The sequence below is a fragment of the Mytilus galloprovincialis genome, chromosome 10, assembly GCF_965363235.1.
Source record: "Mytilus galloprovincialis chromosome 10, xbMytGall1.hap1.1, whole genome shotgun sequence".
Taxonomy (NCBI): Eukaryota; Metazoa; Mollusca; class Bivalvia; order Mytilida; family Mytilidae; genus Mytilus; species Mytilus galloprovincialis.
This window is the reverse complement of record NC_134847.1, coordinates 31,444,703-31,514,876: the sequence shown is the minus strand read 5'-3', so window position 1 is coordinate 31,514,876 and position 70,174 is coordinate 31,444,703. Positions and strand designations below refer to the sequence as shown.

General features: G+C 31.9%; 1 protein-coding gene and 1 long non-coding RNA gene across 2 annotated transcripts; one reads left to right on the top strand and one right to left on the bottom strand.

Moving 5' to 3' along the window:
- Positions 1-31,503: 31,503 nt before the first annotated feature.
- LOC143049096 (uncharacterized) lies at positions 31,504-38,676 on the top strand. The gene is made up of 3 exons (XR_012970058.1): positions 31,504-31,607; positions 32,590-32,681; positions 37,953-38,676. It is a non-coding gene; the product is annotated as an uncharacterized LOC143049096 (long non-coding RNA).
- A 7,129-nt stretch (positions 38,677-45,805) lies between these two features.
- LOC143049095 (uncharacterized) lies at positions 45,806-57,081 on the bottom strand. Its single transcript, XM_076222868.1, has 4 exons — positions 56,989-57,081; positions 50,978-51,312; positions 48,499-48,948; positions 45,806-46,622 (listed from the first exon to the last, which is right to left on the bottom strand). The coding sequence occupies exons 2-4, from the start codon at positions 51,231-51,233 to the stop codon at positions 46,192-46,194; spliced, it is 1,137 nt and encodes a 378-aa protein (XP_076078983.1). The 5' UTR covers positions 51,234-51,312; positions 56,989-57,081; the 3' UTR covers positions 45,806-46,191.
- Between the last annotated feature and the right edge of the window lie 13,093 nt (positions 57,082-70,174).

Here is a 70,174-nt window from a genome sequence, read left to right as displayed (position 1 = left end):
CCTAAATGTTCTCGCATTCTTAACTTCCTTATTACATTTAGAAAGTGTACTGTTAACTTTCTTTGTTTTGATTTTCGTCTCTCCTATATCAGTCCCGAGGGTATCATCAGATGCTGAGTAGTCAGTACTTCGGTACTGACATGATTTAACAAACCTTTTTAAGATTGTCCGTTTATAAATTATGAAATTATTACTAAACTAAGGTTTTAACTTCCTTAGGCAAAGTTGACTTAAGATGAATTTGGCAATTTATTTTAGGTATTTTGACGGTTTCGGGACTTATACATTGTCGGATTTCAAATGTTTGGCTTTGAGCGTTCCTAATGAAGGTAAATCCAGAAAAGCGTTTCGGACGCATAAAATTTTAAAACGTGTTTTTTTTTTTTTTTTTGCATAGACTTGAATATTACTTATGTACAATTATGACTATTTTGAAACAGAACGGTTTGTTGGTTGCCAAGGAAAAATATGGCCAGTTATGAAGGTGTGGGGTTTGTATTACTTGTAGTTTAGAATCAATTGTATAATTTGCAGTTTCCGTAGTTGTCTATAATTGGAGGATAATGATATTCACTATTTGTATTACTTTTATTATATTTCAGTATAACTTTATAACGGAAAAGGCTCTCTTGCATACGGATAAACAATATAATTGTTGCAATACTTATGCCAAAAATGTAAGAATTCCATTGTTAGTATTTTCAAAAGTAAAATTTGACGCTATATTTTCTATAATGCATTCACGCGACAAGAAAATAAACTAAATGTTGCCATAGATCCTTCTTTTGTTTTTACATTTGTTTATCTCAGAATTCAACCAAAAGCAGAAATGGACGAACCATTAGCTTACAAGAGATTTTTTTATGTTTATTAGGCCGAAATATATTTTATGAACGCTTTATGGAATAATCTATTCTATATATAACACAAAGCGTCCACTGTGTGTAATAAAGAATAAATTTGTTTCAATTTTGATCACTTGAAAGTTTGAAATTTTTACAATTTTTTAATGGCCAAAAAGTGAATCGCATATAATCAAGTGATGAAGTATGTAACACGATTTATACTGTGATCGAAATAGTATTACTTCATGATGTTAAAAAAATATCTGAATCTAGAATTTAAAGTGTCATTGGCAATTGTTATAAGTAGTTATCAAAAGTACCAGGATTATAATTTTATACGCCAGACGCGCGTAAGAATATTCTTTCCGAAAATCACAATTTTGAGGGCTTATGTATCTCATTCTGCGAAAACACTATGAAGGTCAATCTAGATTATTTTCAATTGATATATTAAGAACACTCACTGTTGATGATATGTTTGCTCTAAATTTTACAACGGAAATTGAAGTAGTCCAGAAGGAACGTACTTTACATAAGTCTAATAAAGATAACAGTAGTTGTCTTTTTCTAGATTTGGATATTTCAGTTTCAAACTGGAAACTCTTAGCATAAATATACAAAAACAAATAATTTTGGGTTCCGACTGGCAGTTTCTTTTTAACAAAAGATGAACCATGAATAGGCCCATGTCCTAAACAAAATCTAAACGATCAATAAGCATTTTCTGAATATCTCAATTTTGTTTAACTTTTGTTGTCCTTGTCAACAGTTTCTCTACAAGCCAGTATTTCTCCGATTATATTCCAAAAAGTTAGATAAAAAAAAGTCATCAACAACATAATCAAAGAGCAATGACACCCAAATAAAAACTTTTGACAGTGCTGATTGAATAATGAATAATTGTCTTACATTGTATGCATTTTTCCAAAATATTTAATGTGTACAATTTGGTACGCTTAACTTACTTTTTATCTACTTTAAACTCAACATTACGCTTCATATACACACAGTCAGAAGTCAAAATCAAGTACAACGTTGAAGATAATTAGAAATCGAAAATTTCGAAAACGTTGTGCGTAATTATGCTTTTGCAATCTATGTCAGGTGTTATACAAAATTAAGAGTCTTTCAGTATTTCAGTTTATTTACAAAGAAAAAAAAACCTGTTTTATTGTTTCAGGGGTCAAGATATTAAAAAACATAATACTCAGGCAATGAATAAAAATTTAAGGACACCACCTCTAATCAACACAGGCTGCTATTATGATTTATAAGAAATTAAAACAATTTAAGAAATAAGTAAGACACGTAGGTTCCAAACGGCATACATAGGCCTTTAGACACAATAATTAATAGCACAATTCGACATTTCGTTAGTGGAAGCCTTATTAAATATGTATATCAGCGGAAATTAATGACAAATAAAAGTAGAAGTAATAGTTAATTGTCTTCCAGGGTATCTACCTGAAACTACAAAAATGTAGTATATCATTCGTTATTTTTAAATTTGAAATGACATTCTTTTTGTAAATTTTCAGTTTTATTAAATATTTTATTGACTTATAACTAAGGTAGCCATTATCTACGGTAACGTCGTTTGTCTAACTTTTCACAATTCATTACCATTCAAGTAAATGACAGGTGTATCGTTTGGTAATCTGTTTAAAAGTATATGGCAATTTCATCTTGTTTGTTCTAGATATTTGTGCTTTAACCTTTTCATATACTATATATATATAATTTCTCTAATTCTTCGTCAATTTATTCCTTTCTGCACCCATTGTATAAAAAGATTAAATGAACTTGTGGTTCGGTTGATCTCAGTACTTCATTGGTTAAAATCCGATTATGACGTCGAATTTTCTTGCTTTCCTCTGAAATTCCTATTGTTACGGCATACAAAAAGGCGACCATGCCTAATGACGTCACATAGAAAGAACACATGTTTTTGCAGATCATTCGAAAAGAAGGAATAAGTTTGCCTGCATAATGTTAGAAAATCATTAGAGAAACAGATTCCACCACCAAATCTCGTGTAATACGATATTTATCCACTCTCGACAGTTAAATTTTAAATATTTAAAACGCTCGTGCAAGCCTAGCGTTTTAAATTTGAAAATTTAACTGTCTCGAGTGGATAAATATCGTATTACACTCGATGCAGTGGAAGAATCTATCTATATATATATATATATATTTATGATTTTTGTTATCCGGAGTGCGTTTTGGACATACTTAAAAATTGCTGCCTCAGTAACACATGTCAGGTACACTGACTCCAAAATCACACATTAAAAGAGGGACGAAAGGTACCAAAGGAATAGTCAAACTCATAAATCGAAATAAACTGACATCGCCATGGCTTAAAAAGAAAAAGACAAACAGACAAATAAAAGTACACAAGACACAACATAGACTAAAGACTAAGCAACACGAACTCCACCAAACACTTGGGGTGATATCATGCGCTCCGGAAGAGTAGGCAGATTCTGCTCCACATGAGGCGTTATTCCATAACGGTCAACCAACTCGTGATGACGTCTGTAAAATTTACGAAGGGATGATTTTAATTAAATTTCACAAGTTATAAGAACCGAAGTCAAGATACTATGAAACATGTTAAAATACATAAATCGTGTTTCCAGTGAGCAGATACATATTATCGTATATAGTTTAAAATACGACCTTAAAATGTTCCCTTAAATAATTTTGTTATTCAAAATAAAGTTTTCTGAATATCAAAAATTGGAAGAACAGATTGAACCCATATACAAAAATCAATATGCTATAAACGACGATTTGATTTGACGATATAACAGTTAGGCTAAGTCCTCATGATTCTCTATTCAAATTTGAATACAGATCTGGCTTGGTTTTAAAACCTTCCGATTCATTCATTGATGTAAGCGGAAATTCCTATCCACACATATATTACATAGTAAAATTATAATCGGTTTAAAGTTTTTAAACAATCAGTATACAAAGATTTATTCCAAAGGGTTAAAGAAATGTTAATACACCTGAAATTTACAGTACCACAGTACATATATTCATTTTGATTATTCGAATCAAGATTGAAAAATGAAGCGAAAGTTTGAATTTCCAGGTCAGTGTGATTAAAAACGTATTATTGGTACAATGGGTTCTGAACAACATAATAAAACGACACATTTGCACGTGTCTGTCTTCACATCGGTAACTGCTGTCGCCTTAAATCAACACTTAAGCTTAGTACCTTTAATGAGTTTATATTTTGTTGAGTTCTTGAAAATGCAGGTATTAGTATTGGTTGTTATACAACTGTACGTAGTTACAAAACAGCTACGGCAAATCAAGTTCCATAAGAAAAAAGTGAAGAAAAGGTAAACATATCATCAACATTACTTATTACAATGTCGTTGTTCTGAGCGACACCGCAGTAATCATCAATGTGTATGTGTCATTTTACTGTATTATCTGATAATAATTTAAAAAAGGCAAGACATGCGTTTCGTTTACATTTCGAAAACCACGAAAAACGTTTAACGAGAATAATCAAAAGACATGACACAGCCCCCCCCCCCCCCCCCCCCCCGTTTTTTTCATGTTTATTCAACTTCTAAGATTATAATTACATTAAGCATGATGGGTCATCTGTTTGTCCGGCCTCTTGATATTAACCTCTTATTCACCTGTATCAGGTCTTCACTAAAATATCACACAAAGAAATTATTTGTTTTAAGATATATTTTCAAACAATAACTAAACTATTTGTTTTTTATACGATAATTGTGTTTTGTTATATAATTTTAACATATTTTTACGTAGTTATTATTTTCCTTGTTCGAATTAAAAAATAAAAGTTAATCAACAATAAAGGACATAAATAAATAAGGAGAATTTTACCATTTCTCTATCAAATGTAAAATTTCATAATAATCTATGAAGGAATAATTTCACAGTGACTTAACATAAAAAAATAATTTCCAATGCAATATTGAAATGTTCAATTTATTCTATTACTTGATATGTATTTGAATGTGTGCTACATGAAGATATCAAAATATAAAACGGAACGCACCATATATAGTTAATTAAACCTGCGGTCTACATGTGCAAAGAACCATAAATCGTCTACCTGGCCGTTCTTATGTTATTCATAAGACCAAGTCAATGTTCCTGGTATGCTGTCTAAAGCATAATGAAGAGTCAGTTTTTTATCTGTTTACTTGTGCCACGAAAAACAGGGAGACCATATAGCGGGTGCAAGATGTAGTGAACTATGTGGGAACTGGCTCAATGCATGTGATCTGAACGTATTCTCGATTTGTCGCTTAACGTCTCGAAAATTTATGCAAGCTGACTATTACATTTATATATACATTTTGCACTACATCTTTAATGATAAGAAGCGATTTGTGATTTATTGACTCAAGCTACAAAAAGGTTTCATAAATTTTTAAGCTCTCAGAATATAAAATGTTTAATTTTATTCAAGATCGAAACATTGTAATCTTTGTAGTTACACATTATATGGAAAATAAAACAATAAATATAAAAACTATTTCAGATTAAATCTACATCACTGTGCTTGATTATGTCGTCTTTTAGAATTTATGGAAACTTTTTAAAAAAGTATTAAAAACAAATAATTGTAAAAAAAAGAAAATATATTTGGTTCCTATTTTTACAATACATCTTTAAAAACTACCCCTTTTAACAATAATCTAGTTCAGAACTTCAACAGGTGAATTGCAGGTGAAAATCAAGAGACCAGTCCAAAAGGGAAACGCATAGTTTTTATAGTCGTTAACATGGTTAAGAGTACCCCGCTTATCATTATTGTTGTTTTCGTATAATGATAAAATGTTAGAAAAACGTGATCAGAACCAAACAATATAGACACGAACATTTTTAACTGATAAACAAAGAATAAAACAAGTGCAGTTACCATAGTCTAAGGAAGTATTTAAACTATAACGCCGGACACGAAGAGCGATCGCTTAAAATAGGTATTGATAAGTACATCCGGGTTTTATACTTGGCATAGGTCAAACTTTTGAAAGCTAGTTTCAACAAGATGAAGTTCTCATAGTATATAACAGATTGATTTAGACTATAAAAAACTTATAAAATAAAAAAAACGTTTTCATCAAAGCAGTTTTAACTTCCAATAGTATTCAGATTTACAGTACTGTAATATACTTGTTTTGTTCATTATAGTTTATTAACTTTTAACTAAATGCAAACATCAAGGCTGTTACGGGTAAATGTATGTGTATCGTGTCGGTATAAACATACACGAAAAGATACAGCCAATAATTATGTATACATATTAGAAAGGACATGTGAAAATCATTGCGGTTCATGTAAAAAATAACAAACGACAACAAATATGATATAATAACAAACAAAAACCACATGCTATGAATTATTGAAGGATGTTAAATCCATGATACACTGCATAAATACAACATTAACCTTCAATGATAAATCATTTCAACTCACAAACAAGATTTTTGAAAAATTACAATCTGTCAGAAACACTTGACACAGTTTTAAAATATATAGATATGAATCACTATGCGAAAAGGAAGGTGAAACTAACGATGTTCTACAAACGTATCTTACACGTGATACTCAAGGTCATATTGACTAAATTAGACGTAAATCATAACAAGGTTCTCGGAAAAGTGTTTGTTATAAGAACGAATCGACCCTGTTTACAATAGTGGGTTGTAGAGATAATTTTATCGTATTTAGCTAGACTAAGCGCTCTTACAATCAGGTGTTTCTGTATGTCTTTTCATTTCCAGATATTGTAACATCGACCAAGTGTATAACTTTCTAAATAACCAAGACTAAAAACGCAATATGTCGCCCGTATCATCAAACTAAGCAAACATCGACAGAAACCAAAACAATGTTACATGGGATGAACTCCAGAACATATGAATTATATTTACAAATTCTTTAAAACATCTTATATACTAATCAAATGTTTAACTTCACTATACACTTCCTCACTTCATTCAAAGCATATATTATGAAAATAAACCTGCATATTGTGAAACAAAATATTTCATTTCTCAACTAAAACATAAATGATCAGCGGATTTTAAATGAGTAACACCACAGAAAGACTTCTGGTCCTTTGCCTGATAATTGGTTTTCCAATGCTAGCTATGTATGTCATCTCTTTACATATATCGATAGGTACTGTTTTGGTATTTTTATATTTTGGTCATGACGTGTTAGAGACATGGAAAAAATATCAAAAGGGACACTCAAACTCATAAGTAGAAAAATAAAGGCAACAGTAGTATACCGCTGTTCAAAACTCATAAATTCATGGACAAAAAACAAAATCGGGATAACAAACTAAAACCGAGGGAAACGCATTAAATATAAGAGGAGAACAACGACATAACACTAAAATGTAACACACATAGACAAAATCCCACGAGAATAACAAATATAACATATATATATAACATCAAAACCAAATACATGAATTTGGGATAGACAAGTACCGTGACACGTCTTATCGCAATATCGAAAACAAACAAACACCATTGCTAAAAAATAAAAAAAAATAAAACACACAAAAAACTAACAATAGTACCGAAGTCACAACAAAGAAAACTAAAGACTAAGCAACATGAACCCTACCAATTACTTGGGGTGGTCTTTCTTTTAGTAATGACGTTTATGTCCTTTAGTATTGTTTGAAAGATTAGATATATAGAACGTTGACATTTCTTTAATAATTGCCACCTACAAAGGTTGTAACCATTTAAATACGTGGTTTTCCTTGTTAGACAAAATTTGATTCACAACTTACATTTCCCAATGATTGCAATAAACAAAACATTGAGTTTGTGTTTACAAGCACTAGATTTTTATCTGGTATATTGTCTGTGAGTTATCTTAACATTTCGTGAAATTATCACAAGGTTAATCCAATCACCAATACAATAAGGAAAATGTAATTAAATGTTAAAAGATATCACGAATTTAACATGCAAATATGACATCTTTAAATATTTGACATCTCTTTGTCCTGAATAGATCGAGTACTTATGAATATCAACGTTAAACGCTAATTAAATTCCTTTTCAGTGACATGGTCATATTAACTGATAAAGCTAAATTATACCACTTGATAGTTTAATATTTAGAATGCAACAGAAACTGTTGGGCTAAAAAAAGGGGGGCAATCGCACAATACAAACTGTACAAAATAATTAATGAATAACAAATATAATATAAAGCACACACATGATATACAGAGCTGCTTTATACCACTACGAAATTAATTGACCGAGGGGAGTGTAGCACAATACAAACTGTTTAAAACAATAAATGAAAGACAACTATATATTACAGCACAAACATGATATACAGAGCAGCTATAGACAACTACGAAATAAATGGCTCCAGGTTAAGGAGAGGCATATAAAGATAGTTTGCAGGGTTAATAAATATAAGAAGATGTGGTATCAAAAGTACGGTCTTAAACACGGAGTCTTATAGTTCACACAGAATAGCAAGCAATAAAAGGCCCAAAATTCACTAGACTGAGTGGAAAACCATTCAAAATTTATATAAAAAACGAGAAAGAGAAAACTTATGCACTACATCTCGCATGCACATCAACAAACGACAACCATTGAACAACATGTCGATGCGTTAGCAAAGTTACAAACAAATGCAGCGGGTTTAAACGTTTTAACAGGCATCAACCTTCAACCTAACATGAAATTATAATGTAACATCACAACAGTGACGCTCGAATAAACTTTAAAAAAGCCAAATAAAGTACGAAGTTAAAAAGCATTGAGGACCAAAATTCGAAAAGTTTTGCCAAATACAGCTGAGGTAATCAATTCCTGAGGTAGAAAAAACCTTAGTATTTCAAAAATTCTAAAATTTGTAAAGAGTTAATTTATAATAGATACATGTATAACCATATCAATGATAAAAAAAAATGATAAAAAGACCTGTTAGCAAAAACAGTTAAACATACACTGAAAGAACAAGTTTGACCTATAACACCATGTACATACAAAATTGATTAAAAAGGAAAGTAAGATGCAAAACAAAATCAGAAGTACTACTATGACTTTGTACATGCTGTTAAATAAAAATAGTGTACATTCAAATTAAAAATAGTTTTGCTGTGAGGAGAACATGGAGTAAAGAAATAATGTTTGTTTAGAAAATAGATACATTAGTTTATCATAGTACGAGCTCAGAAGTTAAAATCTATCGTCATACTAAATACTTCAAAGGTGTTATATATTGAAAATAGTGAGACGATATATAACACAATATAAGTAAATATAAAAAATGCATAACAAATTGTATCAACAGGTCAAATTAGCACGAAAGTACTCGCATTTCCTAAAAGCTAGTTAAAAGCCAAAAACAATTATATACTAGACACTTAAATCAACCAAAACATGTCCCAGGGATTTATTGTTTTAACGTCATGGACAGTCAAAGCAGACATGACTAGTGCGATACCAATAAAAAACCCAGTATCGACCGACAGAAGGATACATAGAATTTAAACCTTTAATACATATGTATAATGTCATATATAAAGTAATATTTATATACAAAATGAACGTGGATGTGTATTCATTCATCTCATAATATAAAAAAAGAAGATGTGGATTGATTATCAATAATACAACTCTCCCACAAGAGACTAATATGACACAGAAATTTACAACTATAGGTCACCGTACGGCCTTTAACAATTAGCAAAGCCCAAACCGCATAGTCAGCTATAAAAGGCCCTGACATTACAATATAAAACAATTCAAACGAGAAAACTAACGGCCTAATTTATGTACAAAACATGAACGAAAAACACATAAACAAACGACAATCGCTGCATTACAGGCTCCTGACTTGGGACAGGCACATACATAGATAATTTGGCAGGGTTAAACATGTAAGGGGGATTACAACCCTCCTCTAACCTGGGACATTGGTGTTACAGTTCAACATAAGAACAAACTATACTAATCAGTTGATAAAACTATTTTAAAAGAACACACTTTAGTTATATTTCAATTTGTTGATGACAAAATCGTTGTTTGTGCCAACGTAAACAATATTCACAGATCTAATATATTTTATACAACATTATTAGGATAACTTGCACCTTTACGTTTGTTTAACGGTTCGACGAGTTCACTCGGAGCACATAGTGATTTCCGAGCTTTAACCACAGTATTACCGTTAAATTTAGGATGTGAAATACCGATTTAATAGGTCCTCTACAGGTACAGCCAAGCTTACTTATCAGATATTTGTATCTATGAAAGAATTTGAAAAAAGTAATTTATGGTAACAAAATCCCTGACTGAATAATTTACCAGTGATGCTTTGATAACTTTCGTTTACATCTATGACATCACTACACACACTGAAATAACGAACGAGATGGGATATATAAACACCGTATGATGGAGCCAAAAGAACATGTTTGCGGACGGTGCACGATACCCTTAACCTATATAGTGCTGTAACAAAATAATATAAAGACAAATTATAAAAATATGTGAAAAGGCTTGACTTACATGAGATCGATAAGAACTACAGTCAAAAATACTGATTTGCAAGTTATCAACCGACGTTATAGACGATGCATGAAAACCATATGCAATGCCAAATTTAAATGATAGAAATTTTATGTATAAAATGTCAACTTAATACTATGAAAAGAAAAGTTCAATTTGTAATTTTGAAGACTATTATAGACAATATTTTGTCTCAAAAACGAGATTGATGGTAGAAGTACCTCCTGAAACCAGAGACCTGAAGGTGTAGAGTGATGGACACAAATTTGTGAAAATTGAAGAAAGAACTACAACAGTATCGGGAATGAAAAAAAAATCAGGAATATTTCCTAACAATGTTTAAACTTTACAATATGAAAGAACTAATATAAGAAAGAGTTTGAGCACGACTACTGTCCATCAGAGATCAAATGGCGCAGAGCTTAACAACCACAATGTATAGCATGGCTTTCAACAATGAGAAATTCAATTTATCCACAAAACGAATGAGAAATTTTCATCGGAACTATTGATTCAAATAAACCAAGGTAGTTTTCTGCATTAATAGGTTTAATTACAAGTTTGTTCCCATTCTGAAGGACGTGGTTGTACATACAACACATCCAAAGTCACTGTTTATACATGGTGTATGTATGTTAAGTTGTTTATCGTGTCATTACAACAGACACAACTCCAATTAAATACTGAAATGCCCCCTCGACAAATATTGTGATTGTGAATAATAAAAACAATTGAGTGAAAAATTGAATAAATCTGACCGATTGTGTAATCTCACCGATAGTACATGTAGCTGAACTTATTATATACAGTTGCAACACATTAAACATTCAACACGCTTAGAATTTTGTGATAAAGTACAAATGTATATTAAGTTACCATTGAAGGACGTACGGTAACCTACAGTTATGAGTTTCTGTGTCATTTGGTCGCTTGTGTAGAGTTGTCTCATTTGAAATAATACATCTTATATATAATACTCTACCTTGGTAATATAAACATGTTTGGTTTAGGTACTAAAGAGACATTTGATTTTTATGTTTGTCCGTTTTAATCAACAATGGAAATAACTCACGAATTAAATCGAGAAAAAAACATGCAGATTAATTAAAACGAGTCATTCATCTCTAAAAAAAACCAACAAATATCAAAACAAAAACTAATGATATAGTGTTGCATTAGTAACATATAGTCAATAACTGTAATTTATTCGTAAATACCAGTTGTACTTGTACGAGGCTGAGAAACAGGTGTAATGCGAACTTATGCTTTCATTAAAAGGATTTTTTTTTTGATTTAACATAACAGCTTATTTCAACAATCGAAACAAACTTTGTCCGATTTAAAACAAAAGTGTATAATTTGTCCTACGCTTCATAATTTTAAAGTGAACGCGAAAATTTCATTCAGTTTACATACAAGTAGTTATAACATTTGACACGGTTTTAAACGTTTGAGCTAAATATATTCTATGAATAGCTGTTTAAACTTAAATGTAGAATAGTAAATTATGCTGCATTATTGATGGTTATTGTGGATTAACGATTAAACATAAAAAACAATACAAGTGCAGACTTAACATGCTTACCGGATAAAACAAATGCAATGATTTAATTCTAATTCAAACAATATAATCATGTGCAAATAAATTTTGTATAGTGTGTATAGTGGAGCGTCATTTTTCATTATTATTTAATACAAAAGGTGTGCTAACCTGCTTGTCAAACTTAGATTTACGAATATCCATTGATGAACGGGATAAAGAGTCGATCAGGGTAATAATTTCCAACTTAACTTGAATATCGAACCGACAACTAGCAGCCGGTTGGATATATATCGAATATCGAATAACGAACCGGCTGCTAACTTCACATACATGCTTATTTTCTGTATTTTTAATCCTAAAAACAATAAAATTTATAACGTAAGTGTGACGTCATCAGAAAACACATTAAATTTTGTGCTTTTAATCTATATTTTTTTACTTAATGCATTCGCAAAAATCATGTGCAAATTAGAAACAGATGTCAAAGATTTTGTTTTCTTGGACAAAAACCGTGCCTTAATTCCTACACTGCCAACTGAAACTTTGCATAAGGACAGAGGTTTGCATTTGATACAGTTCATCAAAGGACTTCTCAATGAGTTCTCAAAAAGGTTCTTAAACCCGTTCAAAAAAGAATGACATTCTTTCTGAACGAGACAACAAATTTAACGTATTTAACAATTTAACTTCTGACCGGACATATGTATACTGTGGATTCATTTATTTTCGTGGGTATCAATTTTCGTAGATCACTAAAAACTTGCCTATTCGTGAATTTTAGATTTCGTTGTTTTGACGATCTCTGTGTATCAAGCCTATTGAAAATATGATATTCGTTGAACATTTGAATTCGTGGAACATCTGTATCCACGAAACCCACAAAAATTGGTATGCACTGAATAATAATAAATCCACAGTAACCTACACAGCCAAACGGAAGTCCCAAATTAACAAGGGTTTTACTGCCAGCCAGAAGTAGACCTGTGGTGATATAGGGTATATTTCTACTCCCTATTCTAGTCAACATAGGGGTAGACTGACAACCAACATTTCAATTTTTTCACCCTATTAATTTCAATTAATACTTAAAAAGTTTGAATTATATTCCCTTATTTCGTTAGTTTCTATCAATGTTATTCAACATATCGTTTTGCTTAATTCTCGTTCTGCTTTTCGATTACTGTCATTCGAACAAAGATAGCTAAAATAACAGAAAATATAGTTTTGTTAATTTTCATCTTGCTTTACGAAAATTTCCAGGGTATGATTTATATCTAGATTTTAGGAGGGTTGGTATCCCATAAACCTGTTTAACCCGCCGCAATTTTGCGCCTGTCCAAAGTCAGGAGCCTCTTGTCTTTTTTAGTCTTGTATGATTTTTAATTTTAATTTCTTGTGTATTATTCGGAGTTTAGTATGACGTCCATAATCACTGAACTAGTATACATATTATTTAAGGGGCCAGCTGATGGACGAGCACGGGTGCGGGAGTTTCTCGCTACATTGGAGACCCATTAGTGGCCTTCGGCTGTTGTCTTCTCTATGCTTGGGTTGTTGTCGCTTTGACACATTCCCCATTTCCTTTCTCAATTTTATAGATCTATTTGAGTCAACATTGTCAATGTGTGGACTGTCGATAATTCTAACTTCTTTGTCACTTTATTTCGAAAATGATATGAAGTTGTGTATATGTCACGGTCCAGGATTCAGAATTGTTAAAGACAAATAACTGGTGAGTTCGAATGCAATTCAGTTAAAGTTGGTCGTTTTTTTTCACAGTTTTTAATTGCATTTAAGAAATGCAAGGTTAATAATCATCTCTTCTATAAAACCATAGATAAGAAAAAATACTCTGACTTGTAATTAATTTTGAAACATATTGAAAAAAAATCCAACAATACTATATTTCTTTTAACCTCTGTTTTCACTATTTCACAATAAGTTATGCATACAAATTCACATTTAATGAGAGACAACTCCTATAATCTTAAAAAGATGTGAGAGATAAAAGCAGAGCTAGATTAATATTTTTAACATTTCTTTCTATAATGAAAAATATCAACGTAAATATTGTATTTTAAACAGCAGCAATTATAAATTTTTTGATGATATATGTGTGCATTTTATATTTCCTGCACCATGCTCTTTATCAGTGAAATCACATTTTCACTGCTGAGATACTATGAAATTTGTGATTCTGACCAACTGATTATTTAAATATACATTTTAAATGGCCGTGTTTCTATTACCCCTGGTGTAAATTTGGTATAAACTGTATAGACCCAAAACTTGAAAAACGGATAATTTATACGCGGGCGAATACAGAGACCTCTAGTTAATAACATTTTTTTTTTACCTTTTTCTTCATTAAATTAAAAAATAAATATTAGTGAAACTAAAGAGGTAGAGGACATCATATTTCAACAGATGTTTTCCTTGGCCTGTAACATTGACTTGTATGTCAATATAACTGACAGCTCTTATTTCTTGTCTCATTCTGTGCAAATGCATTCATTTATTTTCTGGCAAATATAACATACATTTGTTATCTTTTACAGATAGAAACGGTCATTTTAAGTTTAAACAGATCTTTATACAATGACTAATGCTTTGCAAAGTTACTTGCAGATTTAGTAAATTTTCACATTTATTCCGCCCGGCAGATTTAGTGCCTGTAGTGAGCATTTGTACCAGATGCACATTTCGTCTACAAAAGACTCATTTAAAAGTAACTGACTTGTTTATCATGTATCAATTCAATTCCCTATATCTTTATACACGTTTGGTTTTTTTGTTTATCTATTATACTGTTTATACTATTTCACTAATTCCTCAGCCAAGTATCCCTTTCTGCACCCATCGTTTAAACAAACAATTAATCAACGTGGGGTTCGTTTCATTTCAGTTCTTCATTGGGAAGAATCCCATTATGACGCCGAATGTTCTTGCATACCTCTGAATTTCCTATTGTGACAGCATAAAAAAGGTGACCATGTCTGATGACGTCACATAGAAAGAGCACATCTTTTTGCACATCATTTGGAAAGAAGGAAACAGTTTGCCTGATTTTTTGTTTGAAAGTCATTAGAGAAATAGATGCCACCACCTAATCGCGTGTAATACGATATTTATCCACTCTCGACAGTTAAATTCTAAATATGTAAAACGTTAGGCGAGCCTCGCGTTTTAAATTTTAAAATTTAACTGTCTAGAGTTGATTAATATCGTATCACACTCGATGCAGTGATAGAATCTATATTTATATCTGTCGTTCTAACACGATACAATTATAATACTTTACACTGAAATCTTTCTTTGCATTTATCATTACCTTTTTCATTGCTACTTATTCGTTTTTATGCATGCAATTATAGTTTTACTTTGTTTACATGTAGATGTGTCCTACCTGTAAAATTAAAATATTTGAAATGTTATATAATCAATACAGTACGATTCGTTTGTTTTCATATTGCATTGCCCGATTATAATCAGGTCGTGTCTTTATAATAGCGCGTCATTGATCATTGTTGATTAAGGTTATGCATCTACTTTTTTCTTGTATGATTTTTTTCTGTTACTTTATACTACTGGATTCCTAGAATCTAGATCATTAGATCTAATTTGATATAAACTAATTTTTGCAAAACGATTTTAGACTTGGTGTAATTTTGTTTTATGCAATGGTCTGAGTATCCTGTTGCAGTTAATAGCAGTCTTAATGTATTTGTTAGCAAAATCTATTGTTGATTACCTTTTGTTAAATGACAAAATTAAATAGAAAACCCGTTTTATGATTTATCGTTTTTTTTTGTATCAAAACCTTATTGTATTCATCATTTGTTGCATATCTTAGTATCGATTATTGGTTAACAGATCTAATACCAAATGATAGCCTATAGTATACAAAAATCGAAGATGGTGCTTATCTTTTAAATATATAGGTTGAAGACTAGAATAGAAATTTTAAAAAACACGCATCACTTCATTTTGTATATTTTGTAAATGCGTGTATATTCGCACGAAATATGAAATATGAAATTTTTGTGGATAACTGTGCTTTCTATAAAGGTATAGAACCACCAATTTAGGCTCGGTCGGAAAGAACATGCAAGAAAGTAGTACATATTTCAAACAAAAGAGTTCCTCCGCATAGCTGTATCTTTGTCAATAGGTGAGATATTTGTTTAGCTTTAGTATCAAATGAAAGCTTGGGGACTTTGGATCATTGTAGAACCCTTTTTGAAATAATAAAGAAGTATATAAAATCACAATAGGAGGGCACATTTTCCCTGTTGTTTAGATAAGAAGCACCGGTTTCTGTACTATCAAACTTCAGGCAACAAGTACGCTCTTATATGCAATTAAAGGTATAATGAATTTTTCAGCAGAAGTCAGGATAAGGTATAGTTTTGACATGAAATGACTGCACTTTGTTTGAATTTAAAACAACGTAGCAATTAATGCTTGAAACTGCAGAATGTAACATAGAAAGCAGTGGGCTTTATACCTAAATAGAGGACTATACTCTGTATTGTTTTTGTATATATGGAATATTTGAGAAGAACTGTACTCCTAATTAGAGAGTTATGCACTTTTATATCTAGATAAAATTTATGCACGATTTCACATTCTTATTAACGAAAAGATTGTTTGTTTTAAACTATTTTGCCTATAGTTTGTTGTAGTGCTGAATATTCACAAATACATGTACATTTTTATATTATAATCCCTTATGGTTTACTTTTATATGCCCGTATTATTTATTGTTCTGATATTTTTTTTTACAGATTCTACACGCTTGGCTACCACTGGAAAAAAGTTATATTTACTGTAACGAACCAAAAAGTATTATACTTGTATTTTGAAAAATTTCGAAAATGATGTGTTCAGAACTATTTTACTTTTAAGCAGCATCAGTGTATTGTGTTGCCTTGTTTTTAGGAGGATTCATACAAGAAAAAGTATCCGTTTCAGTTTTGAAAGCTTTTTTATTCCATCAACTGTTAACATAAGATTTCCCTCAACATTAATCCTCGCACGAAGATTTTCTGACGCTCATTCTGAAGTAGGAAAACGAATGTTGAGCAAACCTTTGAACCTGAAGACGCCTATTACTAAAGATGTTTTGTTAAAATTAGTTTAGCACTATACGGTATAAAAACATAATTGATTATCTCTGCGCACTTGTTACTTGAGTAATCTCGGGTTTTCTGGTATTTTTTTAAACAGATATAGTGAACTAGCTAAAATTCGGAATCTGATTTGGATTTTCAATTAAATATTTTGAAGAATAAAATTCCTTAAAGTAAAACTGATTTATCCAAGAGATGTTATTCAGTTATAATTTAGGAACAGACAACGAGCTTTTGTTAGATGTATGTCTATCCGTATCCATCTGACGAGTTAAGCCTATTTCAACTAATTTTTGTAGTTCGTTCTTTTGTTATACTGTGACATCACTGTCCTAGGTTAGGAGAAGGATTTTGATCCCGCTGACATGTTTAACCCCGTCACATTCTGACTCTCCTTGTTCTTGTTGCGTCCTTCATAGTCCTAGAATTAGAGTTTCGGCAGCTACTAATGAAACAGTTCTTGACGGCCTACTTAAAATTCAAAAGCGTTTGCCTACAGACAGAGCTAAGGACGGCTATATCAAGGAAAGCATTGAGCAACAAATATTGGTATCTTTAAATTTGGGTTTGTAATTTCCGAATTTTAAAATAACAACCTTTGCTATGCGATCTCTGTAACGAACGCAAAACCCATTTTCTTGTTTGTTGTTTATTTCATTTAGATCAGAAAATATTTATTTTAATACGAATGGGATGATTTAGAAAATAAATCTATGTTTTTGCGTTTCGTTGTCATTTAGGGGGTTTTCCTTACTTGAATTTTTTCCCGTAGTCTGTTTCTGCACGGGCGGTTTGGATTGAGGGTATATTAGGAATTTGTATGGGTATTGTCTATTAATGCAACGCTTGTTACAAAGTTGGAAAGGACGTGTAATAATTAAGTTTTCGTTATTTGCGTTATCTTCCCTCCCTACCTCTATTACTAGTGGTAGCTGTGTAGACTTAATACTTATGAAGTTATATTATATGTTGACATTGATACATATGTAACATCTTTATTGTTTTTGTTGATTTGTTCATTATATAAAATATGTGCGATCTTTGTAACGAACGCACAACCCATTTTCTTATTTGTTGTTTATTTTAGTTAGATCACAAAATATTTATTTTAGTACGAATGAAATGAGGTAAAAAATAATTATTTAGATTATAACACAATGTTGACTGCTGTACCCATATCTTTGAGAGTTTTACCCAGTGGCGGATGCAGGAATTTTCGAAAGGGGGGGTGCTAGCCCAGGGCAAAGGGGGGGGGTGCAAAACATATGTCCCGATTGTCCCGATTCAAATGCATTGATCGGCCAAAATAAAGGGGGGTGCGGACCCCCGGAACCCCCCCCCCCCCCCTCTGGATCCGCCACTGTTACCTATTATGTCTATTAGTTTTGTTCACACATCGTTGTCAATATGATGGAATTATATCTGACTGTTATACAAGTGAGAGGTATAGCTAGCAATAAAACCAGGATTGATCGCCATTTTCTACATAAGAAAATGCATGTACCAAGTTCGGAATATGACCGTTGTTATCCATTCGTTTGATGTGTATGAGCTTTTGATTTTGTCATTTGATAAAGAACTTTCTGTTTTGAATTTTCCTCGGTGTTCAGTATTTTTGTGATTTGTCTTTTTTCTATATAAATCCAAAAAGATAGTTCATTTTCCTACCGAATGTCAGTATTTTCTCTTGGCACAACATCTTTATACTACAAAAAAAGAAGCTTCGTGTAAAAACAAAATATAATAGTGCTAAAAGTTGCGTTTAGCACCGATCCATCAATCAAAATTAATCATAAATCGGACCAAACATTCTTATATATTCATTATGATATGATTCCTTATAGGCGAGTGTAATATTTGGAAAAGACGTCTAGTTAAGGACTTTAATGCACCCACCTAACACACGGCTAATTTCTTTTTTTAAATGAAAGAACAATGATTTATCTTTGATTTTTGCCCGGTCGTCACAAAATCGTACGGTGCAGTTTTTGTAAAATTGACGTTTATTTTAGAAATTAGTTGAAAATTATAAAATTACGACATGTTTTTCAAGCAAAGGAAACTAGTCGTATCTCTTCTTTTAGACAGAAAAATTAAGTGAATTAGATTCTTAAAATAATGAAAAACAATATTTACAACTGTAAGTCCGCATGCTTTTGCATTCCTTCTAAATTATTGACATTTTGTACGAAAATTTTCATAATCCCGACCTTTTCGGATCTACAATTAAATTTTTATTAAATGTTTTTGCAATCTATCCGTTTTAGATCACACCAAATTACTCATCAGTTATCGTTTTTTCATTCAAGATCAAGACTTTATATCAACGTTTCTTAAAATCACGAATTTCTGTAATTTTATGATGTTGGGTAAAATCACTATAATTTCCGGAATCCATTATCTATTTCGTTATCGTTTTTACTGAATATTTTAGTCGATTTCTGTGTACTTAATAGTGATATTAGAGTACGATAAATCATATTTAAACGGTTCTATTTCTATCTTTAACTTCAGTGTAGCTTAAATAGATATAAAATCGTCCGAAATAAAGATCAAATCAAAGTAAAACATAGTTTTTGAGTTCTGTAGAATTCACCCTTTTCTAAATAAGGAATCGTATCGGAAAATTGTAGAAAATCTTCCGAGTCGTGTCAAATTTTCACAGTCCAGTTCACAATGAAACCCTTCCTTTGCTAAAAGCAAAAAAAAAACTATCCATTTATTGACACAGATGGATAGTCTGTCATATATTTACTACATAGAAACTATGTAGTTAACACTTAAATGAAGATACAGTTGTATTGCCGCAGTGGGAAAACGAAAAGATGAAGTTAACAGAAGACTGGTCGATGAATATGAAAAAAATGAAAACATCCCATTTGAAAATACAAAATATCATAAGAGTTGCTATAAATATTTCAAAAGTAAGCACAACCTATCAACTTCTGTTTTGTCTGTACAAAGACTTTGTACTACATGTACCAATTCTACCGACCAGTAGATCTTCTCATATATCAACGAGGACAGTAGATCTACAACTCATTCTGATTTGTCTGTTTGTATATTTTGCAAATGTATAAAGCCTATAAGCAAGTTACACAACTTCATAAGGTATCCTCTGAGGAGCAAATTCAAGCTGTATTGAGTGTTACTACATATATCTCCTACAAGGATCTGATTTACAAAATAACTCATGATAATTTTACTATTAAATCTTTATACCATCGAGCTTGTATCGCTAAATACTTGCTACAAAATTTGAAATCAGAAATTAGAGAGCTATTTAGTTCTGAACATAAAACAGCTTTTACTAACATTTCGACGATTAAAGATGACGTGCCTGTACACAAGGAAGTATTCTTGTTAACAACTTTAATTACTTGATCAGTTAACCGGGCTTAATTTCTGCCCGAGAATCGCCGCCGAGAAAACTGCACAACATATTATCAGCTTCAACAAAAACTAAAAAACCATGGTCAATTGATAGTTACATGTATACAGCTTCAACAAGGCCAAGGTACATCCAATATTGTATACAGTAGCTCTATAATGTTGTCTTATGTCGTAAGTACCCGTTTAAAATGACTGTGATATTAATATTCGGTCTGTAAAATTTAAAGATCTGAGCAGTGACTGCGAAGCTGGTTGCAAGCACTTAGTGCAGCTACTTTACAGAAGCAGATATAGGGTAAAGTTGTAATCCAATCAGATGAATATTCATTATCTAAAAACATTTCACTGGATTATTCAATTGAAATTATGCCACCTGCTTTAAAAACACTTCTGTGTTGTCTTTTGGATGATGGCACATCTGCGGCAGTTGATAAAGCGTACGATATTCCTATTGACAAAGTTCTTAGATGTATGGCTGTAGTAGAATGTATATTATCTATAAATATTTTTTTTACTCTTTTTCATTTAGGTTTATCACTACAAATGCACCGTATTTATGGACACACTTTTGATAACTATTAACAAGTTTGACTGATCAGGAGATTAGAAACAATGAAAATAGGGCATACATTCTACATGGCATTATTTTTCTTCTGGGGGGTTAAAATTTTATCCAAGACAATGTCGTCCTAACTACAGAAACAATAAAAGATCTCCGTATGACTTTGGTTGGCTAAAAGGCAACATCGGTCCGGTATGATGTCATCCAACTTTCTACAAGATTTGATCTGTTCACGCATTGGTATAGGTATAGGGGGAGGGTTGAGAATTCCAAAAACATGTTTAACCCCGCCGCAATTTTGCGCCTGTCCCAAGTCAGGAGCATCGTGCCTTTCTTAGTTTTGTATGATTTTTTATTTTAACTTCTTGAGTATATTTCGAAGCTTAGTATGACGTCCATTATCATTTCAAAGTAGTACATGTTTGTTTAGGGGCCAGCTGAATAACGCCTCCGGGTTTGGGAGTTTCGTGCTATATAATATCGTTTTTTCCACATGATGCCAATTCAAGATGTGGTATGAGTGCCAATGAGACAAATCTCCATTCAAGTAACAATTTATAAAAGTAAACCATTATAGGTCTAGGTACAGTCTATAACACGGAGCCTTGGTTCACACCAAACAGCAAGCTATAAGGACCCCAAAAAATACTATTGTAAAACCATGCAAACTGGAAAATCAACGTTATAATCTATAAAAAGAAAGAAAAAAAAAACGAGAAAAGAAAAAAACACTTATAAACCACATCAACAAACGACAACTTCTGAACTTCAGATTCCTTACTTAAGACAATTCAAAGTAAATATTAAAATTTTGGCATAGTGGTTACATGTCATTTCATGTTGAATTTTTTCAAACTCTTCAGAATTTTACTTTGATCGAAAATCAAGTTTCAAGATGGTCTCATTTTTTTAGAAAAAAAGTTCTAATTAGAAATTTACGTAAAGGGAACATTTGTGATTGTGTTTTAGCTCACCTGGCCCAAAGGGCCAAGAAAGCTTTTCTCATCACTTGGCGTCCGTCGTCCGTCGTCCGTCGTTGTTAACTTTTACAAAAATCTTCTCCTCTGAAACTTCTTGGACAAATCAAATCAAACTTTACCACAATCATCATTGGGGTATTTAGTTTAAAAATGTGTGGGGTGGCCCGGCCAACCAACAAAGATGGCCGCCATGCCTAAAAATAGAACAAAGGGGTAACATGTAGATTGTTGCTTATAAATATAAAACCAAAGCATTAACAGCTAATCTGGCGGGGTAAAATTGTTTATCAAGTCAAGATCTATCTGCCCTAAAATTTTCAGATGAATCGGACAACCGATTGTTGGGTTGCTGTCCCTGAATTGGTAATTTTTAAGGAAATTTTACCGTTTTTGGTTATTATCTTGAATATTTTTTATAGATAGAGATAAACTGTAAACAGCAATAATGTTCAGCAAAGTAAGATATACAAATAAGTCAATCAGACCAAAATGGTCAGTTGACCCCTTAAGAATTTATTGCTCTTTATAGTCAATTTTTGACAAATTTCATAAATTTTGTAATTTTTTGTAAATTATTTACAAAATATTTTCCTCTGTTACTAATGGACCAAGTTCATTATAGATAGAGATGATTGTAATTTGCAAGAATGTTCAGTAAAGTAAGAACTTCAAACACATCACCATCACCAAAACACAATTTTGTCATGAATTCATCTGTGTCCTTTGTTTAATATGCTCAAAGACCAAGGTGAGTGACACAGGCTCTTTAGAGCCTCTAGTTAAATGGAGTAGAGGTATGATAACACTAGAGTATTGATTTGTCACTGTAAAAAGAAAAAGGCTCAGGGACTAGAAGCAAGTTAAATGTATCTAGCTTATTGTAATTATCAGACATCAAGTTATAACAGTGTCCATATATTATATCAGCTATCAGTAAGGACCTTATGGAAAATAAAACGATTTTCAATCAGACAGTTCTATTAATATATATATATTAGTCTTAATATTTTCATTAGAAGAAATTACAAATGTTTATATGTATAAAATATAGGTTTATTTTTAGACATTATTTTGTTTGTAGAGATAACTTACTTTTGTTCCAAAATGCAAAAGAAATTGTAGTTTTTCGTTAGTAAGATGTTGACCTTGTAGAACTCCACATGCGGGGTATCGGCTATGCTTGACACGGGATGGCTTTTTAGAAGCAAAGACGATAATGATTAGTTCAAGCATCAAAATTTCTTTTCAGAGAATTGTTAGTACCAAAAAATGTATTGCACGGAAGGAACCGAACCATAATCTATTTCCAGCAAGCAGAATCAGACGTTTTAAGTGCTCTGTTTGCTCACACACCTCTCCCTAGTATTATATGTTGTAGTTTTTGAGGCTTCATATGCAAGGTTTAGGATAAAAACATACCTTTCCCGTATTGTTGATTATGAATTAATTCCTAACATGGACTTTACCCAAATGCCAGATTCTTAATTATATATATATATTATATCGGTGTCCGTTATGTCAGTATTAAAAGTGTGTTTACTTCAAATTTCACCAAGATTATTTTAACGAGCACTTCAAGCATTAAAAAATAAACAGGCTTTTACTACCAATTTCACAAGTGTATTTTGACGTGCAATTTAAATGTGACCTACCGAATAAGACTATTTACCGGATTTGTTATCTCAAAAGCAACACGACGGGTGCCACATGTGGAGCAGGTTCTGCTTACCCTTCCGGAGCACATGAAATCACCCCTAGGTTTTGGAGAGGTTCTTGTTGTTTATTCTTTAGTTTTCTATGTTGTGTCATGTGTACTATTGTTTGTCTGTTTGTCCTTTTTATTTTTAGCCATGGCGTTGTCAGTTTAATTTCGATTTGTGAGTTTGACTGTCCCTCAGGTATCTTTCGTCTCTCTTTTAAAGATATCTAAAGAGCGCAATAAAAACCATACATCGAAGAGTTTTATGTGACGTATTAAACAAAATTCTGACGACAAACACGTGAATCAATGAATGTGTTTGTATGTGGATAGATGTTTTTTTTTGTGTTCTGTTAAATTGTTCCTTCTAAAATTGTTACACAGTGATGACTGCTGTACCCATATTTTGACTATTTTATTTATTATGTCTGTTTAGTTCACGCATCATTGTAAATATAACGGAATTTAATAACACTGTCATCAAAGTGAGAGGTTTCGCGCTTTAAAACCAGGTTTAATCCACCATTTTCTACATTCGAAAATGCCTGTACCAAGTCAGGAAGATGACAGTTATTGTCAATTCGTTTTTTAAGTGTTTTGTCATTTTATTTTGCCATGTGATTATTGACTTTACGAACGGATTTTCCTCTTGTGTAAAATATAAAATTTTTGAATACTTTTGTTTATTCTTTTATTTTGTTAAAACGACTTTTATCTTAACAGTTTACGTATATGTGTTTAAAACTAGAACAGTCAAACACACTTTAATTAGAAATATTAATTACAAAAAATCAGATTCAGTAACTTTAAATAGTGGATTTTCTATATTGTCTTTTCAAAAGTTACATGTACAAATATCGACTCACAAAAATAGTTTCCCTCTAAAGGAAACATTGTAGAAATGCATTTAAACACTTTTCAAGAATCTCTGATCGTATACGTATCAACTCACCTCTAACTTCAGTGATTTTTGTCAGATCTTTTTATCATCTTACGAATGTAAACTGAAAGTCTTGTGGGTTTTACAGCTCCAGGATAACTTTCGTTATCTGTAATTGACAATATATTAATCGAAAATGGACAGTTGGTCATTTTGATGTACCTTATAATGTGATATGTAACGCCCGTTTACTCTTAAAAAATTAGAAGTCGCGCCATTTTAGCGTTAACATGGAGATAAACGCGAAAGTAAAAGCTCATCTATTTGTTATGTCTACTGAATTGTCGGAATAAATTGACCGTTACTTAATTTTGTTTCAATGATGTCAACATAAGGACATCATTCGTAAATATAACTCAACATGCAGACTTCTTATACGCTCAGGTATTTTACATCCAATTTTTAATGGAAATATTCTTTAAAAAGCACAAAAATGTCAGTATTCAGCTCAGAAGCTAACAAAACCTTTAAATATACTTATTAAGAAGGGATATAGTTCCGATACTGTTGTCAGGTCATTAAAGATTGCATATTTTGGCGTTTATATTGATTCACTTATAGGGTCTTTGCATCGGAACTTAACACATTTATTTAAAAACCAGTTGTTTGCATGACACGGGTTATGTTCTTCTCATATATGTTATGATGGTATGATACTGAACCCCTTACGGGAAGGATTGTGCCTGATATTCATATGATGAATACGTAATCTTTCAATCAGTTTAATTGAAGTCTGGAGCTGGCATGTCAGTTAACTGCTAGTAGTCTGTTGTTATTTATGTATTATTGTCATTTTGTTTATTTTCTTTGGTTACATTTTCTGACATCAGACTCGGACTTCTCTTGAACTGAATCTTCATGTGCGTATTGTTATGCGTTTACTTTTCTACATTGGCCAGAGGTATAGGGGGAGGGTTGAGATCTCATAAACATGTTCAACCCCGCCCCATTTTTGCGCCTGTTCCAAGTCAGGAGCCACTTGCCTTTGTTAGTATTGTATTGTTTTTAATTTTAAATTCTTGTATACAATTCGGAGTTTAGTATGGCGTTCATTATCACTGAAGTAGTATATATATTTGTTTAGGGGCCAGTTGCATGACGCCTCCGCGTGCGGGAATTTCTCGCTGCATTGAAGACCTGTTGGTGACCTTCTGCTGTTGCCTGCTCGTTGGTCGGGCTGTTGCCTCTTTGACACATTCCCCATTTCCATTCTCAATTTTACACACTGTTATAGTCACTACACTGTCCTCTTGTTGAAAGTTTGTATTTTAGATTGTTTCACCATATCTTTGTAGATCTGCTCCTTTCTGTGTTTTATTTGTTGAAGGTTTGTATTAATCTCTAAGTACTTAGTCTGCCTTTATCAATACAAATTTGCCGTTGTAATATAGCCACATCGGCTGAAAATAGTCTAAAATATATACAGAAAAACAAACAAACTAACAAATTGTAATCGATGCATCTCTACAAAATTCTCATGTCTACATATATGTACATTTTGTAACATGTTTAAAAAAAAGATCAGGCTTCTGTTAAATCGTTTCTCAATATTTCTTGTTGTCTTTTTTAATATGCTATTCATAAGCGTACAATAATTTAAAATGATTTGTTTACGTGTACAAATAGCCTTTGGATGTTTTACATGTTGTCAACATGATAAGGGGCGCATTTCTTTCTATCCAAAATTTTTTAAACGTTGTGTCCCGTTTGTTGTTGTTTTCTAAATACTACAAAAGTAGAAACAAATACACCGTTTAAGGTAGATACATGGTATACCGCCATCTTGGATTGTACAATCACAGTAAAAAATCGGTCTAGTTATTTGCCTAAATATGCAAATTTGGAGACAGATTTGCAATTTAAAGGTTAGACTGTTTTTATTATATTTTTGAAAAGAGCATATTAAAATCTTCATTTTAGTACTGCAACCAGAGTTCATTTTTTAAAACGTTAATGGTCAGGAAGAACACACACCTAAATTATATATCGATGGAAAGAAGAAAACGGGTACAATAAGAAAAGTTGGGTCGTAAAAATCCAGCGTGGTCACAATTTTGTGAAATTGAGGTCAAAGGTCAGACCTGAAAATATCAATATTTCAACCACAAGGAGAAATATTTTGATATTTATTCAATAGAATGCTACAAAAACGTTTCAATCATAAGCATATGCTATAAACGATGTTAAAACGACAAATTTGACTACTTATATGAAGAGCTGCCATTACAAAATGGCGTCGATTTGGAACCTTCTGATTTTTTTCCATTTAAGACATAGCAAAAGAAGAAGTGGCCTTGACCTTTTCACTTCCATAAACTTTCATATTGTGTATAGTATTTCACTATAGTATATTACAGAATTATTTTCTAAAGTATAAAACACCAGTTTATCAAATTATTTCAATATTTTTTCTATCTTTTGCAAAAAACAAAATTCAAGCGCTGAAACAGTGTTTTTAATTTTGCATCTTAAAGGTTGTGTATTTTGTGAAAATTAGTATCTAGTTATAGATAAATACATATTGTGTATTTGCAAAGTCTGGACATAGCAGTTATAACACAAAATATACTATAGTCACCCGAGGCGAATGCAAGGTTTAAAAAAAATGAGTGTAAAACAAAGTCAGTTTGGTGCATGAACATTTTTTTAGTGGGATAATCCTGGTAAAAAAGTTAACTCATTAATTTTTTAAGGGAAGGATGAAAAATTATACAATGCAATGCCAATTTTCTAATGTTGTAATTCAAAATCAGTCATGATCCTTTTATAAATTTTAAAAGCGACAGACAATAGCTCAAGTATTCATAAAATAGCGACATGAATCAATCTCTTAGTCATCATATGCGGATTCAGTACGCGTATTAGCATTACAAGACACTTCCCTTTTTTATAAGAACAAGTTCGGCGCAGGACAGAGTTTGTTTAAAGCAAACGCAGTTTTTTAGTACAAATGCTATCTGGAGCGTAAATACCGTCATGATTCGGTCAAACTCGTCAGATATAGTCTTACCTTTGCATAGGAAACACAAAAGAAATGCGAGTACAAAGTTTCGATCAATGTTCGTGACCCATATTCCCATATGCATATGCATGATGTATCTGCACTGCCAATCCCAAATGTAATGGGGCGAATGTTGCTACAGAAACGATTGATTTAGTAATAGCCATACATTAACGAATTTTTGTTATCTTTAGGGACAATATACGGTTCAGAAACGCCTTTGTGTTATTTTTCATCAATTTTATTTAAAACTAACAAATGAACTTTTGAACCTAGGCTCCGTGTTGAAGACCGGACCGTGACCTATAATGGTTTACTTTTATAAATTGTGACTTGGATGGTGTGTTGTATCATTGGCACTCATATCACATCTTCCTATATCTATTAAAAAGCTATGCTGGCATCATTTCCATAGAAATACCAAAACGAGGACATAGCTCATAAGAGCACTGGTGGCAGGGTGAAGTAATTGTTCTCCTTATCATGTATCCTTGATATTTTCAGACACACCTTGGTGTAATTCTGAAAGTCTTAACATAGACTTCAATTTTCCGGCAGCAGATATGGCATCCCCTAAATTGAGTTCAGAGCTAAACTCTATATTTAATATCCATTGGCCCCACTGTGTCTGAATTGTAAGGTGTCACAATGTCTAGTTAGTTCTGGAGTTTGGCAGTTGTTTGGTAAGCATCAGAGACAATCTTGGGTAAAATTGATCGGTATATATAGAGAATGTGCTACATGAGAAAGGCTTTTTCTTACGGAAGAACAAATCACATCACTAACAATCGTTATTAATGAACTGACAGAAAGATCAAATTCTAATTTTTCAGTAACTGTTTTACTTAATTGCCTAGGTGTTGACTTCAATAAGTACTTGGTTATGCATGGATAAATGATTACTTACATTAATAAGCACAACTTAAAAGACTGTCAACACGTTTAGAGGACTCAGTTTTGTGTAGTTTTCTGGGGTTCTTTTAAAGGTTTTTCTTTTACACAAAAACCCTGTTTTCATATCCAAACTACAAGGAAGAAACTGAGCGCGAGATCGTATAAAAGTGTCAGGTTGTGAGGATACATGTCGATCAGTTTGATCACATATATGAATTTCTGATGTTTCTAATTTAAAGTTCCCCAAGGGTGACTGGGGAAACGAAATATGGTCACTTGGTTTTCTTCCGACCGGCAGTAAAACGAAGTGGGGCGTCCGTTTGACTGTGCGTGATGTATCAAGTTCACAGGGACGTTAAATCCGATGCCTCGTGAAAAGGGAGTGTCACGTTCTTTGCACGTTAAAACCCTTGCATCAACTCTTTGAGGGGTCCGTAGGTGGCATCATGCAATGGAAAATTTCTGTCCCAGTCCAATATACCATCATTTTCCAGTGGCAGTCTAAATTTTCCCGATCCGTGATCAACCCCAAATTCTCTATTATGACAAAACCTACCTATTGTTGTTATTGTTAACTTGTTCTCGTCCTGAACATGCATGAAATATTTGCCAATGGACGTTAAGCAACCAACAATCAATCAATCTAATTTAAAGACGCACCAATTTTGCCTTCTGGTGCAAGTATCATAACATCACTGATGATTCGCCCACGGAAAGCAGAATATCAAGAGAAGTTGGGTTTAGCATCACCTTGTCACACACCAAATCTCTGCGAAACTTCAATAGTACTTTTCCCCCGACCACTTGCATGCATATTAATTGCTCTGAGGGTAAATATTGACATACAATGTTTTTTCACACAATGTCAACTATAGTCATTATCCGGAAAAACGTCTTATCCGATATATAAAGTCAAAATTTTATTAACAAAAATATAACTTATTTACAGAAAATACACGAAAGAACTACTATATATATTCAAATCACTCAAAAATAAATTAACTTCTCCTACAAAATCTACGTAATTACATCGAAACTATCAAATTGATTGTGAAGGAAAAAATAAATGGTGGAGCTGATTGACGGATAGGAAATTTCCGTAATTAAAAAAGGTACAAATGATGTTTTTATTTTTGAGTTTTTGACAAAATTGTTTGGAATTTGCCCAAAAAAATTTGCATGCAATATCACAATAATATGTTTTGTCCTCTGAAATGTCAAATACTGTTTTTGAATCATATGTTTTCTCGTTTTCAAAGCAAAACGCGTTAAATTTCTATCTAAAAAACAGCCAACTTTAAGTTTGAAAGTTTTACTTGGAGATGGTATTATATTTATGTCTTCATCATTCCGATGATCCTTGATGATATGTGCATAGAAAATATTTACGAAAATAGCGAGAAATTTAACCAAAAAATATATTTTTGGATTTTAAGGGAACTACCCAAAACCGTTAATTGAGGGGTACCCCCATTAAAGTGATAAAATTCAAAAATGTGACCATAGAAACTTTTTACGACCCGACGGAAATTAAAATATAGATATTATTCTATCATTTAAAACAATTTGCAGCCGTGTGTTATTCCGGACCATTAAACTCGTTAACTTAGCGTCTTTTTCGATGTCAGTTGCAGTACTATTTTGGCTAAGTATAAGAAAATTCTGTCTCAAAAAATATTTACTTATGATCTGCCTTTATAAGTCCTTTCTGACCCTGTTTGAACTTTCAATAATGCATCCACATGTTGTTGGTAAAGAGACTTTTTTACAAACGTAGAAACAAATACTTCGTATAATCAGGTTGAAGTAAGAAACAAATGTAGCGTTTGTACTAACAAACGACAAACGACAAACTGCAGACGCATTTTTATCGTTTGCATAGTTTGTCAAAGTTTATGTAAACTTTGCAAACGTATGTTTGAAAAAAAAGATCAAAACATGTGCGGGCTTAGCCGTTTGCATCGTTTGTGTTAGAAAGAAATGCACCCATAGAAACGTTACAACAGTTACCAGAAGTGCTCTTTCAACTGCCTTCATGTACGTTAAATATCTTATCTATAAAATTCCATAGGTATTACTAGTCATACAAGACCTCCGCGAATGTCAATTAAATTGGAAAACCAAATGAAGGGACGTCGTTGTCTGTACAACTATTTTTTTTAATTTTGTATCTTATCCCACAAACTAAATAATAGATAGGTTACAGATATGTTACACATGTAAACCGCAAAAAAAACCCCAACAACAATAAAATATTGATTAAAATTTATAGGTTCAAAACCATTGCTTCAAGGCTTGGTATTAAATGACGCGTTTCAACTAATCTTTTATTTTTTATATATTCAGCTAAAAAGATCAACCATACACAAATGGAATTTGTTTTTACCAAAGTGATAAATCACCCATGTCGGTGTTATTTTAACACATATTGTTTCACTAAGCTTGTTTTGTTTTATCAATTTGTTCGAAAACAATAAATGATATGTTAACAAAAAAATAAGAACAATAGAATAATAGAACAGTATGAGCATTACAAGATTTACAAATATACATAAACGACGAATAGCCTTATAATCCTTAAAAAATATTTTGTTTTTAATGTCCCTTATTTGTTAAATGTAAAGTTGATTAATAAAAGCATTAAAATTGATAAGAAATACAAGTTAAACAGAAAACTTAAATATTTTGGGTATTGACTTTTTCTTTTCTATAAAGTGACAATTAATGAAGATGATAGTAAGCAACACATACTCTCTAGAGTTGACTTTAATCACAGGTTTTTTTTCATTATTGACGCTGTAATCTGATATTCGAAATTCAATAATATTTATCAGTTATTTGTTTAAATGACTTGTAAATAAATGCACCTTATTCATATTGATCGATTAAAACATGTACTGTTTCCTAATTTCAATACGCATACAAACATAATGATTAACCACTCTCTTCTTCTCAACGAAATCAAAGAAAGGCAATATTGATTTTTAAAGATATAGTCTTATTAAATCTTTTTTCAGTATACAAAGGCATCAGCATGCTTTATGTAAGTATAAACTACTACATTTACTACCAAGTCTTAACTCCGTGTTGTTTTCAATATAATTCATATACAATAAAGCCATAAGTTCATACCTTTATCTAAGCCTATTCAGTAATGAAATACATTCCAAACTGTTCAATGTTTTCGTGATGCAGAGATCTTATAATGAAATCCTTTATGTGTGATTTTAACAATGTTGAATCGAGAGCTATTGTAGCCTGTGATCAACATATATCCAAACATAAAATTGAACGTAGTTTGTTTTACATTTGTAACACATTTGTCAATATTGTGAATAAATCAAACAGTCAAAACCAACATCAGAAATATACACACAATGTGTATATACGATTAATTCAAAGTACAATGAAAATATTACATTGATGTAAGGTAGAATACAGTCTTTGTGAATTCTTCATCTTCTAAAAGTAAACTAACAAAAATTCCGTACTCCAAATGTTAAGTTAGATCATGCACAACATTGCACAAGGAGTTGAATAAAACATTTCTTTAAAAAAAAGTAGTATAACATTGAAATTACATTTGCATTTTTTTGCACACGGACAGCTACTTTATGAAAGAGAAATTTTAGTCGTCAACATAAATCTGCTATTGCTCTGCTGTTCCGGAGAACACAAGTTAAAATCATATATTTCCAAACATTATGTTATTTTGTAATTGCTGCCTGTTTTATTCCATCCATTTCGTTTTTGAATTGCTCAACACTATTTACTCTAAGATGTGTTCGCTCCTTTTAAAAATACCGATTTAAAGCGTTCCCAAATTATCAAATTTGACGGAATGTGTAGTTGTTATTGTTTCCTTTTTCAAAATGAATATTTATCAGTTACATGGAAGTTTTATTTAGCAAAAGAGTCATGAAGCAGTTCTTCATCCTGTTCTTTTGGTATCCGTTTTGATTTTAATGTTTGTCACTCTCTGACATTAAATGGTAATCAATTTCATATCTATGTCAAATTCACAGTATGAGTTATCAGCAAAAGGACAGAGTATGGAAGTGGGAAAAGTTGTTTCTTTTAGAATCAGTTGTGACAAGAGTCTTTCAGATATCTCTGGGTAAGTATTACATATTTTTAGATTCTAAAATGACGATCCTTTATCGTCAACCAGTATAATCACAATCTATCAATTTTAAGCGCAAGCGCAAAAATACACAAAACTGGATGTTTTGCGGTACGCCCTATTTAATTATACTACCAGGTATTCTAAATTTTCTACATCAAAATCACCAATTTACATAGTCCAAGAATCAGATTTAATTAAGTTATCTCTATTCTAAAACAAAATAAACAAATTAATCCATTTCATTTTTTTTTTATGGAAACTTTCCGTTAATTAAAATGTAATCGTCTTTGCATTGCAACGAATTAAGGTGACGAAACAAGTATAGATGAAAAATGCGATTTTATCTAAGACTTGTTATTAACTTACATTTATATAATTCTTCTAATATTATCATAAACGGAACAGCCAAAACAGTATCGTGTGTATAGTGCTTTCACGGTAACAAAATTAGCGAATTTGTCCTATTAGAATCGAAATGATGCATGGCAGCCGTAAATTTGTTTTCATTTAACCATAGGTTTGGGCATGAATCATCGTATTTTCCCCTCGCTCTCGCTCGGAATGAAACAATAGAATATAAATGCCCAATCCATGGTTAAATGGTGAATGTTATCTTTGAGTTAGATCATGCACAATAAATAGAAGTTACTACTGAGTTAGATCATACTCAACAAGTGAAAATAAATGTTGAATAAGTAAGATCATAAACAACAGGCTGAACAGGTGGCAGTGAATATCGAGTTCGATCATGCATGACATTAGAAAGTGAGTGTCGAGTTCGATCATGCACAACAAAGGAAAGTAAATGCTTATAAGATTCTACACAGCAAATGAAGATACATATTTACTTAGTTCATGAACAACAATTAAACGTGAATACAGAGTTACATCATGCACATCAAATGAAAGTAAACGTTGACTTAAACAAAACATAATGAGTTAAAGTGAATGTCGATTTTGGTCACGCAAAACAAGTCAAAGTGAGTGTTATATTAAATAATACACAACAATTTAATTTGGATGTTGAGTAAGAGCATGTACACGTGTTAATGAATGTTAAGTCACCTCACAACACGAGAGTTGAATGTTGATTTACATCAAACACAACAAGTCAAAGTGAATACTAAGTTAGATCTTTCACAACAAGAAGTCAAATTGAATTCTGAGTTAAATCATAGACAAGTGAAATTGAATGTTGAAATAGATTCAGAACAACTAGTGGAGGTGAATGCTGGGTGAGATCTCGAACAATAAATGAAAGTGTATGTTAAGTTATATCATACACAATAATTGAAAGTAAATGTCGAGTTAGATCATGTAGATGATGATTTTGATTATAGAGAAATAAAAAAAAACTGAATGTTGAGTTTGATCATAATGATCATGTACAACCATTCAAATCAGGTGTTGAGTTAGAACAAACATAAGAAACACAAGTAGATTCTGAGTAAAATTATACTCATATAAAGATAGGGAATCTAAATACTGTAAATTTAGAAATTATTCCGATTTTTTTTATTATTGCTAAAAATGTAACACGGTTAAAATTGCAATAATTTGAATTCGCATTTTGAATTTTTTATAATTATGAATTTAACAGTATTTTTCTGAGAATTGCAAAACATAGCATCGCATTTAAGTGTTAAATTACGAATTCGCAACATTAAATGCACGCATGAATTTTTAAATTTACCGTACTGAGTTAGTCATGCAAACATGCCAAATTAAATGTTGAGTTTATTCTTGATAAGTGAAAATATACATTGCGTTAGATCATGTTTGATTGATAAAATTAGATAATGAGTAGCATCGTGCACAACAGGTGTACTTGATTATTGAGTTTGATAATACACGACAGGTGAAAACTAATGTTGACTCAAGTTATGCTTGAATAATTCTTATATGATTTGCATATTAGGTTATAGGTTGATATGATTGGTCGAGAGGACTTCCAGAGGTTGATCTGGACGTCAGTTATTTTTCGATAGACGACGTTGACCGAACTTCTATTCGTAACCAATGTAAACAAGATGGCGGAGATATTAACACCGACGTTAACAAAATTTATTTTCACTGAACGTTAATCGTTAAATTAATAAATAAACACAGACACATTTGATTGAATGATAAAAAGAGTTTTTGCAATTTGTTTTTTATCAGATAGCAATTTGCATTGAGTACATATTTTTGCGTTAATCAACAAATATGTTCATGCGCCTAACCTATTCAATGACATAACTATACAATTAATGTGTGACAGAGGTGACGAGTGTGGACAAATTTATTCCCCTTCTCCAAATTAACAGAATAATAAGGATTAAACGCCTTTTTAAAGAAATTTATTGGTGTATAAACTGAACCAAGTCACTCACAAACATATCATAAAAGTCCTTGGGACTTTTATTTGTACGTGAGTGAATTGGTCGAGTTTATACACCAATAAATTTCTTTAAAAAGGCGTTTAATCCTATCTTAGTTAAAATAAATGTGGAGTTATATCATACACAACATAAATAAGTGAAAGTTGATTTTGATCCGGAACAACAAGTGAACACAAATGTTGAATTAGATCTTGCATAACATAAGAAATGCATTGTTTATTTAGATCATGAACAAATGTTAGTTAAGGCTGATATAGATCATACAATTGAAATTGAGTGTTGAAATAGATCATATGCATACGTAAAATTGAATGTTGAAATAGATTACTGGTATACACAACAGTTAAAAGTGAATGCAGGGTTAAATTATTTGCACAATAAGTGAAGGTGAATGTTGAGTAAAACCATGTACAAGTAATACTGAATGCTGAGCTAGATAATACACAACATGTGAAATTGAAATGTTAACATAGTTCATACATACTGGGTTAGATCATCTCAAACAGTGAAACAGACTTTTGAGTTAGACCATGCACAAGTGATTGTGAATGCTGATTTAGATCATGCACAAAAAGTGAAAGTGATTGTTGAGTTAAACCATGTTCAAGCGATAGAGAACGCCGAGCTAGATCATACTCAGTGAATGAAATCGATTGTTAAACAAGATTTTTTATAACAGGTGAAGGTGAATGCTGAATAGGTATATACACAACACATGAGAGTGACACACTCAAAAAAAGATTGTGTATTGTGAAATGTCATTGTCTTTTTCGTGATTAAGAATTAATAATAACCGATTTTTACACTTAATTACAGTCAAGGTTAGCAATAGGTCCCTCGAAATAGTCAGTCAACAAACTTTTTTGGATCAACACGTAAATAAACGTTTCGGAAATTTTTTCAATTAGAATTAAATCAAAATCATTCTTGTTTAAAGTTTTGCATCTATTTTAAAACTCTGTTTATCCGTTTTATAATGCATATTTAAAACTATGAAAATTTCGGGTATAGATATATTTCAGAGGGCTTCATCTGAAAGAAAAATCAAGAAAAACAAGGCTTGAAAGACGATATTTAAATGAACCAAACGTTAGATAATTTAAATATATTAAGGAAAGTAATCCATCTCATTACATCGAGGGAATTGAAGGACAAATAACATCCTTTGTAGACAGCAAAATGTGTCCACTATTTATTAAACAATGTCCAGAGATCTTGATGTTACATTTAAATGATGACATCGTCCGTCCGGGGTTAGATTTACACCGAGAAATAATAGGTATACCCAAGCGTATTAAGGTATTTGAAAAAAGCCTCACCAAATCAGGTTCATGGACGAAAGCGGTTTCGGTTACAGCAAACAGAAACTATTGTCACTCACAAAAAGGGGGAACAGTGTATCGAAATTATTTAGTAGATTTTTTCCAGGTTCAAATTTACCTTTAAACTTTTTGATTGGCCTTGACTGTTTCTTATATTATAATTTTGTCCACGGTCCATCAAATTCAGAGAGCTTTCTTTTTGCACGTTTAACGTTAAGTAGTCAGCACTTCGGTGTTGACATAAATATCAATTATATGGTCATTTTTATAAATTTTCTGTTTACAAAACTTTGAATTTTACGAAAAACGAAGGATTTTCTTACCCCAGGAGTAGATTACCTTAGCCGTATTTGGCACAACTTTTTGGAATTTTGGGTCCTCAATGCTCTTCAACTTTGTATTTATTTGGCTTTTTTAACTATTTTGATCTGAGCGTCACTGATGAGTCTTATGTAGACGAAACGCGCGTCTGGCGTATAAAATTATAATCCTGGTACTTTTGATAACTATTAACACATGACTGTTATGGCCGACCAACCTTTTTTCCGGGAGATTTGATAATTGTTTATAATTGCGCTTTCCGACACCACCACGCTGAGAGAATCCTTATTAATAAAACTTAAAAGTGTTAAAATGCAAAAAAGATACTGGATACTTCCATGTTTAGATGTGTGCTTTTTGTTTGGTCTTGTTTCATTGTAACAGTGAGTAGTAAATAATTTTGTAGTCACGCGTGTTCATTTATGAATCAAATGATATAAAAAAAGAAGATGTGTTATGATTGCCAATGAGACACATCTCTCGGAAATGAACAACTATAGGTCACCGTACGGCCTTCAACAACGAGCAAAGCCCATAGCGCATAGTCAGCTATAAAAAACCCTGAAACGACAATAAAAAAACAAATTCAAACGAGAAAACTAACGGCCTTATTTATGTACAAAACATGAACGAAAAACAAAATATAAAACACATAAACAAACGACAACCACGTGCACTGAATTCAGGCTTCTGACTATGGACAGGAACATACATAATGAATGTGGCGAGGTTAAACATGTTAGCGGGACCCCAACCCTCCCTTAACCTGGGACAATGGTATAGCAGTACAACATAAGACTGAACTAAACAAAATAGTTGAAAAAGGGTCAACTCATCAGATGGACAAAAATACAATTAGACGTGTCCGGGTACTGATACATCCTAACAACAAAAAGACACTAGGTACAGATCTTAGAGTACTCAAAGTACGATTGTTCGGTTAAAGTTATCAGCTAATGAAATCGATCGATACATGTTCATTTCTCAATATAAAAAAAATGTTACGTGTGATTGGGCTAACGCTAAACTGGACTGAAATTGAGTGTAACTTAACAAGGATCAGTGTTGTCATGCAATGTTAATTGAATTTGCCATAATTTTTCATTTCTTCGATTGTTATTCAATAGTTTTAGAGTTCAGAAGAGCTAGAATTAATTTTAATTTTGAGCTGTTTCTTAGAAATTATGATTTTGTTTATATTGTCATTAAAACGTGCTTTGATATTTTTTTCTTTATAGTGGATTTGCAGTAAATTTTCAAGAAGACAATGAGGATTACGAAAATATTGCTTTCCACTTCAACCCAAGAGCTGAATCTTCGAAAGTTGTATTAAATACGCGCATTCGCAGTAAATGGATAAAAGAACACATCTTTGGAGATAATAAAGTGAAAAGCGATTACTATATCAATCCCTTCAAGTTAACAATCGAAGTGAAAAATAAAGAGCATATTCCTATTTCTGTAAATGACAAATTCATAACGGGATATAACTGTAAACTTGACATCACAAAAGTAAAATATGTTTGTTGGGCAAATGGTGTGGAAATCGACCGTGCTGATTGAAAAGAATAAAAAAAAATTTAAAGTAGTATCTTTAGGTGATTATAACTGTTATGATAAACCATGTTCACTTAAACTTGTATAATGTCAAAGATGCAGTATGAGTGCCAGTGAAACATCAATCCATTCAAGTCACAATTTACCACAAAATTACAAATGTATGTGAAAATGCGACCTTCAACAGGGAGTTAACTGCATGTTAATTCATAAGATGAATAATTATTTCTGTTTTTTTGTAAGATAGGCAAACATTCGAAAAACTATACCCGTCTTGTAAGATTAAATTAAATGTAAAATTAATACCACTTTGTTCAAAGCACTCTAGCAAGAAACAATAGACAAAAGCTCATTAGTTTATAGTTGCATGATTTATTTTACATGGTCAAATATTCAAATACTGGTTTATTTACCTTTGCCTTTATTTACTTGTGCATTGTATATGTATGTTTTTTTTTTGGAACATTGTAATTTTTTTTTTACATAATGTAGAATTATACGTTTTACTTTTTAACTTCTGTTTTATTTCATTGACAATAAATTACACAAATCTTATAAGCAGTCACATTGTTATTATCAGATTTATTCATGACAGACCTCATCAATTGCGTTGTTTTAACTTTTATCTAGAAGTATTTGTGTAATGTTTTCCAACAATATGTCTTTAAAAGTCTTTACGAAAAATTTTAAATGTGTGAACAATGTCACCTAAATTTTGTTGTAAAATTTTCGAAATCATATGTTGACCTCTAGATGTCGTTTCTGTGTAATAAGGTTGCTATCAATGGTGTCTAACAAAGCCGTTTTGTATTAATATTAATAAAGATATTCATTCAAAATACATTTAAAACTCGGATATGAAAATGAAGTCATATGTTGTAGGTGGCAGTTTTCCCACAGAGAGTATCACCAGAATAGTACTCAGGAATTCTGTGTCGACATTCATTACCATTGAAATTATCATAATTATTAATTATCTGCTTTTACAAGTTGGCATTTTTTTTTAAATACTAGCTCTATCATTTATATCCCCGAAATAAAATACATTAGCTTTACTTAATAAAAATTTTGGAATGTTGAGACCGCATAGATTACCAGCATTGTTTTCTCTTTTGTCTGTTTTAACTTTTTTTTATTCAAGCGTCACTAATAGGTTCTGTGTTGACATTATGTACCTCTGACGTTCAATGTTTAAATCTCGGTATCTATGATGAGTTAATCTGTAGTTACACTTAATTATTAGTTGACCATCACTATCGATTTTCATGTGTAACTAGATCGAAATATGAATTTACATGACGTTTCATCTATTATGCTTATCTTATCTTAGATATAGCATCAAAACCACTTGATTTGAATTAAGCTCACGATAAATAAAAATAATCTGTCTATAAAATAAGAATCGTACTTTATAGAGACGGCAATTTCAAAGATCGTTTTGGTTTTTATAAAGTGTTCTTTAATAGGCAGATTTATTTACACAAGTTTCTTTTACTGACAAACATGAATGTAATAAACAATTGTCGTAAAGTATCATACGTTTATTCAAATTAAGGTACAGTATGCGGAGAGGTGAATTGATTGACAGTGAAATAGTTATCAACTAAGAACCAACATTAACAAGACAATGTATCTATGCTAACTGCCATATTACCTTAATTCACAACAAGAAAGACATTTTCAAAAATAGAGCAACAGGCAAATGCGAATGACATTTAAAGATAATAAATATGTATATAAACATGCACGGCTGGAATCTTATCTATCTAAATCTAAACCCTATCCATCGTAAAAATGTAAAAGCGACAACACAATGAATATGACCCCCCTCCTCCCCCCCCCCCAAAAAAAAAGCAGCTATAGTTTATCAACAGTCCGGAATTAAATCATTCCTTCTTAGATACTCACAGTTATTGTTATAATCAGAAAGGAAATATACAGAAATGGCATTAACAATACAGAGAACATTTAGAACAATGTCTAGAATTTATCAGATTTTCGGTGCAGAAAATCAGCAGAAACAATTGACTGACTGCTGATGTTCATTTTAATACACGTAATCTTTGAACTGTTATGATACGATCGGCGACCTTGCAGTGTTTGCTTGAACAAAAACCCGAATAAATATAAAAAAAAAGATGTGGTATGATTGTCAGTGGGACAACTTTTTGCAAGAGACCAAATGACACAGAAATGACCAACTATAGATCACCAGACGGCTGTTATCAATGTGCAAAGTCCTTACCGCAAGGTCAGCTATAAAAGACCTCGTAATGACTTATGTAAAATAATTCAAACCAAAAAACTAACGGCTTAATTTATGTTACAAAAGTGAACAAAAAACATATATGCAACACAGCAACAAACGACCACCTCTGAATTATAGGCTCCTGATCTGTGACAGGCATATACATACAGAATGTGGGGGTGTTAACGGGAATCCCAACCCCCTAACCTGGTACAGTGGAGTAACAGTACAACTTTAAAGAACGAACTTTAAAAATCAGTTGGCCTAACTCATCAGATTGATACAAGGACACTTCAAACAAAAAACACATACCGGGTGTGGCAAGATATTTACCCATCATTCATTGAGTAAAAACTGTCAACAGAATGAAAAGGACCATCAAAAGCACGTAATTTATCTAAAACATGCAAACAATTGTTTTACACTTCAAAAATAGTTTAATTCCACTATTTTCATATATTTGACAACAAAAGTTAATGTTAAGTTCTTTTATAGTAGTTAAGGAACTTGTTATAAACACTGAAATATTAGTTGTAGAACACTTACTAGAGGCCGAGAAACGATATTTCACTGTTTTTGTGTAGTTCATGTAACCTATACATAGTAGGGACATACACATGATCCAAATGTTCGGAAGAAGCCTTAAGCTGTGATGTGGTTATGATATGTTTGTCGACTATATGAATTTTTGTGGAGCATATGGACTTGGATGTATATAAATTTAGGATTTCTTCTTAAAAACGTCCGTATAGTACAATGTACAATGAGTATTTACGGCATACCACCACCACATTGTTGGCCGCTTTGTCGGACGGTACAAACACAAACCGGTTTGAAAATTCTTGAAGTTGATTTCTTATGTACACTTTTATTAAATTCTGAATCATTTTTAAAATGTCGAATATCAACAACATTCATATATCTATTTATATAAGAATCAAGAGATTTTTTACATTTTACAATACGAGGAAAAAAGCGCTTTTTGTGACCTGACGACACTGTTTCAAATCTATTTTAAATGGAGGACGATATGTTGGTCCTTTTTTAAAAGTTTCTAGCCTCTCAGTCTTTGACAATATTGAGGTCTCCCGTAATAACATGGTCATGCGGATCATATCTAAACTTCGGCGATTCACAGTTTCAAGGAAGAGGATAACTATGTTTCTTCATTGAAGTATGATGTTACTGATTTATAACTAAAAATTAAACTTCTGCTGTTTTTTATGTGAACGAAATGATAGGTGGTTCTGTGTTATCAACAAAGGGAGGTATAAAACTTTGAATCATAAAGTCATCAAGTATACTCGATAGGTTGATAACATCAATACTCTGTTAATATCTTTAATTTTTAGAAAGTGCCGTTCATGATCTTCAGGCTTATCGATACGCAAGAACAACCTATTGTGGCAAAAAGCTGTAAGTGTACGCGAATGTTCATAGAGTGGGCAGCAGAAAGAGTTTGTGTCACACTTCTGGATCAAATTATGTAATTTACTACTTAGTATTTGACCAAGTTAAAATAATAATTGATGCCTACCACTGTGTATAAAATTATGCTCCTGCTATTTATAACTTTTAGAAAAAAAGAGGTCCGATATTTTTTCTGGAAATTTCTTACTTTGGGATAACAAACATACGCCCAGCAGTCAAAATTTAGATTTCACATGCTAAATCACTAATAACAATGATCATGTTTTTACAAGATAAAAGTTAGAATAATGCGAAACAGAGTTAATTTTTTTGTCTACCATGTGCATAATTAGCTGAGATATACTTTACGCCATGGGAGATGGTTTCATATTTATTTTCCCTTTCGTGCGTCAGACGTCAAGTAGCAGCATTCAGGTAACACTTGCATAATGAGTAAATATACAGCTGGTTTCACTTTCCATTGATTGTGTCATTGATCTGAGCTTATTGGTAAAATTACGGCAACTTGCAAGCAACCACTGAAACAAGGGTTTCATATATATATTTTAATCATATGTTTAAAATGTTTACGTGTGCCATAAGGTTATACAATTTGTTTGAAAAAAGTAAAATAACAAAAATACTGAACTCAAAAAAGTTCAAAAAGGAAAGTCTCTAATCAAATGGCAAAAACAAAGCCCGAACACAACAAACGAATGGATAACAACTGTCAAATTCTTGCCTTGGTACAGGCATTTTCTTATGTAAAAAATAGTGGATTAAATCTGGTTTTAAAGCTTACTAAACCTCTGACTTGTAGGACAGTCTTACTTTCATGTGAAAAATGACCATGTCCCAATTGTCGTAGAATTATAAAACTCGTTTCCTTCTTTTATGCTTTATTTTTGTTATTTGTTAATCGTATAATCCTCACGACGGTATTTACTATTGTAGTAAAAACTAATTATACATTCATAACATTTCATTCTATAAAATAATTTAAGGCATTTTGTTCAATGTTTGTCATTTGTTTCCAGGTATTTAAAAAAAAACCTAGACAGATTAGTAACATATTGACAATTAAACGTTATGAAAAACAAATTATACATATAAATAGTTTACATGTCTACTTTAGTTATGATATATAAAACCCAAATTTAGAAGGATCTTTTATATTTAAGAATTTAAAATTCAAAATTAAATATTCGAAATCTAAAATTCAAAATTCAGAATTCAAAGTACAAAATTTGGGAATCCGACATCAATATACAATATGTGTTTATCAGCGCTTACAAAAATCGCACTTTGATACTCTACGGAAAGGCATGTTGAAAAGTTTGGACATTTTGGGTCCCCATTGCTCTTCATCTGCGTTCTTTATTTCGTCTCTCATTATTTTTAATCGAGCGTCACAGATGATTCTTTTGAAGATGAAACGCGCGTCTTACGTACAGAATGTTAATCATGGTACAACTGTTTCTATAATGAGTTATTTTCTTTAAGCCGGCTGTAAAACATTTGCCAAAATGGGGCGAGTCCTTTAGGCTGTGCAGGACGTTGCTTAATTTGATGCCGCATGTGGAGGTGGTGCTATGATCTCGGTATGTGAAAGGCCTTTGCAACTATGATCTGATGGTCTGTAGGTTACCTGTTGTAAGTCTAATTTCTGTCCCAATTCAAGATATCCTATTTTTCCGGTAGCATTCCGAATTTCCCGCCCGTATTTCCGATCGACTACCTATGGTCAAGTTAGCTTTGAACGATTTTCACATTCGTATTTAGTTATTGTCTCTGATTGAATGAAGGACATTTTTATCAATTTCTTATGCAATCCATAGCTATATATTCATGAAGTTTAGTGCCCATGAAGCTTGTTTAAATGAAACTAGAAAAAAGATATGCAACTTAAGGTAATTATGCTGATTTTTACAAAACAATGTATTCAAAAATTCCCAATACTGATTGGTTTTGCAATCCAAGAAAATGATGACATAACAGTATAACATGTTATTTCGCATTTTTTTTAGAAGTCTCGTCTTGCTGATTGTGTTTGCTTATTTAAGTTATTATATATAGAACTTAAAAAATGTGTTATAATTTTTTAAATAAAAAGAAAAAAATTGAAATTAGAAAAAAATCGTTATAAAAGGGCAATAACTCAAATAAGGAGTCATCTGTCGATTTCGGCTGCAGGTATAACATATATGTAGTTATTCCCGTTCGGATTATCTTTGCACGATGAAGTTTTTTTTGTGTCGATTTTGATTTTTTTTAAATAATAGGAAAAAATGAAAACCCCATGTTCAATTACCGATATCGATTATTACTTTTATTTGTAGATATTGTCATTCTGATCATATTTGCTATAGATATCATAATGTATGTGGTAATAGGAAAAGAAGAGAGTAAAAATGTAAAATCTTCATTTATGAGCAAAAACGCTTATTAGAAGTCGTCTGACGGTTTTTATGAATTAAATTTTAATTAGATCTCATAATTCTGAACAATTTTAATTTTTTCATTTTTTCTATCTAAAGAGGTTTCAAGATATTGAATAAAACATGTTTCACCCCCTTTGTTCTGTACTAACCTTTGTCGGCCATGTTTGTTGGCAGTCGGAGTCATTTGACACATTTTAAAAATAGACATCCCTTTGTTGATGGTAGTAACGCTTGGTTAATTCGACGAAAGTTTGAAAGAAGGTGATCTTTGTAGAAGTTTTTACGGACGGCGACGGACACCAGGCGATGGCAAATGTTAACCCTGGACTTGCGTGTGAAGTTGGTAAACGGCATTTCGAATAACATAGATATAGGAAGATGTATTGTGAGTGCCAATGAGACCACTCTCTATCCAAATAATTTATAAAAGTAAACCATTATAGGTCAATCAACACGGAGCCTTGTCTCACACCGAACAACAAGCTATTAAGAGCCCCAAAATTACTAATGTAAAACCATTCAAACGGAAAAACCAACGGTCTAATCTATATCAAAAACGAGAAACGAGAAACACGTATAAATTACATAAACAAACGACAACTACTGTACATCATATTCCTGACTTAGGAGAGGTGCAAACATTTGCAGCGGGATTAAACGTTTTAATGGTACCAAACATTCTCCCTTTTTCTGAAACAATAGCATCATAACATAGGAAAACACACGATATAATATCAATTGGAAGGCTTAACTCAATCAAAAAATGTAAATTAACACACTATGAACGGATTAATTTGATCTGTGATATCTGAATGCAAATGCACAGTTCATAAAATATTAGGGACAAACCTTCAAGGCCAAAAAGCAAACAAACAAGTCCAAATAAGCCATGACAAGACACCACGCGAAATATTTAACACTTCGAAATTCATCACTTTTGAAAAAAAACGGTTTTAATAATATACACTGGTAAATGAAAAATAACTTTGTCGTTTTAGGTATACTACTTATGTGTATGAAATATTCATTAACCAACAACTCATTTAAGGAGTAGTGACAAAGATTTAACGATAATAGACAGTAGTTAGATCTCCAAACTCTTAAATTTCTGTCTATGTCAGATTTTTCTCTGTATAGCATTTTTCACGATAATAGACGAAACTTAAATGTAACCTATATGTTCTTTTTGAAGCCATGGCGATCATGTCGCCAACTTTAGACTAGATATTCTAATGATGATTGTGAAAATTTTGCGTAATATTGGCAAAGTAGTAGGCTCAGAGGAGAATATGTTCTTACATTAAGAGACGACGGACATATATGAGAAAATCTCACTTGGTCCTTTTGGAAAGTTGAGCTAATAATGGGTCATATTTTACAAATGATCAGATAAGTATTTATAACTCAAAATCCATTATGTTTCAACTGCTTTTAATAGCATATCTGTTTATTTGTTAACATCTATCTACAAACAAATACAAACAATTAAACCGCGGATCGACATAGTAAATTAACATAAAATAACGAACGACTTGTAATATATAAACATTTGATAATTCAGTCATATATGAACATTTAAAAAATCCTGTGTTTTAGCAAAGATCTATTATCATATGCAATATTTCTTCCTTCGTTATTTCTATTAATTCAATTGATTATTTGGTATGCCCTACAAGCTGACATTGTTCCTCGATTAAATGTTGCTTCGATCATGGTTTCGATCTCCTGATCAGACGGACTTTCTTTGTTCAGCTTATCGACAATATTTCGTATGTCCAAGGAAATATTGTGTGGAGTCTCTTTATGCAAATCGATGGACGACTATACTAAAATGTAAATATCAAGAGGCATCAAAAGAATGCCAACACCACCACCAACAATAGTGAATGCTCTTTCAGCCACCGAAGCTCCTCGTAGACCGGCTGCAGCCAAATCTTCGCCAACAGATGCAAGTTTCAATGAGTTCAAGATTAGATTTGCAATCGTATTCCAAGAAATATGAGTAATTGAAGATGCTCCAAGTACCAATTTATTCCAAAAAGTACACCATGGTCTAAATTCTGTCTCCATATTATTAGAATTTTTACTTAGAATTTCACCAATTTCTAAACATTCGCATCTTATTTCTTTTATATTTGAATTGTAATCATCTAAGATTTTCTTTGCAGACTTTCGTCTCGTTGATGACTGGACAGATTCGACAACCGAAGAACCACCTGCTGTGATTCCACCAGCTCCTAAAACAACACCGCCTACAAATATTGGAATACATTTAACAGTAAAAAAAGGCACATTTAATAAAAATTATACTATATATTGACTCTTGAAACAGTCCCCGTTGTTTCAATTGACGATTGAGCTAGTACAGGTATTTTTCATGATGGTTAATGATTTTACAAATAGCTGTGGTTAATGTTTAATGTTAAAAATAGAAATCGGGAATATGTCAAAAACAACCCGACCAAAGAGCTGAAAACAACCAAAAGCCCCCAATTGGTCTTTATTGCAACGAATATTCCGCATCCGAAGGAGGCCTTAGCTGGCCCCTTAATAAAAATGTGATCTTATTCATTGAAAATTTTATATAATCTATACACTTATAACAAATGGCTATAACCTACGATGACTAAAAAATAGATAAGTGTCAACAAAATTTGTTTTAATGATGATTGGATTTCGCCTACAATAATTAAAAAAAAACGTTAATTTATTCAAGAACAGTTTTTCGTTTGTGGAAGATAAAATGGTGATAACGATACTTTTTTTTATCATGTTTATATATCTGATATGCAAACACAAAGGTTTTTGCAACTCAAATAAAAATAAAGTATTTTCTGGGATCAGTTGTAGTAATGTGAATACTTCGTAAGCTTCTAATTGTGATCTGTTTCATGTGGATGATGAAAAGATTGCTATCTATTAAGAACTATTTCTAAAAACATATCTATTTGATAGTACTACTCCTTGTAAAGCACTGTAAACATACTTTAAAATCTTTACGATTAATTTTAAACCACAGATTTTAAAATATTATATTCTTCCTCAATCAATTTTTTTATTATTAATTTTTTTATATATTTAGACTGCGATGAACTACAGGTATTCGGGCCACTAGTATTTTTACCGCATTAGTACTATAGTATTAATGAATTGGTGTTTTTATAATGGCCCTGTTATATGTCCAAGGTCTGTAATAATGATCGAGGAAGTCTGTAATGGCTCGAGGCAACGCCGAGGGCCATTACAGACATCCGAGGCCATTATTACTGACCGAGGACATATAACAGGGCCATTATAAAAACATCCATTTCTTAACACATTTATTTATCAACTAAACAAAAGTCTATGTGTTGCTGCCAACTTGGTGTACTCTCTACTCTTTTAATGACAGTTTAGTTTGAAAAAAATAATTTGTACTTCACCATCATAAAGCTTTTAATATACCAAATATCCAAGATATTAAGTTGACAGAAGTTATGTGTTGGAAAACAGAATGAACAGTGATCCCTATATTTGAAAATCGGCGGCCATGTTAAATTTATTATATTCGATTTTCACACTGTTTTTCTGCAATGGCCCTGTTTTTCTGTAATGTCCCTGTTTTTTCTGTAATGGCCCTGTTTCTTCTGAAATGGTCTTGTTTTTCTGTAATGGCCCTGTATTAATGCCCAGTTTGTCTGTATTAAGCCCAGTTAGGGTTTATAATAAACAGTCAAGTTTGGCAATAATGTACTTAGTAGGTTAATAAAAATTTACAACACATAAATGGCTTCTATCGAAACACAATTGATATTGCCTTTGTTTTGTTGTCCCAATTGAGAAAGAACTTCAATAACATTTACACATTTTTTTCATGGTAGGGATGAATTGAAATGACAATAGCGGAGGTCTATTGACATTTGACAATTTGTCATTAAAAAAACCTGCTAAAATTGACCAATGACTACTTTTACTGGCGATTTAGAATGACATGATATTCAGACAGACATATGGTAATAAAAAAATAGTATAGTCATATTGTTATTATCTAGCTTTTTAAAATTATATCGTATTATCATTTATTGTCACGTTAACATGGTTAATATCGTTTTCTATATCTCGTTAAAAAATATTAAAATGTATACAAACCTGCAATACTTAATATCGTAGACGTTCCAAACGAGAAAGGTATTACACCCAAGCCTAATACAACTAACACAGTACCACCGATTGCGACAGCCGATCCTGCTATTTTAGCTTTTTTTATTCTGCTAAAATGTTCATCTAAATTATCAGCCAAATTATTCAACTCTTTAACAGCAGCTTCTTTTTGAGTCTGGAGCTTTTTCAATCTATCTTTCAGCTTTTTGACTTTGTTGCTTGGAACTTGTGCATTTCGAAAATACTGCCTCATTGAGAGAAGTTCCTGATACCTTCTGTGCTCTGTTTCTATCTGATGTCTAAAACAGTCGGCAAATCGTCTGTTATTTTCATTTATGCCATGCTGCATGTTGCTTATATGTGCATGCAAATCGTGTATATTTTGCTGGGAACGAGTGTGTAGTAACTTGAATACCTTCAAGTGTTGCATTCCCATCCCTAAAAAAAATAAAAAATTGTTTGAATCTTTTCTAATTAACAAATCTTCATCAATGGAACCTTAAGTTTAAACCGAAAAGAGATTTTTATTATTTCTTATTATTTCAAAATATCCACATTTGAATACAGTTATGCTGTCACATAAGTACGAAGAGGTATGCAATAGTTAAATAATTAAATAATAGATAAAACATCAAACACCATGATACAACAAAAGGGGAGGGAAAGACAACAAAAACAGTCAAACACATTAGAAACAAGAATGTGTCCTAAGTACACGGATGCCCCACTCGCACTATCAATTTCCATGTCCAATGGACCGTGAAATTGGATAAAAAATCTAAATTTGCATTAAATTTAGAAAGATCATACCATATGGAACATGTGTACTAAGTTTCAAGTTGTTTGGTCTTCAACTTCATCAAAAACTACCTTGACCAAAAACTTTAACCCGAAACTCTCACTTTCATTTTCTATGTTCAGTAGACCGTGAAATTGGGGCCAAAAGTCTAATTTGGCTTTAAAATTAGAAAGACTATATCATAAGCAACCAGTGTACTAAGTTTCAAGTTGATTGGACTTCAGTTTCATCAAAAACTACCTTGACCAAAAACTTTAACCTGAAACTCGCACTTTCATTTCTATGTTCAGTGGACCGTGAAATTGGGGTCAAAAGTCTAATTTGGCTTTAAAATTAGAAAGATCATATCATAAGCAACAAGTGTACTAAGTTTCAAGTTGATTGGACTTCAGTTTCATCAAAAACTACTTTGACCAAAAACTTTAACCTGAAACTCGCACTTTCATTTCTATGTTCAGTGGACCGTGAAATTGGGGTCAAAAGTCTAATTTGGCTTTAAAATTAGAAAGATCATATCATAAGCAACCAGTGTACTAAGTTTCAAGTTGATTGGACTGCAGCTTCATCAAAAACTACCTTGACCAAAAACTTTAACCTGAAGCGGGACGAACGAACGAACGGACGAACGAACGAACGGACGAACGAACGAACGGACGAACGAACGAACGGACGAACGGACGAACGAACGGAGGCACAGACCAGAAAACATAATGCCCCATCTACTATCGTAGGTGGGGCATAAAAATAAAACTGAATATGCTACACGAACCATTGTTACATGAAGTGATCTGAAAGGGTAAACACTCCACTAATGAAACACCGCTAGTTTTCATATTTAAGCAGTTTGCACTATGAAATAAGGGATCCTGAAAATATTCTTTTGTATATTTTAAGCTTGTACGTTACAAAAAATGAAGAACAATAAGTGTGTATCTATGGTGATTTTATTTAGCCGAGTCTTCTGGATGTTCGACTCAACAACTTCCGAAAGTTCACTCCCAAAGTCTATGCACAGTAAAATACTCTGTCAGAATAGTGTGTTCAGGTAGATTCAACCAGTAATGTTAATTTGATTTATTTCATATCGGTTATGCATTAGCGTCTGCGACTCAGTCATTATCGCTGTCTTAGTTAATATCACTGTCCTTTAGGGAGTCAATATATCATGATAATGACCTGTTTTTCAATAACTTTTATGTTAGTATATTCTAGACAAAAATCCTCGAAATGTGCATTCCGATTAAAAAAATTGAGGTAGTATCAGCCCCTTTCCAGTTCTGCTTCTAATCCCAACATGCTCGATTAAAAGATCGACTTTGTGCAATGTGTTTCTAATCATTTCAATACCAAATGTTAAACTATATTGGATTATTCTCGAGTTAAATAAATAAGGACTGCTGGTACATAAATCATCCTTAGAAAAATAAAAACTGTTTTTAAAAAAGGGTATATCGATATAAGAAGATGGAATATGAGTGCAAATGGGACAACTCTCCAAAAAAGTCACAATTTGTCAAAGTAAACCATTATAGGTACATATGCCCATTTATATTAACCAAGGCATTTGTTCAAACATTACATTTGAAGCAAATATTTTACAGCTATCGATACAATATGTCATAGTTTGCTATCATATTGCACGACAAACAAGATAATATGTATACTTACTGAACATTACAAACATCATTATCGAAAACCACAATTTGAATACCAAGTCTAAAGGATCATAAGTCGTAGTTATCGTCATTAACATTGAAGTTACATGCATCCAAGCTGTAGTAATCGTCATCCATGTTGTGGTAATTGCACTCCACACTGTACTAAAAGCCATACACATTGCCCACACCACAATCGCAAAGTCAAAAGGCCTGAACGATGTCCACATTCTTGAAAGGCCGTCATAGAGACATATGAAAAATGACATCTTCTTGTCTACTTGTTGCAATTTTGCTTTGTTTTAAACCACAAGGAGTGTAGTGTGTCTTTCTATTGGTCACACCAATCTATGTATAACAAAATGGATAAGGGAGATAATGCAGATTGCTTTATTGACATACAAATATGACATGTGCATTTCCTTTTCACAAAAACATTGCAAATTGTCATGGTTTTCGGATGAATTATTCTTTTATCAGTTTTAAGATCTGGAAGGATTGCAGATAAAATTTACCAATGAATACCAAAAGACGACCTTATGACCAGAAAATCTACAAAAAATGTAATATAATTAATTTATTCTATCCCGTTTTACTCTTACATGTACGAGAAGTATATTTCATTAAAAAAGTATTGATATTTTTCAATTGATTTTGAAATGTATTTTCGCTTATAATTGTTTTCCAACAGCGTAGAAAAATATAGAAAAATTAGTAAATGAAAATGTTAAAAATTCCTGTAAGAAAACAGATTTATTGCTTTTGTATAAATATCATGTCAAATTCACAATCCCGTCTTGTCACCATTGCTTATACTTTTAATATACAAGTCAACTTAATGACATACAATGGGTGGCATGCACTGGGTTTTCATATGTTTCCTTGTTCCGATGAAATATTAGCTTACAAATAATTTTAGATCAAAACTAAACTGTACAAAAAGGAAGAAAATATTTTTGGCAGGAGTAATGTTTACTTAACAACGATATTTACCGTGGTCAAAACTTGTCGAATAATAACGTTTGCTAAATAAGAGTTCATTTCAATGTTTGAATATAACAAATTTACAGATTATTTTATTATAATTAGGCCGGTCTTTGCTGTATAAATAAAACTATAGGGCAGTTTTTAAATAGACCTGTAGCTTTTCACGGTAAAATTCAACATCCAGCAGAATAGTATAGGTGTCATTATCGAAATTTACCCATTTCCCGTCCGATACACGTATTTGGTTTTATAAATAAATGAATCGTCGAAATATAACCTCAGTGTAATGTCATCTTCATTGTCGTTTACGCTTTAGTAAAGAGTCCTTTATTTCCGTTCGCATTTCTATCAAATATGACATGTTTAATCATTTTAAATCATTACTTCGGATGTGGGGAACTGATAACAATAATATATATATAGGATATATTTCGAGACTATGTGATACTTTAAATATATTACCACAGTGATTTTATTTTCAAGTAGATTTTCAATATTTTTGTAATAATAATCAAAATAAGAAACCAACTAGAGTGCATAGTGTACATTGCTCGTAACATTCATAACCAACAAAATTTTTGGTTTAAAATGAAAACTGTAATCAATATGAAACAACAACTTTCTGACACTTTGGTAGATGTTCAAGGTAACTTTAAATAAATATCTAAACGGGGTTTATAACAGTTAACAAGCAGCACTTGTTTATTTGGTCAATTTTTAGCTCACCTGGCCCAAAGGGCCAAGTGAGCTTTTCCCATCACTTTGCGTCCGTCGTCCGTCGTCCGTCGTCGTTAACTTTTACAAAAATCTTTTCCTCTGAAACTACTGGGCCAAATTAAACCAAACTTGGCCACAATCATCATTGGGTATCTATTTTAAAAAATGTGTCCGGTGATCCGGCCAACCAACCAAGATGGCCACCATGGCTAAAAAAAGAACATAGGGTAAAATGGAGTTTTTGGCTTATAACTCAAAAACCAAAGCATTTAGAGCAAATCTGACAAGGAGTAAAATTGTTTATCAGGTCAAGATCTATCTGCCCTGAAATTTTCAGATGAATCAGACAACCCTTTGATGGGTTGCTGCCCCTAAATTGGTAATTTTAAGGAAATTTTACTGTTTTTGGTTATTATCTTGAATACTATTATAGATAGAGATAAACTGTAAACAGCAATAATGTTCAACATAGTAAGATTTACAAATAAGTCAAATGACCCAAATGATCAGTTGACCCCTTTAGCAGTTATTGCCCTTTATAGTCAATTTTTAACAATTTTTCGTAAATCTTAGTAATCTTTTACAAAAATCTTCTCCTCTGAAACTACTGGGCTAAATTCATCCAAACTTGGCCACATTTATCTTTAGGATATCTAGTCTAAAAAATGTGTCCGGTAACCCAGTCATCTAACAAAGATGGCCGCCAAGGCTAAAAATAGAACATAGGGGTAAAATGCAGTTTTTGGCTCTTAACTCAAAAACCAAAGCATTAAGAGCAAATCTGACAAGGAGTAAAATTGTTTATCAGGTCAAGATCTATCTGCCCTGAAATTTTCAGATGAATCAGACATCCCTTTGATGGGTTGATGCCCCTAAATTGGTATCTTTAAGGAAATTTTACTGTTTTTGGTTATTATCTTGAATACTATTATAGATAGAGATAAACTGTAAACAGCAATAATGTTCAGCATAGTAAAATTTACAAATAAGTCAAACATGACCGAAATGGTCAGTTGACCACCTTTAGCAGTTATTGTCCTTTATAGTCAATTTTTAACCATTTTTTGTAAATCTTAGTAATCTTTTACAAAAATCTTCTCCTCTGAAACTACTGAGCCAAATTCATCCAAACTTGGCCACATTTATATTTCGGGTATCTTGTTTAAAAAATGAGTCCGGTGAACCAGCCATCTAACAAAGATGGCCGCCACGGCTAAAAATAGAACATAGGAGTAAAATGCAGATTTTGGCTTTTAACTCATATACCAAAGCATCTAGAGCAAATCTGACAGGAGTAAAATTGTTAATCAGGTCAAGATCTATCTGCCCTGAAATTTTCAGATGAATCTGACAATCTTTTGTTGGGTTGCTGCCCCTAAATTGGTATCTTTAAGGAAATTTTACTGAATTTGGTTATTATCTTGAATACTATTATAGATAGAGATAAACTGTAAACAGCAATAATGTTCATCAAAGTAAGATGTACAAATAAGTCAAATGACCGAAATGGTCAGTTGACCCCTTTAGCAGTTATTACCCTTTATAGTCAATTTTTAACCATTTTTCGTAAATCTTAGTAATCATTTACAAAAATCTTCTTCTCTGAAACTACTGGGCCAAATTCATTCAAACTTGGCCAAATTCATCTTTGGGGTATCTAGTTTAAAAAATGTGTCCGGTGACCCAGCCATCTAACAAAGATGGCCGCCACGGCTAAAAATAGAATATACATGTAGGGGTAAAATGCAGTTTTTGGCTTATAACTCAACAAGCAAAGCATTTAGAGCAAATATGACAGGGTAAAAATGTTAATCAGGTCAAGATCTATCTGCCCTGAAATTTTCAGATGAATCGGACAACCCTTTGTTGGGTAACTGCCCCTGATTTGGTAATTTTAAGGAAATGTTGCTGTTTTTGGTTATTAGCTTGAATATTATTATAGATAAAGATAAACTGTAAACAGGAGTAATGTTCAGCATAGTAAGATTTACAAATAAGTCAACATGAACGAAATGGTCAATCGACCCCCTAAGGAGTTATTGTACTTAATAGTCATTTTTTAACAATTTTCATAAAATTTGTAAATTTTTACTAACATTTTCCACTGAAACTACTAGGCCAAGTTCATTATAGATAGAGCTAATTGTAAGCAGCAAGAATGTTTAGTAAAGTAAGATGTACAAACACATCACCATCACCAAAACACATTTTTGTCATGAATCCATCTGCTTCCTTTGTTTAATATTCAGATAGACCAAGGTGAGCGACACAGGCTCTTTAGAGCCTCTAGTTTGTGGTATCTATTAAAACCTAATGAGATTATACTTTTCTGTTCTTTTCAATGACAACACACGCAATTTCTTGGAACTCGTTTGCAAATGTGTATCAACATTCCTCACACAGGAGCCTTTTCATTTACTGATTTTACAACAGGTCGGTCCTTTGTGTCAAACACAAACATTTTATTCGGGTTTCAAAATATTTTGACATAAGTACTGCCGAAGAAACATGAGATTAAAAAAAAGCACCCAACCAACCACTGGTTTAAAAAAAACATAAACAAACGAGTATCGAGGCAACAAGCCGAAAAATTGTCCATACAAATAAAGGTCCTAAACATTACGATATATAAATGTCAAAAAATAAGACAATAGAAATAAAAAGACATATGTTATATACCATATGATATATCTAGTCCAGCCCTAGTCTCAGTGACTTATTTAAATTTTTTGTTGTTGTCAGCGAGGTCAGGGCTTTACTTAGTTTGAATATATAGTTAGACGACTTAACTCTTCTATCCAGGCTTCTGCTTATATCAATGTTATGTATTAATACAATGTTCAGGCAAGTGTAATTAACCTTTATTATCACACTGTAATAAGTACCCTACGGACGGAAATTGAGGGGACTTCAATTTGGCACCTCGTCCATCAGTTTGTCCGTCGATGTTTCAACGGTATGCATACAATTAAGTATCATTTCCTGAAAACGTTTTCGTTATGTCATGGCTATACAAAAGCTCAATCGACAACATTCAGAAATAAAGTTTGATCTTTTTTTGTTTTGAGCATATTCACAGTTGAAGTACGCCCTTGCACACAAAACACAATACTTATACTTTAACGAAAAAAGAATACACAGCATAGGTTTGTGACACAAAGCAAATGTGGTCAAAGAACTAATAATTTGAAATCGGACATTTAACTTTTATTGTCCAATATTCGAAAGCTAAGTACATTGTAAGATTCAGCATATAAAAGAACCCTAAAAATATTAATTTTCGATGAAATCAAACAAAAGTTGGTTAATCTAGAACCATTTGCATCTCAATGTTGTTAATAATGAAAAAAAATACAGGTTAATAATCAGCATTTCATAGAATTCTCATATTAAATTTATTTCAAAATCAATCAAAATTTTATTTTGGACCCCGATTTGGACAAACTTGAAAATTTTACTCAATATCAGAAATCTAAATAAATGTTTATTATCAGACAATATAAGCATTTTTTTTTAAGTTGGCTAGTGATTACAGTAGTAACTATTTAGATCATATGGTCACAGAGGCCCTCCAAATAACATAGACATTATACTTCTATTTAAACGGAAATAACTCAAAATCATAGAATAAGTATCCCTTTTGCCTACTGAAAGGTCCACAACTCAACAACGAGAAATGCAAAAAATGTGAAAACCAAACTCGACCTTCATTATGTCACAGGAAATATCATAACTAAATTTGTACAGATTTCGTCAAAACATTTTCGAGTTGATGAACGGGTTCTTATACAGCACATACCAGCACGCCTGCCTTACATCCTAAAATTAATTCCGATTCTTTCGGAAATCCGTTTAATAAAAACTGCATATTGCAGTATAATTTTAAGCAATACCATGAAGTGGATGGCGTCGTGACAAATATTGAAAAAACGCGAAAACGCACGCACATCAAAATATTTCTTGGGATTTAACGATGCTTTATAGACTATCAAAAAGTTAATATTGGTCAATAAATAGCATATACGTTAATAAAAACCTTAATAGTGATTAACTCACTCTTTAAACTAATAGTCAATTAGATTTGTAATAGTAAAATAGTAGTTTAAAATAGTCTATCGACTAAATATACGTTTGTGCAACCCACTCCTGATATGACAGATGCCAATTACTTGTTCTTTTTTCCAAAATAATACTAAGTGACTTGAGAAATGACATATATTGTTTCACAACATGCAGCTTGAATTTCATGATATTTGATCTAAAGTTTACTGTAAAGTTTATCATTCGATTCGTATATAAGTATTAAATTATTGCACTTACCATTCATTTAAGCTCCAAGCAAAAGAGTGATGCGTTACCATACACTTATCAACGAACTACTCTTAACCGGATAACTGACATCTATCCCGTAACCGTCACAAGGAAACAGAACATTTTCTATATGGTGTTTTTTTTTATAGTAAAGTTAAAAATAGATTTGTAATGTTTTGAATTATGTAATATGTAGAAACAGTGCAAACATACTGAATCAATCATTTTTCGAAAAGGTAGAATTCATTAAAAATTTGTGTTTAATGTCAAATGAGACAACTACGACGTAAACTATTAAACAGAAACATTATATACTATCGTCCAGAAATAATATTTATCATTGGATGGTCAAGTTTTATGCATTTTGATGGTGTAATACCACCATTGATTTTTCCCATTTAGTCTTTGTTAAATATACAATTTTTAAGAAACGGTGCAGATTTTAACTTTGTTTAAAATAAAGAGATACTTGACATGAGTAAAGTGGTATACTGTACAGTATTATAGATAAAATTTCACATAACTTTTCATCGCATATAGGAAAATAACCATCACTCGAAGTTAACCAGGCACATTTTCATCTCTTATCAAAATGTGTACTAGCTTAAGTAACTAAGTAACCTCAAGATTCCAAATGTATTTAGTAGAAACACCAAATAAAAAAATAATGGGGCTTTGAAATACCCGGGATAAATGTTAATGACCAAGAATTTTGTTAATGCAAGGAAATGTAGCATTGATTTCCTACAACTGTCAAATTCAATGGAATATTTTCCGACCCTTTTTCTTATGCAATTGAAAGTGACGTACTATGACGTGGTGGTATTCCACTAATTATAAACTAAAACTGCATATTTCAACACAATAAAACACATCAAAGATTGAATTATTTTCATCTTGTAATTTGCATGGCGGATTTCCAGTTGCACAACTAATTACTCAACATGTACTGTTAGCCGAATTTACTTGATGCTGCTATGGAATACCCATTGGCCCCAGATATAACTTTGTTACTGCTGGATGGCCTTTCATTATTTAATCGTCATCAAATTTTGATTGACAAGTTGGTTGTTGCAATAAATGCTGTGACACATTTACAACCAAATGAATCTTATTTTCTTTAAAGCGTCTGATCTATAGTTTATTTGTTAGATTCAGTACATCAGGGGGTAGAGCAAATAGAATACAGACTTAACATACCCAAAAGGACAACTTCATTTTATCTAGGCGCCTTATATATATATATATATATATATATGTATATACAATAACTAAATTATAAACTACTGTTGTATAGCTTGAATATATTTATATCTTCGCCATCTGTATGTTCTAAAATAGGAAGATAACAGTGTTGTCCAGTCGTTTTGTTGATTGATATGGACGAGCGGTTTGCTTTCTTTAGTTTTAAAGATTTTCACCTTTTCAAATTTACCGTGGAGTTCCAACTGTTTTCGACATTATTATAAACTAATGGCATTAGGTTTATGTATTTGCTTGATTGTTTGTGTAAAAACCACAACACATGTATTATTTCAAAAATATATAATATTATAGTTGTTTCCTACATCAAAAGTATAATTTGTATTAACAACCAGCAGTTGATTCATACAAAAAACAAAAACAATATACAATAATACACTTTAGAGATAAAGTTGATGTTTATTAAACCAGTATATACATGAATCTAACCTGCCTAATTTAGGCCACATGTGTGGTTATTAGAAGCTAAGAAAAACACGTGGAATTGCAAAGTTAATTCAAAAAGAATTGTTACAAAGTCAATTACTGTTGATCTGCAATTTAAGTTCAGGAAAATAGTCCTGAGTGAGCATGATTTGATAATTCAGTTTAATTGAGGTCTAGAGCTGGCATGGTATTAAAAAGTAAAATCACAAAAATACTGAACTTAGAGGAAAATCAATTCGGAAAGTCCATAATCAAATGGCAAAATCAAATAACAAAACACATCAAAAACGAATAGACAAGAACTGTCATATTCATGACTTGGTACAGGCATCTTTAAATGTAGAAAATGGTTGATTGAACCTGGTTTTAGAGCGCTAACCCTCTCACTTTGATGACAGTCTCATCAAATTCCGCTATATTTACATTGATGCGTTAACTAAACAGACACAATAAATAAAATAGTCAAAATATGGGTACATCAGTCATCATCGTATAACAATTTTAAAAGGAACAATTTAACAGAACACAAAAACACATTCATTGATTTGTGTGTCTGACGTCAGAAAATTGTATACGTCACATAGATTTGTCGTTCAATGTGCATACAAACAATTTTAGAATTAACTGCTCGTAGTCCTTTATATCATTATGTCATATTGCTTAGTTTCTTTTGTTACCTATTCTGACATCGGACTCGGACTTCTTTTAAACTGAGTCTAACTGTGCGTATTGCTGTGTGTTTTTATTCAACATCGGCTAGAGGTTAGAGATCTCACAAAACATGTTTAACCCCTTACCAGGAGCCTCTAACCTTTGTTAGTCTTGCATGGTTTTCTTTTAGTTTAGGTTCACTTTTGAAGTTTCGTTTGACGTCCATTTTCACTGAAGAAGTTTTTTGTATTTAGAGGCTATCTAAGGCCAACCTCCGGGTGCGGAATCTTCATGCTGCATTGAAAACCCATTTGTGGCCTTCGTCTTCTGCTCTTTGGTCGGGTTATTGTCTCTTTGGCATATTCCCATTTCCTTTCTCAATTTTATCACTCAAATACGTTCTCCGAACTTAACAAAGATATGATATATAGCAACAAGCGAAAACCACTATTATTGAAGGACATTAGAAAAATGATTCACTATTCAAATATAACCTTAAGGGCTAACGATACAGTTACAGGGGAGGTAATGACGTTACTAAAGTAAAATGGGTTTTTTTCGCGACCTTAAACAGTGACATTTCGAGAAAAGATATATTTTGCAACTGCTTTTTTTTATTTAACTTGAAAACGAGTAAATGGACCGCTTTTACAAAAATTGTATTAGGGTTGATCACGTATGAGGCTATTTTAACAAATTTTAATGAAAAAACCAACATTGATTTTTTTTAATTTGATAAATTTCCCGCCATAAAAATGACGTTTTTTTCCTTAATTCCGGAAACTTAGTTTACAATAAATCATTTCAAAAAGAACTGTGTTCATATGAGAGTTTATTTTTGTAAAAAAGCTTTGCAAACTGTTTCTACGAAAATTCGCTTGTGTTAAACTGTTGAAATAAAAAAAAGTTAGGTGTGTGTTTCCAAAGGATAGAATATTTAAGAGACCGAAATGTTGAGTTAATGTCTTAAATGTTGACCCCTTTTATCTCTTTAAGTAGCACATGAAGGTTTATTTTTAATTACATATTTGAATTGCTTATGTAAAAAAAAGCTTGTATGCAAATTTTCGTAAAAAAATCATCATGGAATCGAAACTATATCGTATGCCCTTAACCTATAATGATAGCAACATTTCTATTCACATAGAAGTTTAAAACAAGTTTCAGAAAAAACATTTTGTTCACAATTTGTAAGGAATAATTGACGCAGTTTAAACATATAAGGAAATAAATCGCAATTCGATCAGGACCGTAAAAATAACACTGTTGTTTACACGAACCTCCATTGATACTGAAGGTCATATTTACTAAATTAGAAGTAAGAAACACGGTTTTCTGAAATTTATTCATCATAAGAACGAAGCCATCCGGATTAAACCAGTATTTTTTACAGAGTTATTTTCATACTCTATAGTTAGTGCACAATTAAGGCAATATAATGCAGAATAACGGGCGTTTAAATACGGTAATTTTTACCCACGACTACATGTTAAAAATATGAGTGTTAGTATTGACAAAAACAAATATTATCATAGATGAGTAAAGTAGATACCTGAAAATTACTTCTGTGCAAGCACCAAATAATTCTTTCAAGAAAAGCAATTATTTGAATAAACTATAGAAGATGAATAGTGGTTAATATATTTGTTTTTATTTAAAGCTGCTATTTGATTGAAGGGGGAGAGAATACTAAAACAGCTTCTATTTATGTTATTCGGTTCGTATAGAAGTTTAGAACAATTTCACCTACCCTTCATTAAAGCTACAAGCAAAAAAGTGGTTCGTCTACCATACACTTATCAACAAATTATTCTTAACCAGAAAACTTACCTCTATTGCATGAACCTTAAAAAGGGAAACAGTCATTTTATATAATATTTGTTTCAATACAAGGGTTGGAATTTTGTATATGCGGCAGTCTTGCGTTTCGTCTACAAAAGACTCATCAGTGACACTCAAATAAAAAGGATAAAAGGAGAAATAAAAAAATCGAAGATAAATAACATTGAGCACCATAAATTCCTTAACCTTTTGTCAAATACTACAGAAGCTCATTTAGGACCTCCCAAAAACATAATTGCTGGAACATGTACAGTATAACTGTCTATATACATATGTTGCTGGGAACAGTATATCTATCTATATACATATGTTCCTGCTCACCTGAACCACAGGATTAAGAGAGCTTTACTTCTCACTTTACGTTCGTCCCTGTTCATTATTTTGACACAGATTGGCATCACTACAACAGTCTTGACCACAATCAGCTTAGTTTTAACGTATTGTATTGGCAAATTAGCATAAGGGGTTGGACACAAACTGAAAAAATATAAGGAACTTTCAATGTACAAATATATACAAACTAGACGCTCTAAGAAGCCTGTGTCGCTCACCTGATATTTTCATTAACAGTTATACTTTTGCTTTAGTTTCAGAGATATAAGCCAACAACTGCATTTCACCCTTATGTTCTATTTTTAGCAATGTCTGCTATATTAGTTTGCAGCGTCGTCGGACACATTTGTTTTAAAACAAGATACCTTAATGATGGTTAAATTTGTTTCAGTTAATACGTTATCTCAGAGGAGAAACGTTTGTAACCGATACAAAAGATTACATTTTTATTTTAAATTGACTTTAAACAGCTATAACTCCTTATAAAGTCATTTTATCATTTTGGTCATGTCGACTTATTTGTAGATCTTACTTTACTGATTATTATTGTTGTTTTCAGTTTATCTCTATATATAATAATATTCAAGATAATGCATGTAACCAAACATTGCAACATTCCTTAAATTACTATATAAGGGCTGCAATCCAACAACTGGTTATCTGATTTGTCTGTAATTTGAGGTCAGATATATCTGTATATCATTGAGTATTTGTTGATATGTTAGTAATATAACAATCATTTAATAATGACCAAAATATAAAAGGAGTGCATGTAATTTAAAAAAAATCACAATATATAAACAGGAAGAAACCAGAACATAAGAAGTAAGGCTAGTCTACAGTAAAATTATAAAATTAATTTGAAGAATGTGTGTAATGTACCCGCCTGTGTAAATACACGACTGACTATGCGTAAAACAACACACAAGGGTAAAATTCAAGTTGGTTTTTTTTTTTTCATTTTGAAGACAAATATTTCCAAATGATTGAAGGCGGCATTTGAACCTTTTTTACACTAATTTTCTATTTTTGGCCTTGTCCGGAGGCGGACACAACGCACACATTATGTATAGTAGATACCCTGATTTATTCCTCTAGCTTTACCTCATTCTAGTCTAACATTTAGTTATATATTTTTGCACTTTATATTCTATGTATTTCTTTCTTTTTATCTGTTTTTTTTTTTTTCAATTACATTTACTTCTTTTATGTCTTCGTCATTAACGAATAATGAATTCTTTAATTTTAAGCATATCAACATATACTCGAATGTGATTGGCGTATTAGATTCTTAGGTTTTTACCTCGACAAACCGTGTTGCCTCTGAGTAAGATATATTCATTGGCGATACCCACGAAGAAAACCGCCGGTCTAAAAAGACTTTAAATAACAAAACAAATGAATAAAAAATTATATGTTACGAATTATGACTATTGAACATATTTTTATGCCCCCGCCGCTAGGTATTTGCAATCTTCAGAATCCACCAACTTTCAAGTACTTAATCGTCATCTGCCAATGTATTTAATAACGGAGGCGTTGCGTAAAACCAGCTTACTAGTGATATATTCAGACAGATATTTTCACTTCGTTTGTAAAAAAAAAACTGTTTTAATTGATCTGATTAGGTTAGGTAAAAGACGAATGTTCTTCCAAGTACACACGTATTCCATGAAAAAATATCGTACGCTTTATGACGTTCACGACCCTTGAATATTTACCGTTTTCAGGCAAACCAATATCTAACATTGCTTAATAGTATGCCTTCGAAAACATTCAAAACAAATTCAAAGATTCAAGATTGTAGAGTATACTTCTTTAAGGTAAAGTGTACGTCGCTGCTTACACACTGTGAATTGTTCGAAATGCGCAGGTTGTTCTGCCAGAGGGATAGAACTTTAGTTGGCCATTTAATTGTTTTTGCTTAATTTTATTCGAGTGCAACAGATGAGTCTTTTGAAGACGAAATGCGTCTCTGGAATACACAATTATTATTATGTTATCTACGAGTATTTTAACATAAACTGTGTCAATGTCACTGTTAGCTGAGTTTTCAACCTTAATGGTATAACCAGCTTAGTAGTCAGCACTTCTGTTAATTGTGACATGAATTATTATGAAAATGGTCATAATAATTAGTAAGTTTACAAAACTTTGAATTGTTCGAAATACTAAGGATTTTCTACTCAAGAAATATATTATTTTTAGTAATACGTATTTGTCAAAACGTTTCGGAAATTTTTGTTCTAAATAATTGTAAATGAATGGAACGTGTGGTATACAACATGTTAATATTGGTAACTATGACGAGTTCATATATCTGCATAAACTCTGTCGATAGAGAAACTCAATTTTGATAAGCTAATAGTTAATGCAATTGTTTCAATCAAAGAGTTGAATAAAGAAACACAAGTTTTTTTTGTATTTAACTGACGATACATAAAATCGATCATAGTTTTACATATACACAGAATTTTGTTTTAAAAGTCGGTATTTCTAGATTAACTACATGGATAACGATGCACATTTTTCAGATGTTATAATCTGGATTAATAGCATTGCCATTCTGAAAATTCAAATGTCTTTGTAAAAATTTCGCAACATCTTCATGTCCATTCTAGTTTGCAATGATGATATCACGTTCATTCACTTTTGCACTTGCATTTAATAACATTTTAACAATATTCCAAAATCCATTCATGGAAGCAAGGTATAACGGTGTAATTGGAGATGTGTTGGTGTTATTTACAAGTACATTGCGACTAAGTAATATCCCGACAATTTCTTCAAATCCATTTGTACAAGCCCGTTGTAAGCGAATATTACCAAAACACGATATCAATAGTTTGGGCTTTTTTTTTAGAAGCAGTTTTGATACCTCAGCGTGTCCATTATCACAGGCAAATTCAACATTATAACATTTTAACAATATTCCAAAATCCATTCATGGAAGCAAGGTATAACGGTGTAATTGGAGATGTGTTGGTGTTATTTACAAGTACATTGCGTCTAAGTAATATCCCGACAATTTCTTCAAATCCATTTGTACAAGCCCGTTGTAAGCGAATATTACCAAAACACGTATATTGCCTGTGATAATGTTGAATTTGCCTGTGAATATTGTTAAAATGTTAAAATGTTGGAATAGATACCATGATTGAGAAACAACTTAACTATGTTCGTGTATCCATCCTGACAAGCAACTTGCAATGGCCTATTTGACTTATCTATTCCAATGGAGGATTCAACTAAAATCTTGACAATATTTAAATGTCCCATTGAACTAGCTGCGAATAATGGTGTATCTGTATCAAATTGCAAGGATTTTAACGGTTTTTTCCATGTTCCAATAATGAATGACACAAAATCTTCGTATCCAAATTTACATGATAGGACAAACGGTTGTTTTAAATATTTTAAATCTGAGTAAAATGTTGCTTAAGATACCTAATAAGGATTTTCTATAACATTGGTCTTTATTTTGCATATTTGTGAAAACTCTTTAGTTATATTGTTTTATTTCCAATAAAAGTCTATCAAAAAACAAATCGTTTAACGTCTGATTAAAAACTATACAGGCACTCTGATTGTGTTCCCGAGATTCAAAATAGTCCTGTCGAAGTCGGCTTTCAAAATGTTCAATGAATGAATATTTGGCAAATCGTAATATACTATTTGTAAAGTTTCTACCGATACAATTTACAACAACTTCGTAAACTTTGTCATGTATAAACGACACATTCTACTCTTCCTTTTTTACATATATTCCTTCCATTGCGTCAAATCCCGACAATATCAAATTACGACTCATCGATTTTGCAAGCACGGTCTGTACAACAGTATATACATATTCTATTCTAAAAGATTGATTGAAATGAACTAATGTATTTTCTCCTCCTAGAATTAATAACAGTGCAAGGCAAATGTATGATGGGTTTTCCGACTCCTTCATTTCAACAATCTTACTGGTAATGATTGCGTCAGGATTCAGTACAAAATCATAAAAGGTTGTGCAAAAATGCTTTGTGTATAAGGTACAGAGTAAAGGTAGCTGATCTGTTGTTAGCAAAATCTCATCATTTTGGCAAACATTAGTGTCATCGGGAAAATATAAACTACACATCTTTTGTCGTTCACTGAGGGATAATTTCAGTTCCAGTGAGTGTAAATTACATTCTACAATAGATGGCAGAACATCTTTTATTTTGTTTTAAATGATTAATACATGCTAAACATGTTAAGATTCCATTCATAGAATTTACTGTTTCATTGTAACTAAGTTAGGATTTGAACCCAAGACCTTCTCATAAAGAGATGCTCTGAGCCCTGAGTACCTAGTTAAATACACTAAAAGCATATACATTTCTCCAAGAATCATAAACATGATGTATCTTATCATTTAACTCAAAGTTACCAAAAGAATGATACATTTATATGCGGCAAAGCAATATTGAATGGAAAAAGCATTTAACAAAATCAGGTGATCCGGTTCTGTTATTGTTCCTTTAAATTTTATCAGGGAAGAAATTACTCGCGGATAATATGTTTTTCTCATTTATAACATTAGGCAAATTAAAGCACTTATAGGAAATGGTACCCAATAACTTGAACTAAATACCGTCCCAATGCATTTGGTGGGGAAGTCCAGGGGCGGAACCAGCCATTTTAAAAAGGGGGGTTCCCAACCCAGTAAAAAGGGGGGAAACTATATGTCCCCATTCAAATGCATTGATAGGCCAAAAAAAGGGGGTTCCAACCCCCAGAACCACCCCCTGGATCCGCCAATGAAGTCTGTACAAAAATAACACATACCTTCCATGTCCTCTCACGTACAAATGGCGGGTACAAGGTGCGAGATATCGAGGTATTATTACAAAAAGGACAACTTACCAATACCTTTCCTTCTCAAATTAACATCACCTAACGAATAACAACTACATGTACTCTCAGACTTGTTACAAGCAACATTTTAATGCGATATTTAGGGATTTGTTTAGTGCCGCGTATGCTTACAAGTTTTCTACTTCTGGTCATATGAAATAATTCGATCTTTCAATCTATCGTTAAGCCTTGTTTCTTTCCTTTTTTGGTATCATCTTCAAATATTATACATCAATATATGCATTATCATGTAAAAAACACATTTTTCTTCATGTAGTTAATGGGAATATTTTGCCCTGCGTATTTTGGCCGCAAGGTGTTCTGTTGTGATAGAAGTGATGCGGAATGGAACGACCATGAAGAGATTGTTAAATGTTTACGCAACCATTTGAGTTTGTACAATGTCATCGATTTCAGAACTCCTCATCAAACAATACTGAGGCAATATTTTAATTTAACAAAATTCTGGTATAAACGAAGTCAGTAGAATATAGAATAGGACAGTGTGTGTGCCTAACACATGTAATATTAATGATTAAAACAAAATATAAAAACACCACCAAATCGGTCATTGTTTGACAGCTTGCCACGACAAATTTTCAAAAGTTTTACTTGAATCTTTAATAGCAAAAAATAAATAAATAGACATGTCAAGTAAGTATAGCCCCAGATTGACCTCATGATATGAATGAGAGATAAAATAAATGTTAACATCTTATGAAGAGTTTTCTCGTTTGAAAGCATACCACATCTTTTTCTTGATAATACTCTTACCTGGGTTATACTTCGACGTTTATGTTACATAAAGTGCATCAAAGAGACAATTGATTTTCATGTTGGTCCGTTTTTATCAACAATGCAAATATTTCCAAAATTTAATCGGGAAAAAACTAGTATATGTAAATAAAACGGGAAGCATCACTCACCTCTAAAAAAAATATTTAAAAAAAAAATATAGTATTGCATTTTTTAATATATAGATAAAAACTGTAAAGTGTTCGTAAATATCAGCTGCATTTGTACGAGACTAAGAAACAAGTGTAATGCGAGCTTCAGCTTTCACTGAAAGAAAATTACTATTTAATAAAACATAACACCTCATTTTAAAGTAAAAGCAAATAACAATTAATTTTTTGATTGATAATTTACTCTAAAAGATATGAATTTTTTCTACGTGTTAGCGGTTTTGAACTAGCTGTAAGTAACTGCGAGTTTTCCAAGATCTGTAATGAGTGTCAATTTGTTGTTGGGACATTGAAGTACCCGGCCACGTCCACACTGTGTAGTATTTCTAGTTGTATCAATCTTATGAGTTAAGGGCATACGATACAGTTACAGGGGAGGTAATTACGGTACTAACGTAAAATGTTATTTTCGCGACGTCAAACTATGACTTATCGGGAAAAGATGCATTTTTCCGACTGATTTTTATCGTTCAAACTGGTTTAATTTGAAAACGAGTACATGGACCCCTATTTTTTAAAACGACACTGTGTTTAATTTTGCAGATTATGTTGACCAAAATTATAAAACTGTAAATAGTGCAATTTTTTTAATTTTGATAAATATACAGCAAAAAATTACGTTTTTTTTCTCTATTCATGACCATTTGATAAATATGAGTTATTTTTGAATAAAAAATGCATCATTTTTTAGGATACTTATAAAATACAGAAATTACAAATTATTTCACAAAAAACAATTTGTGTTTATCTTTAAAAACAAAAAAAAATATGGCTTTCTTCTGAAAAGGAAAATACAGCCACAAATCCGAATTTTGAGCAAATATACAAAATTTCGACCTCATTTAACTCAAAAAGTAGCACACGACGGTATATTTTTTATTATATATTTGATTTAATCAGGCAAAAAATAGCCTATATAGAAATTGTCATCAAACTGTAAATACGGGATCAAAACTGTATCGTATGCCCTTAAGTCTCTTTTTTAACTGATATTTATAATTCGTTCTTATGTTTTACTGTTACACCAATGTCTCAGGTTAGGGGAGGGTTTGGGATCACGTTAACATGTTTAACCCCACCACATTATGTATGTATGTGCCTATCCCAAGTCAGATGCCTGTAATTCAGTGGTTGTCGTTTGTTTATATATTGCATATTCGTTTTTCGTTCATTTTTGTACATAAATTAGGCCGTTATTTTTCTCGTTTGAATTGTTTCACTTTTGTCATTACAGGGCCTTTTAACGGTGACTTCGCGGTATGGGCTTTGTTCATTATTGAAGGCCGTACGGGCATATATAGTTGTTAATTTCTGTGTTTTTTGGTCTTTTGTGGATAGTTGTTCTATTGGCAATCATACCAAATCTTCTTTTTTATATGAAATACAAATTTTTTACAATAGTGATTTTTCGGGTAAATCTGTTATTAATCTAGAAGACATGTTTGTTTCAAAACTTTTTGTCACAAAACCTTTTCAGATATGATTTATTATAGATAAAATGGTGAGAGAATTTGAGACAAATCTTGACGATCATAAAATTTAGGCTATATATTGTTTGAAGAGTAAGGTATCCGGTACCAAGACAAGACATTGTTATGGCATTTTTTTCTGTGTCAATATTGTAACGCAGTAGGGCTATGTTTAGTTCTTGTTTACCTTTAACTGTGTTAAAACAATTCGTATAATAGTGGGACTTTATCTGTTTATAGTTTTACCTGTCAAAGTTACACCAATATAAAAGAAAAGACTATACTATCCAGACAAGACTACTAAACACAAGAAAAACTTTTAATATAGCCACAGCACTATGTTATTTATAAGGGATCGTTGAGTCTCTGTCTTTTGGTGAATATAAATGAGAAAATTTGATATACAATATATAATTTATTAATGACGTATATGAAATATTTATAATATGTTAACAAATAAAACTGTCTTATTATAGTTAATATATTTCTGGGTAGATGCCTGATCCTCTTGCACAATGTATTTTTCTGCGGAAAAATATTGAGTACCTTATACAGATACGGAAAAATCGGACAGTCTTTTTTTTTCTAACTGAGGGTTGTTATTCTCTATTATCACCTGAAATACTAATGCATCTGTGTTTTAATAAACTATACGAAAAAAAAACAAGGTATCCTAGATTTCAGTTCTTCTGTATGCTGGAAATGGCTGGTCAGTACAAGTATTCTATATAATGTATTTGTTGTTTTTATTCGAAAGTAGACTCTATATAATTCATAAGGTATATAACGCCATACGTTATTTCTTTGTACGATAATTATTTATAGTTGTATTGCTTGTTCTGTTGTATTTTTACAAGTATGTAGATTTGACAATCAACACTCTCAAAATCCAGTCGACCGTACAAGGGCTGTAAAGCCAGTCAAGGTTGTTTAAAACTTCTATTTTTTTGTAGAAATAACTTATAGCATTGTTTGGTATTTACACTACTAAGTCTATTCACTTATTCAAATTGTCCGTTAAAGTGTAGAGAACTTGACAATAATTTATTATATCGACTTAAATCAGCCGTCAAGGAAATAAATTCCTTTATTTCTAGGAACTTTTCACAAGAAATAAATATAAATATAGTTTCGTATTAAATATTACGTATTTGCTTTAGCTGAATTTATATTTAAATTCAACTTTTGTACTTCTTAACCACAATTATTATGTATGAACACCGTTCACAATTTATTACACAACCAAGGTGCAAGTAAAGGACACCCTCTTTGTATTATTAAAGCAATTTCTCTTTCAGAAATATTCTGTCTCTAGAAACCTTTCCTTGCTTCTCCTTTTGAAAAATAATTAAAACTGCTCCTGCC

What these genes read in the sequence shown, in the direction of transcription:
- LOC143049095 (XM_076222868.1), bottom strand. Translation starts at nt 51,233, where the DNA reads ATGTCATTTTTCATATGTCTCTATGACGGCCTTTCAAGAATGTGGACA. An exon ending in AATGATGTTTGTAATGTTCA is followed by an intron (nt 48,949 to 50,977) that starts GTAAGTATACAT and finishes TATTTTTTTTAG; the next exon opens with GGATGGGAATGCAACACTTG. An exon ending in TACGATATTAAGTATTGCAG is followed by an intron (nt 46,623 to 48,498) that starts GTTTGTATACAT and finishes CAATATTTGTAG; the next exon opens with GCGGTGTTGTTTTAGGAGCT.